This window comes from Oncorhynchus nerka, linkage group LG18 (assembly GCF_034236695.1).
Source record: "Oncorhynchus nerka isolate Pitt River linkage group LG18, Oner_Uvic_2.0, whole genome shotgun sequence".
NCBI classification, from domain to species: domain Eukaryota; kingdom Metazoa; phylum Chordata; class Actinopteri; order Salmoniformes; family Salmonidae; genus Oncorhynchus; species Oncorhynchus nerka.
In genome coordinates this window covers 66,508,712-66,580,800 of record NC_088413.1, presented here as the reverse complement: position 1 = coordinate 66,580,800, position 72,089 = coordinate 66,508,712, and the positions used below count along the sequence as shown (strand labels likewise).

At 44.3% G+C, this 72,089-nt stretch overlaps 3 protein-coding genes across 3 annotated transcripts; all 3 read left to right on the top strand.

The window, feature by feature from the left end:
* The first annotated feature begins 1,701 nt into the window (after positions 1-1,701).
* Positions 1,702-14,794, top strand: LOC115146371 (nuclear receptor-binding protein-like). Its single transcript, XM_029688406.2, has 18 exons — positions 1,702-1,838; positions 2,535-2,898; positions 2,994-3,116; positions 3,698-3,802; positions 3,957-4,046; positions 4,175-4,215; positions 4,532-4,626; positions 4,783-4,866; positions 5,003-5,061; positions 5,211-5,309; positions 5,472-5,604; positions 5,767-5,857; positions 5,960-6,010; positions 6,481-6,616; positions 6,722-6,775; positions 6,897-6,960; positions 9,793-9,848; positions 13,190-14,794. The coding sequence occupies exons 2-18, from the start codon at positions 2,689-2,691 to the stop codon at positions 13,283-13,285; spliced, it is 1,587 nt and encodes a 528-aa protein (XP_029544266.1). The 5' UTR covers positions 1,702-1,838; positions 2,535-2,688; the 3' UTR covers positions 13,286-14,794.
* A 6,353-nt stretch (positions 14,795-21,147) lies between these two features.
* LOC115146370 (keratinocyte-associated protein 3-like) lies at positions 21,148-29,581 on the top strand. Its single transcript, XM_029688405.2, has 7 exons — positions 21,148-21,269; positions 22,617-22,801; positions 22,893-22,952; positions 23,121-23,318; positions 25,017-25,151; positions 25,258-25,368; positions 29,437-29,581. The coding sequence occupies exons 1-6, from the start codon at positions 21,257-21,259 to the stop codon at positions 25,345-25,347; spliced, it is 681 nt and encodes a 226-aa protein (XP_029544265.1). The 5' UTR covers positions 21,148-21,256; the 3' UTR covers positions 25,348-25,368; positions 29,437-29,581.
* A 1,753-nt stretch (positions 29,582-31,334) lies between these two features.
* Positions 31,335-68,786, top strand: LOC115146369 (frizzled-3-like). Its single transcript, XM_029688404.2, has 10 exons — positions 31,335-31,466; positions 32,536-33,173; positions 56,451-56,647; positions 57,163-57,628; positions 57,769-58,068; positions 58,663-58,914; positions 66,469-66,617; positions 67,399-67,510; positions 67,621-67,808; positions 68,144-68,786. Exons 2-10 carry the CDS (start codon positions 32,904-32,906, stop codon positions 68,370-68,372), a joined length of 2,163 nt encoding a protein of 720 aa, XP_029544264.1. The 5' UTR covers positions 31,335-31,466; positions 32,536-32,903; the 3' UTR covers positions 68,373-68,786.
* The last annotated feature ends 3,303 nt before the right edge of the window (positions 68,787-72,089 follow it).

Sequence of the window (72,089 nt, the reverse complement as noted above, 5' to 3'; positions counted from 1 at the left end):
GAAGTTTACATACTCTAAATGTACTGTGCCTTTAAACAGCTTGGAAAATTCCAGTAAATTATGTCATGGCTTTAGAAGCTTCTAATAGGCTAGTTGACATAATTTGAGTCAATTGGAGGTGTACCTGTGGATGTATTTCAAGCCTAACTTCAAACTCAGTGCCTCTTTGCTTGACATCATGGGAAAATCAAAAGAAATCAGCCAAGACCTCCGAAAACATTGTAAACCTCCACAAGTCTGGTTCATGCTTGGGAGCAATTTCCAAATGCCTGCAGGTACCATGTTCATCTGTACAAACAATAGTACGCAAGTATAAACACCACGGGACCATGCAGCCGTCATATCGCTCAGGAAGAGACACGTTCTATCTCCTAGAGATGAATGTACTTTGGTGCGAAAAGTGCAAATCAATCCCAGAACAACAGCAAAGGACCTTGTGAAGATGCTGGAGAAAACCGGTACAAAAGTATCTATATCCACAGTAAAATGAGTCCTATATAGACATAACATGAAAGGCCACTCAGCAAGGAAGAAGCGACTGCTCCAAAACCGACATAATAAAACAGACTACAGTTTGCAACTGCACATGGGGACAAAGATCGTAATTTTTGGAGAAATGTCCTCTGGTCTGATGAAGCAAAAATATAACTGTTTGGCCATAATGACCATTATTAAGTTTGGAGGAGAAAGGGGGAGGCTTGCAAGCTGAAGAACACCATCCCAACCGTGAAGCACGGGGGTGGCAGCATCATGTTGTGGGGGTGCTTTGCTGCAGGAGGGACTGGTGCACTTCACAAAATAGATGGCATCATGAGGTGGGAAAATTATGTGGATATATTGAAGCAACATCTCAAGACATCATTCAGGAAGTGAAAGCTTGGTCGCAAATGAGTCTTCCAAATGGACAATGATCCCAAGCATACTTCCAAAGTTGTGGCAAAATGGCTTAAGGACAACAAAGTCAAGTTATTGGAGTGGCCATCACAAAGCCCTGACCTCATCCTATAGAAAATATGTGGCCAGAACTGAAAAAGTGTGTGCGAGCAACGAGGCCTACAAACCTGACTCAGTTACACCAGCTCTATCAGGAGGAATGGGCCAAAATTCACCCAACTTATCGCTTGTGGAAGGCTACCTGAAACGTTTGACCCAAGTTAAACCATTTTAAAGGCAATGCTACCAAATACTAATTGAGTGTATGTAAACTTCTGACCCACTGGGAATGTGATGAAAGAAATAAAAACTGAAATAAATCATTCTCTCTACTATTATTCTGATATTTCACATTCTTAAAATAAAGTGGTGATCCTAACTGACCTAAGACATGGACTTTTAACTAGGATTAAATGTAAGGAATTGTTAACTGAGTTTAAATGTATTTGGCTAAGGTGTATGTAAACTTATACTTCAACTTATACAGTGGCTACGTTAAACGTTACTTTTTGTATCCTTGTAAGATTTTTTTCTAGCCAAACATGGTTACTTTGTATCATGATGCGAATACAACATTGATAACTAAGCGCTGATAAATAAGGGGCTATTTAGCCAACAAATGCCCTAATTAATGAATGGGATAGGGTTGAGTTGGAGGTAGAGTTATCTGATCCTAGATCAGTGGTAGAGGAGCAATGTTTACCTCTCGAGCACCGAGGTATAGGTTATCAAAGCTGCGCTTTACATGCGCATTGCGTACAATGGTGGAAGTAGTTCTGATATTCTGCGAATCGGTGCCCCTCCCCCTGGCCATTTATAGATAGCTAGCTTCTAACGTTATTAGCTAGAGGAATTACGCATTGTGAGGGGTTTTACAATAAATACATGTCGTCGCTTTCTTATAAGTAAGTAGCTAACCGTGTGTGTCGATAGAATTGCTGGGTAACAATGGGACTATTGCTGACTTGTTAATACGCTAGCTAGCTGACAATAGCTAATAAACTGCTTGCCTAAGTTATCTTGCTAGTTCTCGAGATAGCTAGCTAACTTTGCTAACGTTAGCTAAAGTTGTGTTTTCAGCTTGTTTGTTTGTTGTTTATCGGAGTTAGTGCTTGACGTTTTCTGAATGCATGTAACTGTTTATGTAGCATTTTGTAGATGAGAACAATGGCCGGGGATAACTTTACGTTTTAGTGAAAGTTGATCAATTAGCTAGCTTCTGTTAGTTATATCTAGTGTCCTGAGTTTGGTATAGAGAGGCGTGTAAAGTTAACTTGAGTGCCCGACAGCCAATTAGCTTGCTCACTAACGTTAGCAAACTAACAAAACAATTTACTTGGCTGCCTCATTAATTACAGTCCACTATAACAACTGCATAGCAAGTAAGCCACTTTTCAATTTTAATTCTGGTAAATCTCTTTTCTTCGCTGCCTTTACTGGTAACCATAGAGTTGTTGTTGAGGAGTGACAAAGCAAGTCTTGACCCACTTGGATTAGTAGTTCATAAAGAAAAGTTGAGGTCTTATTTCATATAACAGGTAAGGTATTGATTGCTATGTAAGTTGTGTGTGTGTGATATTAAGTGTCCCGTTTGCCTATAGTGTCTCATAGCTCCCAGGGTGTGTGAGAGAGAGGAGGGAGTGGAAGGGGGCGCGACTGCTACAGTTTGAGAAGAGAGAGAAAGGTGTTCTGCCTTCACATCCCCCCCAGAGGAGAAGAGTAGCATAGTCCTTCTCAGAGACCTGTATTGCTGTGATGTCAGAGGGAGACGGTAAACCCCTCCAGGTTCCGGAAGCCAAGGCAGAGACGGTGACCCCAAGTGGCCAGGGACCTGCGTCTGTGTGTCCCCCTGTAACGGGCCCCCCCGCCACCACCCCCACAGAGGATGAGGAGGAGGAGAGCGAAGATGAGTCGGAGATCCTGGAGGAGAGCCCCTGCGGCCGCTGGCAGAAACGCAGAGAGGAGGTGAGATGAGAGACCATTGGACTGTCAATGAATGTTTTTGCAACTGTGTTTGTGAAGGTACTGAACCATGTCTCTGCCTCTGTTCTCTCCCCCAGGTGAACCAGCGGAATGTCCCAGGGATAGATGCTGCCTACCTGGCCATGGACACGGAGGAAGGGGTGGAGGTGGTCTGGAACGAGGTCATGTTCTCAGAGAGGAAGAACTTCAAGCTGCAGGAGGTACAGTATGCCTGGCGGTGACACCAGCAGGATGCTCAGTCTGAAATCAGACCCCCAGTGTCCTTTTATTGACTCATTACTTAATCTGAACTCAAATTCAAATGGCTCAAAGCTTCCTTTCTAAGTAGCTGAATACAGGCAGCTCTGACCTTACAATAAAATAACATATCATTTTATTTATACACCACATTTCAGACATGGAATGCAACGCAATGTGTAGTTTACAGGGGGGGGGGGGGGACTGCTTCAGACTTCCTGAGGTCATGTATTCCATGATGAAAATAACCTGAGGTGAAGACCAAGGGGGAAAAAGAAGAATCGTTCAAATTATGTTGTTACATTGTTCCATCATTTCACTCACTTGCTTTGAGGCTTCTATCTCATGATGCAATCTGGCCTGGAGGAAGAGATAGCATTTGTTATTTCCCCCCTCCTCTCTCTTGTCTAGTAGAACTGTTATCTTTGTACTTGAGCGAATATCTAATGTTATATGCCTTGCACACTGATCCAAACAGTTGATCCCACCACTACAGACCCTGTTTAGTTAAATGTTTACCATGTCTATCCACCTCTGTGAACAGGAGAAGGTGAAGTCTGTGTTTGACAACCTGATTCAGCTGGAACATCTCAACATCGTCAAGTTCCACAAGTACTGGGCTGACATCAATGACATCAACCGCGCCAGGGTAAGTTCTGTCTGCTACGAGAGGAGAAACCTTCCTTGTTTGGCCTGGTTGATATAATCAGGACTGAATGCGAGTGAGGGAAATTATGGAACAATGTAACAACATAATTTGAATGATTCTTCTTAACTTGTTTTTTCCTTTGTCTACACCTCAGGTTATTTTCATCACTGAGTACATGTCCTCGGGAAGTCTGAAGCAGTTTCTGAAGAAGACCAAGAAGAACCACAAGACTATGAATGAAAAGGTGCAGATATCATAATAGAATTGACCCTGCCCACCACGTCACCTACAACACAGTAGCACATCAAAGGATGCTTAGCGTATAAGACGTTCAATAGTCTACATGTAACAGGAAGTATGTTTGTTCTTTAGGCCTGGAAGAGATGGTGCACCCAGATCCTCTCAGCCCTCAGGTCAGTCTTTCTCTCACACTCTGTCATAGCTGCAACGCTAAGACCCCATATCCAATTCAAATGGGCAGCCAGGGTCATGCTCAGTAGGCACGAAACAGGGCTGAACGTTTTAAAACCGAGTGAAATGGGGAGGTACTAATACCCGATGTTGTCAACATTTTTTTACATTTCCATTCCAAAATATTATCCTGTGTCGTGCGCTACTGAACTACCTGGTGCGCGCGCTACTGAACTACCTGGTGCGCTACCCTGGTTTATGAGGTAAGCCAAAAAACCACAGTGCTTTACTTCTCTGCTTTCTGATGTGGCTCTGTAGTTACCTCCACTCCTGTGAGCCGCCCATCATCCACGGGAACCTGACCTGTGACACCATCTTCATCCAACACAACGGACTCATCAAGATAGGATCAGGTAGGACTCTAGTCATAGCCACTGGTTTATTATGGGCTTAGCAGCAATGTCCAGGCCAGCCCTGTATGGGTTTATCTTCCAGAGATAACATATTTATAACCGGTTGTAACAGATTTATAGACTGTCTAACCCAGTATATCTGTTTTTCTCCTTCAGTGGCTCCAGACACCATCAACAACCATGTAAAGACCTGCAGAGAGGAGCAGAAAAACCTGCACTTCTTCGCCCCAGAATATGGCGGTAAAGAAGGACATTTATGGATAGGTTATATGTTTGGTTATTTGTAGGGTATAAGGAATGCATATATTCTCAGGAAATGATGGACTTTTGAGTCACTCAATCCATTGTTTCCCATCTTACATTCTCTCACCTGTAGCTGTTGCAGATGTCACTACTGCAGTGGATATCTATTCCTTTGGGATGTGTGCCCTGGAGGTGAGATGGGACACTTAACATCACCGATTTCCCATGTCGATTTATCTCTGTGCCAGAATTTGTGATGTCATTACTCCACATCATTTTTATGTGACGGTGTTGCGACTTGTGTTGCGTGGGTGGTGGTGATATCATTGTGTGTTGTGTAGATGGCAGTATTAGAGATCCAGGGGAATGGAGAATCTTCCTACGTCTCTCAGGAGGCCATCAACAATGCCATACAGTCACTGGAAGACCTACTGCAGAGGGTAGGAGTGTGTTTGTCTGTGTGCGTAAACATGACATAATACAGAACATTAATAGATAAGAACAGCTCAAGGACAGAACTACATATATACATGCGTGCATGTATTATAAGATTTACCCTGGAACTGTGTGTGTGATGCCATGTGTGTGTGTGTACCTTGCAGGAGTTTATCCAGACTTGTCTGGAGGCTGACCCGTTTAAGAGACCTACAGCCAGAGAGCTGCTGTTCCACCAGGCTCTGTTTGAGGTGCCCCTGTTGAAGCTGTTAGCTGCGCACTGCATAGTCAGCCACCAGCGTGAGTTTTATTGTGTACACACACAGTCTCACTCACATACTCTCTATCATCACACACACTCCAGTTTGAGTCTCAAACACAAGACACACGCATGCTCACAAACACACACTGCATTGTCACCACCAGTGTGAGTACCCCTAATCTTTTCCATACCTCTTTTAGACATGATCCCTGAGAATGCCTTAGAGGAGATCACTAAGAACATGGACCCCAACCTCATCATCGCTGAGATCAAGGAGGGTGTGCAGCTCAAGTAAGAGACAACAGTTTATACTTCATGGAAGCCACAGTTGGTTTTTGATCTCAGGGTATTTTCTTCAGAAACCTGTGCTGATCCTGTTTCTTTCCTCATTAGACTGTCTCAGTTTCCTGCCTTGGAGCTGGATAAGTTCCTGGAGGATGTCCGGTAAGGAACTCCCCATCAACTATTGACCACGACTGGACAGATGTCTAGCATGCTCACCACTAGAGGGCGTAGTTAAGCCACAGCACTCAGTACTAGACAATGATCCTGTAATGTACTATACAACCACCTGGTGGCAGTATTTAACTTGGACTGTTATTCTGCTTTGCCTGTATCTCAAATGTGTTTGTATCCAGCCCTTCCACCACTCTTACTTTTAGTTGAAGTATTGTTAGAATCTCTATTTGAAAAATGAATGAGAATACCTGCAAACTCAAGATTTGCTCCCAGAGTTTTGATTTGGCAAGATTTTGAACAATCCGGGGTCTTCACTTTGGCCTTAATTAAGTGTGTAAGATTATTGCCTGTCTGTGATTTGACCCCCCCTGATTGGTCACAAACAAATAAAATGTGTACTTTACCCATCTAATCATGACATGTAAAGTAACCCCGCTGCCCTCCCTACCCAACAGGAATGGCATCTACCCCCTGACAGCATTTGGCTTGCCCTCTCACCAGCAGCCCCAGCAGTCCCCTGTTAAGTCCCCCATTGTCACCCCTTCTGTCAAATCCCCCACCCCAGAACCTGCTGAACTAGAGACACGCAAGGTGAGTGGGGAAAGTATACAAATCCACTCAATGAACTAATAATGGTAATACTACGTAATACATTTTATTTGTTGGATTCCTGTCTACATTTCTTACCTTCTGCAGGTTGTTCAGATGCAGTGTAATATTGAGCCGGTGGAGGAGGGTGCAAAACATCATGTAAGTAGCGTTAATGTAATTATTTTTAGATCAGTGAATAAAAGTTAGATGACCATAGACGAGTGTGTTCTAGTGGCCAGTCACTGAATGTGTAACCGTTACATCTCCTTTCTATCCACAGCTGACACTACTGTTGAAGCTGGAGGACAAACTCAACAGACACTTAAGCTGTGACTTGTTACCCAGTAAGAACAAGAGATAGAAACACACAGACATTGATCTGGGCAGGCAGGGGCTGGAGATCAAAGTATACGAACAGCTAAAAGAAAAGGAAGACTGCACACACACTGAGATGCTATATCTATGCTATGGAAACCCAGTGTGCTTTATTAGAACACTTGGACCCTTCGGTCTTCTATAATAATAGCCGGACAATCCACAGCCCATATACAGCTCCCAAGGGGGCCAATAGGATTAAGTCTTACAGGATGGTCCCCCTCCTAACAGGCCAGACAGACCACAAGTCTCCATCAAACTATGTGTTATAGACAGGTGTTTGGGTAAGATAACATAACCACACAGCATTCCTTTAAACCAGGGATGGGTAAATGGCATCCCTCAGATCAATTTAAAATATGTACAATACCAATCAAAAGTTTGGACACACTCAATTCAAGGATTTTTCTTTCTTTTAAAATTGTAGAATAATAGTGAAGACATCAAAATGCTGAAATAACACATGGAAACATGTAGTAACCAAAAAAGTGTTAAACTAATATATTTTAGATTCTTCAAAGTAGCTACCATTTTCCTTGATGACAGCTTTGCACACTCTTGGCATTCTCTCAACCAGCTTCACCTGGAATGTTTTTCCAACAGTCTTGAAAGAGTTCCCACATATGCTGAGCACTTGTTGGCTGCTTTTCCTTCACTCGGCGGTCCAACTTATCCCATACATTCTCAAGTGGGTTGAGGTTGGGTGATTGTGGAGGACAGGTCATCTGATGCAGCACTCCATCACTCTCCTTGGTCAAATAGCCATTACACAGCCCGGAGGTGTGTTGTGTCATTGTCCTGTTGAAAAACAAATGATAGTTCCACTAAGCGCAAACCAGATGGGATGGCGTATCGCTGCAGAATGCTGTGGTAGCCATGCTGGTTAAGTGTTTCTTGAATTCTAAATAAATCACTGACAGTGTCAGCAGCAAAGCACCGTCACCCCTCCTTCATGCCGTTCACCTACTCTGCGTCTCACAAAGACACAGTGGTTGGAACCAAAAATGTCAAATGTGGACTCATCAGACCAAAGGACACATTTCCACCAGTCTAATGTCCATTGCTCGTGTTTCTTTGCCCAAGCAAGTTTCTTCTTCTTATTGGTGTCCTTTTAGTAGTGGTTTCTTTGCAGCAATTCGACCATGAAGGCCTGATTCACGCAGTCTCCTCTGAACAGTTGATTTTGAGATGTGTTTGTTACTTGAACTCTGAAGCATTTATTTGGGCTGGTAACTCTAATGAACATATCCTCATAACATTTCATCATAGCACTTGATGGTTTTTGCGACTGCACCCAAAGAATCTTTAAAAGTTCTTGAAATTTTCCGGATTGACTGACCTTCATGTCTTAAATGATGCACTGTCGTTCTTGCCATAATATTTTATTTTTATTTAACCAGGTAGGAAAGTTGAGAACAAGTTCTCATTTACAATTGCGACCTGGCCAAGATAAAGCATATATAATATGGACTTGGCTTTCGTCTGTATACCAACCCTACCTTGTCACAACACAACTGATTGGCTCAAATGCATTAAGAAGGAAAGGAATTCCACAAATTAGCTTTTAACAAGGCACACCTGTTAATTGAAATGCATACCAGTTACCTCATGAAGCTGGTTGAGAGAATGCCAAGAGTGTGCAAAGCTGTCATCAAGGCAAAGGGTGACTACTTTGAAGATTCTCAAATATAAAATATATAACACTTTTTTGGTTACTACAGGATTCCATATATGTTATTACATAGTTTTGATGTCTTCACTATTATTCTACAATGTAGAAAATAGTAAAAATAAAGAAACCCTTGAATGAGTAGGTGTGTCCAAACTTTTGACTGGTACTGTATATGTATATATTTTTTGGGGGGGTACACTCATTCGGGGTCTCAACTTGCTGTTGTGAGTTAGAATAGTAGAATACACAAGGTGGATGTGGGTACCAGACCTGCGAGCAACTGCTGCCCCTCATGATGAGTTCAGATATATTGTGGGCCCCATCAAAGTTGTCCATTCCTGCAATTAAGCAATGTCAGATTTGACAATTGGAGAGATTTACAGTTTTAACCCTCCCAGCTCTTGTTTCGGACTCTGTGTGTTGTCTGGGAATGGCACGACTTTGGCCATCCAAGCCTGTCTGTGTTTTTTTGTCTTTATGACTCCAGGCACTGGCCTGCCCTAGTGTACTGTAACCCCAGCCTAACCCACACCAGTGGGGCTGCTCTTATCGCATGCATAGCTGCCACCAACAGACTGTGTGCGTGGAAATACATGCATGTGTGCCGTGTATGTGTGAAAAGTAGTGGGAGAGTCTAACGTGCAGATACGATGGAATGGGGAGGGTGGGGGAATGCATAGGCCATATCAGGGATCCCTAGACAGTACAAACAGGATATTATTGAACCCTGTAAGGAATAGAGGTTTAAGTCAGGGATATACATGGAACAAGTCTTTGCATGGCCAGGTGGGTGTGTCCAGACACACACATGGCAGGCGTCTAGTGTTGCAGGCCTGCGTGTTGAGAATGGCAGGCGTGTGTATGCTGCTGGCAGCTGCTCTCTGGGGAGGGCTGGGCACTGACACTTTCTGCAATAGACACACACATTATGCGTCTATCAGTGATGGTAAGATTATAACAGGAAGAGACTAGGCACTACGGTTTCTGTCTAAAGTCCAATGTAACTCTTGTGGTTAATGTTGGTGTTGCCAACACAGTTAATTTTGCACCTAAAGGGCAACTTCACTGCTAGACAATGTGTGTGTGTGTGTGTGTGTTTCCACTGACCCTGCTGTCTGTTCTGCTTCAGATGAGAATGTACAGGAACTGGCTGTTGAGCTGGTACAACTGGGCTTCATCAGCGAGGTAAGGGTGTACTTTTGTGAGAGAGAGGAATAAGTGTGTGTGTTTGTAGGGGTTCTGTGGTAGAGAGGTGTGTGTGTGTGTGTGTGTACGGTAGAGAGGTGTGTGTGTGTGTGTGTGTGTGTCAGGGTTTGAGAGTGTAATTGTTGTAGCTGGCATAGGAGAGGCAGTGAGTGTCCATTTAGAGGGTCACACCCTGCACCCACTTCAGCTCTTACTGACCCCTATAAACACACACCCAAATGCCAGATAGCAGCTCCTGCTCTCCACTCTACTATAGATAGGACTGTCTGTTTTTAGTCTCCCACTCTTACTTTGTGCCTTCAGAAAGCATTCACATCCTTTAACTTTTCCCACATTTACAGCCTGAATTTAAAATGGATTGTCACTTGCCTACACACAATACCCCATAATGTCACTGGCCTACACACAATACCCCATAATGTCACTGGCCTACACACAATACCCCATAATGTCACTGGCCTACACACAATACCCCATAATGTCACTGGCCTACACACAATACCCCATAATGTCACTGGCCTACACACAATACCCCATAATGTCACTGGCCTACACACAATACCCCATAATGTCACTGGCCTACACACAATACCCCATAATGTCACTGGCCTACACACACACACAATACCCCATAATGTCACTGGCCTACACACAATACCCCATAATGTCACTGGCCTACACACAATACCCCATAATGTCACTGGCCTACACACAATACCCCATAATGTCACTGGCCTACACACAATACCCCATAATGTCACTGGCCTACACACAATACCCCATAATGTCACTGGCCTACACACAATACCCCATAATGTCACTGGCCTACACACACCCCATAATGTCACTGGCCTACACACCCCATAATGTCACTGGCCTACACACAATACCCCATAATGTCACTGGCCTACACACAATACCCCATAATGTCACTGGCCTACACACAATACCCCATAATGTCACTGGCCTACACACAATACCCCATAATGTCACTGGCCTACACACAATACCCCATAATGTCACTGGCCTACACACAATACCCCATAATGTCACTGGCCTACTGGCCTACACACAATACCCCATAATGTCACTGGCCTACACACATAATGTCACTGGCCCACAATACCCCATAATGTCACTGGCCTACACACAATACCCCATAATGTCACTGGCCTACACACAATACCCCATAATGTCACTGGCCTACACACAATCCCCCATAATGTCACAGGCCTACACACAATACCCCATAATGTCACTGGCCTACACACAATACCCCATAATGTCAAAGTGGAATTATGTTTTTTAGATTTTTATTTTTTACAAATGAATTTTAAAATAAAAAGCTGAAATGTCTTGAGTCAATAAGTATTCAACCCCTTTTGTTATGGAAAGCCTAAATAAGTTCAGGAGTAAAAATGTGCTTAATAACTTGCATGGATTCTCTCTGTGTGCAATAATAGTGTTTAGCATGATTTTTGAATGACTAGCTCATCTCTGTACCCCGCACATACAAGTATCAACACCGGGGGAAAAAATCAAATTACATCCATAATATCGACATAAACATGGCAAACGTTTTTTATGATCAATCCTGAAGGTGTTTTTCAAATATTTATTAGATAATATATCATCTGGGACAATTGTCTTTTCAGTAGGAGAGAGAGGGAAAATGACTACCTGTCTTTTACGCAAGTTTCAGTCTTGAGAGCCCTCAGCTGGCCACTTACGCAATGTAGTCGATGGCCAATAGGGGTGCATAGGAAGACAACGGTTTCAAAATAAGAGGCACTTCCTGATTGGATTTTCCTCAGGGTTTCGCCTACAATATCAGTTCTGTTATACTCACAGACAATATTTTGACAGTTTTGGAAACTTTAGAGTTTTCTATCCTAAGCTGTCAATTATATGCATATTCTAGCATCTGGTCCTGAGAAATAGGCGGTTTACTTTGGGAATTTTATTTTTCCAAAAATAAAAATAGTGCCCCCTAGTTTCAAGAGGTTAATAACTTGCATGGATTCTCTCTGTGTGCAATAATAGTGTTTAAGATGATTTTTGAATGACTACCTCATCTCTGTACCCCGCACATACAAGTATCTGTATGGTCCCTCAGTCGAGCAGTGAATTACAACCACGGATTCAACCACAAGGACCAGGGAGGTTTTCCAGTGCCTCACAAAGGGCACCTATTGATAGATCGGTAAAAAACACTGACATTGAATATCCCTTTTAACATGGTGAAGTTATTAATTATTCTTTGGGTGGTGTGTCAATACACCCAGTCACTACATGGATATAGGTGGCCTTCTTAACTCAGTTGCCGCAGAGGAAGGAAATCGCTCAGGGATTTCACCATGAGGCCAGTGGTGACTTTAAAAAGGTTACAGATTTTAATGTCTGTGGTAGGAGAAAACTGAGGATGGATCAACAACAGTGTAGTTACTCCACAATACTAACCTAAATGACAAAGTGAAAAGGAAGAAAAACATTCAAAAATATGTATCCTGTTTGCAATAAGGCACTAAAGTAGTACTGCAAAAAATGTGGCGAAGCAATTAACTTTTTGTTCTGAATACAAAGTGTTATGTTTGGGGCAAATCCAACACATCACTGATTACCACTCTTCATATTTTAAAGCACGGTGGTGGCTGCATCATGTTATGGGTATGCTTGTCATCGGCGAGGACTAGGGAGTTTTTAAAAATTTATTAACAAAATAGAGCTAAGAACAGGCAATATCCTAGAGGAAAACAAGGTTCAGTCCTGCTTTTCAACAGACACTGGGAGATAAATTCACCTTCAGCAGGACAAGTACCTAAAGCACAAGGCCAAATAGACACTAGTTACTAACCAAGACAACGTTGAATGTTCCTGAGTGGCCTAGTTACAGTTTTGACTTAAATCAGCTTGAAAATCAATAGCAAGATTTGAAAATGGCTGTCTAGCAATGATCAACAACTAACCTGACAGAGTTTGAACACAATCCAGGTGGAGAAAGCTCTTAGGCTGTAGTCGCTGCCAAAGGTGATTGATTCTAACATGTATTGACTCAGGGGTGTGAATACTTTCTGTATTTCATTTTTGATAAATTTACAAAAATATCTAAAAACATGTTTTCACTTCATTATGGGATATTGTGTGTAAATGGGTGTGAAAAAAATATTTTTACTCCATTTTGAATTCAGGCTGTAACAACAAACTGGAATAAGTCAAGGGGTATGCATACATTCTGAAGGCACTGTATATCTCTGAAGCATGGCATCCATAATATCTTCAATATGCTCAACAACATGTTAATTGATTGATTGTCCCTACAGGTGGACCAAAGCAGGATGGCCACTGTGTTAGAAGAGGCCTTCACCAAGTTCTTCAGCAGGAACGGTTCTCTCAATCCCATTACTGTGTCCTCATAACAGGATCAACATGGACCCCCACTCCATTACCTATAATACCCCCTCCCCTACATGCTTGTTACAACCCTCCCTTTCTTACCCCTAAGGATCCATGGATCCCCACTTCAGTACATATACACCTATTGGCAGGTTTAGGCCTACACCTATACCCCTGCTGGCCCCAACCACCACACATGCACACGCCACACCCCCTGCCTCAGACTCTTTCACCCAAAACCTTGTGTGGTGTCTTCTATTTCTCTGGAGGACCATAGAGCCTTATTATGGGGCTGTCCGAGCCTTATTATGGGGCTGTCCGAGTCAGTCCCTCTCTGTTTAGTTCTCTCTATATACACAGTAGCAACTTCTTTTGGAAAGGAAGCCAACACAGTTATCATATGTCAGTGTTACTTGTTTGTTTGTGTTTTACATCTTTGCCATTTGCCTTCTCGGTGGCTGTATACATGCACATGCTATCCGCCTTAAAGTTCTCTGCTTCAGTGTGGTCACGCACGGCTGTGCATGAATGTCTGCAGTGAACTTACCTGTAGGTGACCATCGTAGGCTGCGTTTAGACAGCCTGCCAAATTCTGATATTTTTTTCCACTAATTGGTCTTTTAACCAATGAAAATGATCTGAATTGGCTATATTTATGTTACAAATGTGTCATTGTATCTTTCCCATTTTTGTTTTTTACACTCATAGTTTACTGTGGTCTCAACTGATGGAGCCAATAGTCTGAGAGGGGCTGTATTTACAGGCTGTCAGTCAAAGCAGAGGAACAAGCTGAATGATTTACTGGAGCTGTCCAATGGCTGGAGCTGTAGTTAAGAGGTGTTTGGGTGGTGAACAGTATTCATGCCTCTGATTTGTTATCACATCTTTATCTGTTCTGTAAAAAAATATATACTTTACATTGTTTGGCAAACCTTATTTCTTATAGTTTGATAATGAAATGGTTTCCTTTGGACGTTCCGTTGAATATTCTGGCTATTGAGAAAGTGTTTTTTGTTGTGAACAGCAAGTAAGGGTTTTACTTTACTGTACACATCCAAAGAGGAGTTTGTATGAGGAGTAAATATATATAGATATAAGTGGATAAATTGTTAATGTAGTGGCCTGGCTGTGTGACTGGTACTGCTTTAGCCAAGCTGTTGTCTTGCCAAATGCAACAATTAAATGCTGTTGAACGCAGTTGGGTAACCTGGGTCACGTTCAGTAGGACACAATGTTGTGCAATTAAAATCTGTTTTACGGTTACTGTAATATTCAATGTGCTTTTTTTTCTTTATAGTAGTCTATCTATGTTCTGAGGAACACTTGGGCAGTGTAGTTAGTGGTTGAGAAAGAGGGTGTGTGTGCGTGCGCATGAGAAGTAAGTTTGTGCTCGTGTGCCTTCTGACAAGTGTGTATCCTATGACAGCCTCTGCAATGTATGACTTTCTGTTTCCTCTTTAAATGGTTTATTTTCTGTTTCCTCTTTAAATTGTTTGGTATTTTCTATTTGTAAATAAATATGTAATGCACCACCTCTGCCCAAATGTCTCATTATTTACTGAATCTCCTTCCAACTGGGATGTTTAATCAGGAAGTGCTAACAGTAACTCAGTGAATACAGTTGGAGTCATTGAAACTTGTTTTTCAACCATTCCACAAATTTCTTGTTAACAAACTATAGTTTTGACAAGTCGGTTAGGACATCTACTTTGTTCATGACACAAGTAATTTATCCATTAATTGTTTTACAGATTATTTCACTTATAATTCACTATCACAATTCCAGTGGGTCAGAAGTTTACACTAAGTTGACTGTCTTTAAAAAGCTTAGAAAATTGCAGAAAATTGTCATCAGAAGCTTCTGATAGGCTAATTGACATCATTTGAGTGAATTGGAGGTGTACCTCTGGATGTATTTCAAGGCCTACATTCAAACTCAGTGCGTCTGCTTGACATTATGGGAAAATCAAAAGAAATCAGCCAAAACCTCAAAACAATTGTAGACCTCCACATGTCTGGTTCATTCTTGGAAGAAATTTCTAAATGCCTGAAAGTACCATGTTCATCTGTACAAAAAATAGTACCATGGGACCACGCAGCCATCATACCGCTCAGGAAGGAGATGCGTTCTGTCTCCTAGAGTTGAACGTACTTTGGTGCGAAAAGTGCAAATCAATCCCAGAACAACAGCAAAGGACCTTGTGAAGATGCTGGAGGAAACATATCTATATCCACAGTAAAATGAGTCCTATATCGACATAACCTGAAAGGCCGCTTAGCAAGGGAGAAGCCACTGCTCCAAAACCCCCATAAAAAAGCCAGACTACGGTTTGCATCTGCACATGGGGACAAATGTCGTAATTTTTGGAGAAATGTCCTCCGGTCTGATGAAACGAAAATAGAACTGTTGGGTCATAATGACCATCGTTATATACCTGGAATACCTAGGATAGGATAAAGTAATCCTTCTCACCCCCCCCTTAAAAGATTTAGATGCACTATTGTGAAGTGGCTGCTCCACTGGATGTCATAAGGTGAATGCACCAATTTGTAAGTCGCTCTGGATAAGAGCGTCTGCTAAATGACTTAAATGTAAATGTTAAATGTTATGTTTGGAGGAGAAAGGGGAGGCTTGCAAGCCGAAGAACACCATCCCAACCGTGAAGCACGGGGGTGGCAGCATCATGTTGTGTGGGTGCTTTGCTGCAGGAGGGACTGGTGCACTTCACAAAATAGATGGCTTCATGAGGTGGGAAAATTATGTGGATATATTGAAGCAACATCTCAAGACAACAGTCACGAAGTTAAAGCTTGGTCGCAAATGGGTCTTCCAAATGGACAATGACCCCAAGCATACTTCCAAAGTTGTGGCAAAATGGCTTAAGGACAACAAAGTCAAAGTATTGGAGTGGCCATCACAAAGCCCTGACCTCAATCCTATAGAAAATATGTGGGCAGAACTGAAAAAGCGTGTGTGAGCAAGGAGGCCTACAAACCTGACTCAGTTACACCAGCTCAGTTACACCAGCTCTCCGAGACAAAATTCACCCAACTTATTGTGGGAAGCTTGTGGAAGGCTACCTGAAACGTTTGACCCAAGTTAAACAATTTAAAGGCAATGCTGCCAAATAGTAATCGAGTGGATGTAAACTTGTGACCCACTGGGAATGTGATGAAAGAAATAAAAGCTGAAATAAATCATTCTCTCTACTATTATTCTGACATTTCACATTCTTAAAATAAAGTGGTGATCCTAACTGGCCTAAGACAGGGAATTTTTACTAGGATTAAATATCAGGAATGGTGAAAAACTGAGTTTAAATGTATTTGGCAAAGGTGTATGTAAACTTCAGACTTCAACTGTACCTCCACCTACTCTGTGTGGTTCACGCTCACCATTATCAAATAGTATTTGTCACATGCCTTGTAAACAACAGGTGTGGACTAACGGTGAAATGCTTTCTTACGGGCCCTTCCCAACAATGCAGAGAGGAATAAAATGTAGGAATAGGAAAGTAAAACATGTAATAATAGATACACAATGAGTAATGAAAACTTGGCTATATACAAAGGGTGCGAGGGTTTAACTAACTATTGCACAATCGTATTATATGGGGGGTAGAAGCTGTTCAGGATCCTGTTGGTTCCAGAATTGGTGCATCGGTACTGCTTGTCGTGCGGTAGCAGAGAGAACAGTCTGTGACTTGTTGCCTGGAGACACTGCCCGGTATAGAAGTCCTGGATGGCAGTCATCTACTGGGCCGTTCGCACTACCCTCTGTAGCGCCTTGCGGTAGAATGCCAAGCAGTTGCCATACCATGCAGTGATACAGTCAAGATTATCTCAATAGTGTAGCTGTAGAACTTTTTGAGGATCTGAGGGCCCATACCAAATCTTTTCCGTCTCCTGAGGGAGAAGAGGCGTTGTCGTGCCCTCTTAACGACTGTGTTGGTGTGTATGGATTATGATCCAAATTAAATCCAATTTTATTTGTCACATGCGCCAGATACAGTGCTTACTTATGAGCCCTTTCCCAGCAATACAGAGGTAAAAAGTAAGAAAAGAATAGCAAATAAGAAAAAAAGGAAATAGTGACATAATAAAATAACAATAGCGAGGCTATATACAGGGAGTACCGGTACTGAGACAATGTGATGTAGTTGAGGTAATTAAGGTAATGTGTACATGTCGGTAGGGGTAAAAAAAGGGGACTATGCAATCAGGAAAGATAATAAAATCCAAGCACATTTTATTTGTCACATGCACCGAATACTTACTTACAAGCCCTTAACCAACAATGCAGTTCAAGAAATAGAGTTAAGAAAAGATTTCTTAAATAAACTAAAGTTACATTTTTTTTTTTAAAGTCACACGAAAATTATTAACAATAACGAGGCAATATACAGGGGGTACCGGTGCCGAGTCAATGTGTACAGGTTAGTCGAGATCATTTGTAAAGTGACTGCATAGATCAAAAACAGCGATTAGCAGCAGTGTAAAAACAAGGGGGGGGTTGGGGGTCAATTTAAATAGTCTGGGTGGCCATTTGATTAACTGTTCAGCAGTTTTATGGCTTGGGGGTAGAAGCGGTTCAGGAGCCTTGGGTCGCAGACTTGGCGCTCTGGAACCGCTTGCCATGCGGTAGCAAAGAGACCAGTCTATGACTTGGGTGGCTGGAGTCTTTGACAATATTTAGGGCCTTCCTCTGACACTAACTGGTATAGAGGTGCTGAATGGCAGGGAGTTCGGTCCCAGTGATGTACTGGGCCGTGCGCACTACTCTCTGTAGCACCTTGCGGTCGGATGTCAAGCAGTTGCCTTACCATGTGGTGATGCAGCCAGTCAAGCTGCTTTCAATGGTTCAGCTGCAGAATTTTTTGAGGATCGGAAGGCCCATGCGAAATCTTTTCAGCCTCCTGAGGGGGAAAAGGATTTGTCGTGGCCTCTTCACAACTGTGTTGGTGTGTTTGGACCATGATCCTTAGTGTATACTAAATACTGAACAACAGCTATGAACATAATATGTAACCCCAATAACCTTTGTCCCGTTAATGTCCCGTGGGCAGATTCTGCACAGTTGACCAAATTATGTGAGATTTTACTTCTGGTTTAACCGAGATTTCCCTCCCTTGAACTCCCAACTCAAACATCAAAGGCATCACATCCCTGGGAAAGCCTCACCCTCCCCAATTTATTCAAACCCTCCCAGAACAAACTAATTCACTCAAAAATAATTTCCTTCCACCATTCATGTAGACAAGAGTGCAGAATCTAGAACACTTCCATAGTCTCCATTAGGGCTGTTGCGGTCATGAAATTTCGTCAGCTGGTGATTGTCAAGCAAATAACCGCCGGTCCCACAGTAAATGAAGGTTAATGAACATAAACACATTTAGCATTTCCGAGCTTCCATACATAGCCTACAAGCCACTGATGCAGATCTTTGGAACAAAGTCTAATAAATCCATGTAATATAGCATACACCATCAAAATAAATCCATTATTTATTTTAGACCGGTCTAAAGAAACATGATATGAAGAAAATGTAGTCTATTTCAGAAGAATAGAATACCATACTCTGAGTTGTCCTTATGTTAGGCCGTGATCTGGCTATCCCATATGGCTGTGGGCTACACTAGATCATTTACCAGACAAGATCTGCTTAGTATTCCATGGCATTATTTTATATTATTTTATAGCATGAAGAATACAATTTAACATATTGAAGATATTGGAAGAACTGTCCACATTTACTTTTCATCGGCCAACAAGATGAGGCCTAACGAACAGCAAAAACACTAGCCTATGTCAATCTACTATCCACATAGTACAAAAGTTGACCTATTCTATTCTGGGCGAGAAATAAATATTCCAAACATAGTCTGGGACAGGTGTGGGATGCGATAGATCCCAAATTAATACAACCACTAGAATCAAAAAAACATTTTTAAGCAACAGATCACAACGCTTATTTTAAAATGTTGATAAACTATTAGGCTATTTCTTCACATTATAAGCACAGCAATGTGCACACGATATTAGGCTATAAGTGCGAATTGTCCATTAGCGGGAAAACACCATTCTCAAAAGTGACCGCAAATGCGATATGCATGTAATGCTTTTTATTTTTATGGTGAATATGATCTTCCCCAAATTTGAAACTAATTTACAATACCAGTCAAAAGTTTGGACACACCTACTCATTCAAGGGTTTTTCTTAATTTTTTATTATTTTCTACATTGTAGAATAATAGTGAAGACCTCAAAACTATGAAATAACACATATGGAATTATGTAGCAACCAAAAAAGTGTTCAACAAATCAAAATATATGTTATATTTTAGATTCTTCAAAGTAGTCACCCTTTGCCTTGATGACAGCTTTGCACACTCTTGACATTCTCTCAACCAGCTTCATGAGGTAGTCACCTGGAATGCATTTGAATTAACAGGTGTGCCTTGTTAAAAGTTAATTTGTGGAATTTCTATCCTTCTTAATGTGTTTGAGCCAATCATTTGAGTTGTGACAAGGTAGGGGTGGTATACAAAAGAAAGCCCTATTTGGTAAAAGACCAAGTCCATACTATGGCAAGAACAGCTCAAATAGAGAAACGACAGTCCATCATTACTTTGAGACATGAAGGTCGGTCAATGCGGAACATTTCAAGAACTTTTAAGGTTTCTTCAAGTGCAGTCGCAAAAACCATCAAGCGCTATGATGAAACTGGCTCTCATGAGGACTGCCACAGGAAAGGAAGACCCAGAGTTACCTCTGCTGCAGAGGATAAGTTCATTAGAGTCACCAGCCTCAGAAATTGCAACCCAAATAAATGTTTGTGCTTAGTGGGACTATCATTTGTTTTTCAACAGGACAATGACCCAACACACCTCCAGGCTGTGTAATGGCTATTTGACCAAGAAAAAGAGTGATGGTACTCAGCACTCTATTCCAATTATCTTCAGCATTTTTCAATTAGAAAAATGTTGAAATGGAATTTGGTTTACTTTCTGAATCGAAATGGTATTGACCCCAACCCTGGAAGCCTACTCTACAACAATGACCATACAATGATGACCGTGTGCTGAAGCAAGAAATGATTGCCTACTTCACCCATATTTGGTAAAAATTTTGCAAAAAAGTAGTGTGTAGTTCCAATAGTTCACTGCACCAGTACATGGCAAACACTTCCTAGATATGAATTTAGTTCAACTACCACCAAGCTAATAGAGCTTGCCAGCTTGTAGTCCTAAAAAACAGAAATGAGTTACTTCTGGTTTGTTCAGCCATTCAAATGGAGAAAATGAATGGGTAAAGAATAGGGATTTGGGATAAACACTGGAAATAAGGTCTGAGATTAACACAGGTTTAGGAGATTTTATACGTATTATTCTATGAGATAATATCAGTCCGTTAACATGACCTTTATGAATTATGAACCCTTTATGAGACATAAATGCTTCAACATTTACAAAAAATGACATTGGCTGATTAAGATTATCTCATAGAACAAAACATTTGAGATCTTCTAAGCCTGTGTTTACCACAAACCTTATTTTCTGCGTTAATCCGAAAACACAACAAAAACGCCATTCATTTCCCCATAGGCTTTGTCCAACGAGTCATGGAGGGGTTAGTGCCTACAAAAAGACACCATAACTATTATCTCTCGGCATAACATGTAGGTCACTACACAACACCAGCAGTAATTCCCTTAACATAGAGATCAATAGTAATGGCGTATTTTTGTCGGCACTGTCCTTCGCAAACGCAGGAACGCCCACATGCAAGAACGCCCCGAATTACGTGCTGCAGTTGCACACTATTGAAAACCCCAAATGAAGAAGAACAAAAATGAACGCCCAACTTCCGCTCGACAGGTGAAGCCCGTGACGTCACCGACTCGGAAAGTGCGAGGAACTGCTTCATGAAAACAAAAATAATTCGCTGTTTTGTTTAACTCTTAGAAACAATCTTGCGTAATACACGGCAACGATATGTGTGGTTTCGGTAAGTTAACTTTAAATAGCTTATATTTTAGTGGTGGAAGCAACTTATTGTGTTAACTTTAGCGAGGCAACCATTATGTCTAGGTTGCACAGGTGTTCGTTTGCGTATTTCGAAAGTAAACCGATGATCCACCACTGATGCTTTTAACAGTAAATTAGCTAAACATTTGGTGAGGACTGGGGAGTCAAATAAGGGACACTGTTGATTCAGTGTTTCAGATGCTTATATGGGGTTTGCCTGTAAACTCGACTTTGAGTTACATTGAATTTAATTCTACGTCAGGCAGAAATGAGCGTTTGAATCGGGAAAGTTTCCTCTCACCACCGCTACAAACAAGAATTTTGGATAAAAGTACATTTTAACGTACTTTACCGGTTGGTCCTGTGGGCGGTAGGAATGTGAGACGATGTGTCCACACGAGTGTAATTACATCAACTTTTCAAAGCGCCGGTAGTGAGTTCAGGTTTCACCACATAAAAAATACACGCATGAAATAGCCTATTTACCGAGCTTGTGCACGTTTACATGGTTCTGCACATGCTTCATCTGAACGGCTCTACCATAGCTTTGAAAAGTTATAGAATTATACTTTCCTGTGGATTTATTCTCAATTTCCTACCACCAAAATTACCAACCGCACGGTCCGGTAAAGTATGTTAAAATATAGTTTTATCCAAAATTCTGGCTTGAAGAGGTCGTGAGAGTTAACTTACCTGATTCATGCTAATTTCTGCCTGACTCGAATTCAATGCAAGTCAATATTGGGTTTCCAGGTAAATCTGGGGTGTATTCATTAAGTCTTGCAACGGAAACAAGTGACAGTTTAAGAACCAAACGGAAGCAAACATGGCAATCAGAACGAAACAGGGAGAGTCCTACCTGAATTTGTGCAATAGAAACCAAAACCTTTTCCATTTGGAGTAGACAGTTGCAAAACGTTTAGCAACGAAATCCGACTAATGACTAGTACCATCTTGTTTGATCATGTATAGCCTATTAGAACCATCAGTCTATTGTTTGTATAAGTCAACATTCCACACCTTTAGTGTTATAAATGTTTCTACCAACTAATAGGCCAAAGTTGAGGCTTACTTACTTTTATATAGGTAAACAGAACTAGAATGAGATTAAACTGCCATTCTCTATGGTGATTCCTGTGCACTCGACTGTAATCTTATTTCCATTCAAGTAGTACACTGAAATAACAATTATCTTCAGTGCTTTTCAATGAGGACAATGTGGAATTGGAATTAGTTTAACTTTCTGAATCAATGGTATTGACCCCAACCCTGGTAGCCTACTTTACAACAATGACCATACAATGATGACCGTGTGCTGATCTGTCAGATAAGGAGAAGGGCCCGGGGCGTCTGATGAAGAAGGGGTTTACTCTGATCCTGGTGGGTCACATTAACTTCATTCTGGGAGCCATCATCCACGGCAGCATCCTGCGCCACATCTCTAAACCCAACGACCAGATCACCACCGAGTTCACCGCCGCCAACATCATCTCCGTCACCTCCGGACTGCTGGTCAGTCAGAGAATTATAGATAACGATAGTAACAATTAGTAATAACGTGATGTTATAGACAGAAACTGAAATGTTCTGTTTCCATTTTCAGAGCATTGCAACAGGAATCATTGCCATATTGGTGTCAAGAAATCTGTCAGTTTGGAAGCTGGTAAGACCATCAATAACAAGAAAATATAATTTGTAAGATACAATGAACACCATTAAGTCTGCAACTGTCACCTCTTCACCTCCTCTCATCAAAATGTTCCCCACCTCCTTGACCCCTCTTTCTCCCTCGCTTTCTCTTTCTCCCTGTCCTTCTGTTCCCCAACTCCAGCACATAGGTCTTCTGATTAGTTCCTTCCTGAATGCCCTACTCTCTGCAGCCTGTGGCATCGGGCTCCTATTGGCTATTAGCCTCACCATTGCCAACGAGGGGAGGGGCCTCATGTTGGGCTGCAACTTCACTGACTTGCCAATCAACGCCCGCTCGCCAGTCCACGCAGACTGCCCCTTTGACACCACACGGATTTATGTAAGTCTATCTCTCTCTCGCTCTGTCTCTATGCTCCTTTGATACCACAAAAATGTACATATGTATAAAGTCTCTCTCTCTCAATCTATATGGCTATTAGCCTCACTATTGCCACACACACACACACACACACAGTGCCTTCGGAAAGTATTCAGACCCCTAGACTTTTTCCACATTTTGGTAGGTTACAGCCTTATTCTAAAATTAAGTAGTTTTTTCCTCATCAATCTACACACAATACCCCATGACAGGATTTTAGACATTTGTGCTAATTAATAAAAAACTGAAATATCACATTTGCATAAGTATTCAGACCCTTCGCTCAGTACTTTGTTGAAGAATCATTGGCAGTGATTACAGCCTTGAGTCTTCTTGGGTATGATGCTACAAGCTTGGCACACCTGTATTTGGGAAGTTTCTCCCATTCTTCTCTGCATATGCTCTCAAGCTCTGTCCGGTTGGATGTGTAGCATTGCTGCACAGCTATTTTCAGTTCTCTCCAGAGATGTTCGATAGGGTTCAGGCTCTGGCTGGGCCACTTAAGCGCGTTCAGAGACTTGTCCCGAAGCCACTCCTGCGTTGTCTTGGCTGTGTGCTTAGGGGTCGTTGTCCTGTTGGAAGGTAAAACCTTCACCCCAGTGAGGTCCTGAGTGCTCTGGAGCAGGTTTTCATCAAGGATCTCTCTGTACTTTGCTCCGTTCATCTTTCACTCGATCCTGACTAATCTCCCAGTACTTGCCGTTGAAAAACATATCCGCTGCATGATGCTGCCACCACCATGCTTCACCGTAGGGATGGTGCCAGGTTTCCTCCAGACGTGACACTTTGCGTTCAGGCCAAAGAATTCAATCTTGGATTTGTCAGACCAGAGAATCTTGTTTCTCATAGTCTGAGAGTCTTCAGGTGCCTTTTGGTGAGCTCCAGTTAGGCTATCATGTGCCTTTTACTGAGGAGTGGCTTCCGTCTGGCCACTCTACCATAAAGGCCTGATTGGTGGAGTGCTGCAGAGTTTGTTGTCCTTCTGGAAGGTTCTCCCATCTCCACAGAGGAACTCTAGACCTCTGTCAGAGGGACCAAGGCCCTTCACCCCCGATTGCTCAGTTTGGCCAGGCGTCCAGCTCTAGGAAGAGTCTTGGTGGTTCAAAACTTCTTCCAATTAAGAATGATGGAGGGCACTGTGTTTATTGGGACCTTCAATGCTGAAACATTTTTTGTTACCCTTCCCCAAATCTGTGCCTCGACACAATCCTGTCTGACCTCTATGGACAATTCCTTCAACCTTTTTGCTCTGACATGCACTGTCAACTGTGGGACCTTTTATATAGACACGTTTGTGCCTTTCCAAATCATGTCCATCAATTGAATTTACCACAGATGGACTCCAATCAAGTTGTAGAAACATCTCAAGGATGATTGATGGAAACAGGATGCACCTAAGCTCAATTTCGAGTCTCATAGCAAAGGGTCTCAAATACTTATGTAAATAAGGTATTTTTGTAATTCATACATTTGCAAACATTTCTAACCCTGTTTTTGCTTTGTCATTATGGGGTATTGTGTGTGTAGATTGATGAGGGGGGAAACAATTGAATCAATTTAAGAATAAGGCTGTAATGTAACAATGTGGAAAAAGTCAAGGGGTCTGAATACTTTCCAATGGCTGTGTGTGTATGTATATATCTCTTTCATTCTCTCCAGGACACTGCCCTGTCTCTGTGGTTCCCATGTGTACTTCTGGCTGGACTGGAAACAGGACTTTCTATCTGGTGCTTCGTAGTGGGACTGGTACTGAGGGGTCTAGGACCCTGCTCTCACACATACCTCAAAGAACAGGTAATACGCACTCACTCACTCACTCACTCACTCACTCACTCACTCACTCACTCACTCACTCACTTACTTCTTTCTCCATCTCTCCTGTTTCTGTTCTCTGGGCCAGCTGGAGGAGGAGGCTCTAACTAATAGGGCAGACCCAGAGTACTCACTCCAGGTCCGGAGCCTGATTGGTCAACACTCTGCCTACGCATAGAGGACTGCCACAGACCGGGAGGTGAGGGTTCAGTCCACTGGAGCTTGATCCTTCCAACAGATTCTAGCCCCTTCTCCTTTCCCATTGCTCTAGGCCAGGGATGGGCAACGACGGCCACTAGTTGTAGGCCTGTGGATCAAATTAAATGTATTTATAAAGCCCTTCTTACATCAGCTGATATCTCAAAGTGCTGTACATAAACCCAGACTAAAACCTCAAACAGCAAGCAATGCAGGTGTAGAAGCACGGTGGCTAGGAAAAACTCCCTAAAAAGGCCAGAACCTAGGAAGAAACCTAGAGAGGAGCCAGGCTATGAGGGGTGGCCAGTCCTCTTCTGGCCATGCTGGGTGGAGATTATAACAGAACATGGCCAAGATGTTCAAAAGTTCATAGATGACCAGCACGGTCTAATAATAATCACAGTGGTTGTCGAGGTTGCAACTCAGGAGTAAATGTCAGTTGGCTTTTCATAGCCTATCATTCAAAGTATCTCTACCACTCCTGCTGTCTCTAGAGAGTTGAAAACAGCAGTCTTGGACAGGTAACATGTCCGGTGAACAGGTCAGGGTTCCATAGCTGCAGGCAGAACAGTTAAAACTGGAGCAGCAGCACGGCCAGGTGGACTGGGGACAGGAAGGAGTCATCATGCCAGGTAGTCCTGAGGCATGGTCCTATGGCTCCGGTCCTCCGAGAGAGAGAAAGAATTAGAGCGTGCATACTTAATGTCACACAGGACACCGGATAAAACAGGAGAAATACTCCAGATATAACAGACTGATCCTAGCCCCCCGAAAACATAAACTACTGCAGCATAAATACTGGAGGCTGAGACAGAAGGGATCGGGAGACACTGTGGCCCCGTCCGACGATACCCCCAGACAGGGCCAACCAGGCAGGATATAACCCCACCCACTTTGCCAAAGCACAGCCCCTACACCACTAGAGGGATAGCTTCAACCACCAACTTACCATCCTGAGACAAGGCCGAGTATAGCCCACAAAGATCTCCGCCACGGCACAACCCAAGGGGGGGAACCAACCCAGACCGGAAGATCATGTCAGTGACTCAACCCACTCAATTGGCGCACCCCTCCTAGAGACGGCATGGAAGAGCGCCAGTGACTCAGCCCCGATTTAATAGGGTTAGAGGCAGAGAATCCCAGTGGAGAGAGGGGAACCGGCCAGGCAGAGACAGCAAGGGTGGTTCGTTGCTCCAGTGCCTTTCCGTTCACCTTCACACTCCAGGGCCAGACTACACAATCATATGAGATGAGATGAGTCTTCAGTAAATACTTAAAAGTTGAGACCGAGTCTGCGTCTCTCACATGGGTAGGCAGACCATTCCATAAAAATGGAGCTCTATAGGAGAAAGCCCTGCCTCCAGCTGTTTGCTTAGAAATTCTAGGGACAGTTAAGAGGCCTGCGTCTTGTGACCGTAGCATACGTGTAGGTATATATGGCAGGACCAAATCGGAAAGATAGGATAGATAGGAGCAAGCTTTGTAGGTTAGCAGTAAAACCTTGAAATCAGCCTTTGCCTTAACAGGAAGCCAGTGTAGAGAGGCTAGCACTGGAGTAATATGATCAATTCTTCTTTTGGTTCTAGTCAAGATTCTAGCAGCCGTGTTTAGCACTAACTGAAGTTTATTCTGTGCTTTATCCGGGTAGGCAGAAAGTAGAGCATTGCAGTAGTCTAACCCAGAAATGACGAAAGCATGGATTCACTTTTCTGCATTATTTTTGGACAGAAAGTTTCTGATTTTTGCAATGTTGCGTAGATGGAAAAAAGCTGTCCTTGAAACAGTCTTGATATGTTCGTCAAAAGAGAGATCAGGGTCCAGAGTAACGCCGAGGTCCTTCACCATTTAATTTGCGACGACTGTACAACCATCAAGATTAATTGTCAGATTCAACAGAAGATCTCTTTGTTTCTTGGGACCAAGAACAAGCATATCTGTTTTGTCCGAGTTTAAAAGTAGATCATTTTCAGCCATCCACTTCCTTATGTCTGAAACACAGGCTTCCAGCGAGGGCAATTTTGGGGCTTCACCATGTTTCATCGAAATGTACAGCTGTGTGTCATCCTCATAGCAATGAAAGTTAACATTATGTTTCCGAATGACATCACCAAGAGGTAAAATATATAGTGAAAACAATCGTGGTCCTAAAACGGAACCTTGAGGAACACCGAAATTTACAGTTGATTTGTCAGAGGACGAACTGATTTCTTTCCGACGGATAAGATCTAAACCAGGCCAGAACTTGTCCGTGGAGACCAATTTGGGTTCCCAATCTCTCCAAAAGAATGTGGTGATCGATGGTATCAAAAGCAGCACTAAGGTCTAGGAGCACAAGGACAGATGCAGAGCCTCGGTCTGACGCCATTAAAAGGTAATTTACCACCTTCACAAGTGCAGTCTCAGTGCTATGATGGGGTCTAAAACCAGACTAAAGCGGTTCGTATACATATTTTGTCTTCAGGAAGGCAGTGAGTTGCTGCGCAACAGCTTTTTCCCCAAAATTTGAGAGGAATGGGAGATTCAATACAGGCCGATAGTTAAAAAAATATATTTTCTGGGTCAATGTTTGGCTTTTTCAAGAGAAAAAACAGCCACTTTTTTAGTGAGTTTGGTACACATCCGATAGATAGAGAGACGTTTATTATGTTCAACATAGGAGGGCCAAGCACAGGAAGCAGCTCTTTCAGTAGTTAAGTTGGAATAGGGTCCAGTATGCAGCTTGACGGTTTAGAGGCCATGATTATTTTTATAATTGTGTCAAGAGATATAGTACTAAAACACTTGAGTGTCTCCCTTGATCCTAGGTCCTGGCAGAGTTGTGCAGACTCAGGACAGCTGAGCTTTGGAGGAATACACAGATTTAAAGAGGAGTCCGTAATTTGCTTTTTAATGATCATGATCTCTTCCTCAAAGAAGTTAATGAATTTATCACAGCTGAAGTGAAAGCCATGCTCTCTTGGGGAATGCTGCTTTTTAGTTAGCTTTGCGACAGTATCAAAAACATTTAGGATTGTTCTGAATTGAGGAAAATAAGTTGGAAAATAAGGATGATCGAGCAGCAGTGAGGGCTCTTCGATACTGCACGGTACTGTCTTTCCAAGCTAGTCGGAAGACTTCCAGTTTGGTGTGGCGCCATTTCTGTTCCAATTTTCTGGAAGCTTCAGAGCTCTGGTATTTTCTGTATACCAGGGAGCTAGTTTCTTAGGACAAATGTTTTTGTTTTTAGTGGTGCGACTGCATCTAGGGTATTGCGCAAGGTTAAATTGAGTTCCTCAGTTATGTGGTTTACTGATTTTTGTACTCTGACGTCCTTGGGTAGGTGGAGGGAGTCTGGAAGGACATCTAGCAATCTTTGGGTTGTCTGAGAATTGGATCAATCCCCCCAGGATAAAAATAATAGTATTATACACTAGGTGCAATTTAAAAATGTGGTTGTGCATCAGCAGTTATGTCAGTCACTGACAGTCACTCAATTAGCCCATGTCAGCTAAAGAAATGTAATCTCGCCAGCTATCTAAACTTGTACTAATCGTGGTCAAATTAACGACCGGGGGGCCCTCATTGATTTTGTTTGTTACTCTCACTCAGATATCATATTTAAAACTGCAACTATTTCTGTATGTCCAAAGGCCAAATGTGTAGAATTTCAGGAAATTAGCTTCAAAACTTGTCAAGAGGGGGGTCGCTAAAATGTTTTGTTTGCTAGGTGGGGTGGCCCCTCAGTGAAATGTTGACTGCATGTGTGGGTATGGATGTGGGTACGCAGACTCACAAGCCACTGTGGCCCCTCATGATGAGTTCAGATTGTTGTGGCCCCCACACCCCATCAGTTACTCATCACTGCTCTAGGGGGCACCACGGTGCCTAATGGTGCTTGTTTTAGTGAACCTGCAAAACACATGTACTTCATAGGTCTGTGTAATTACCATTTAATTTGAGGTTATTTCTGCATGGTAAACGGAAGTGCTACCGTTTTACATGTAATCTGCTTCCTTCAGATCTGCCACAACTAAAGATATGTTTCAACTGAGCTGAAGTAATATCTCTCCTCATGCTTTCTTGTCAACAGTGTTTGATGACGAAGGTGTGACTGAGCCTCTTCGTCTTCAGAGAACCTCCCTGGTGCCTTTACCTCCATTCATACCAAAGACTCTCCTCTCCCTCAACGTGATAGGCTAGCTAGACTGCTGGATGACATTGTCTCTGTCTGCCTCAGAATGTCTGTCCTCCCCTCGATCCGCCAACATTTCACAAATGCAAAATTACAAACGCCTGTAGTGTAGAGATTATTTATGGATCAATATCTTCGTTATAGTATTTTAAATAATTGCATTTAATCACATTTGGCATTTATCATGCTTCATGCTTTTTTCATTTTCTGCACATGTTATTTCCTCCTTTTAACAGCAGCACACTGTTATATACCTCGTTAAATTTAACGACTAACTCTCAGCTAAGCCAAAGATGTTTGTTTTATGACTACTCTTGTATTTAACTACCAATCTCAGCCAAAGATGTTTTATTGTCATGTGTGTTTTTGTAACCTGATTATGTCTACCTGCCTGATCTACCAGGCCTCGATGCGCTCCATAGTGTTTACTACTCTGTTATTTCCTGGCTTGAATGTATACTGTGAGGATATGGGAATAGAATGCCTGAGAGGGGCTCTGAGGGTTCATCTCAAATTCCTACAAACAAATCTCCCACATTGCAGTTTTCTCCCAATTGTATTTCTCCTGCAGGTGCATATAGAAGAAGGGGAACAGGGAGAGCTGAACCACTTTAGTGTACTGTGACGCACACTGAAATTTTGACTGAAACCCAATGCAGCAGAGCAGCCCCTGGGGGCCGGGGTGCATGAGTGGTCAGGTAGACACCAGTATGTAGGCCATACAGGTGTAGCTGGGATGGGCTCACATTCCCCGACACCAGGCAGAAGTGATCAGTTTAGTGCTGAAACGGTTCATCTGGTGCTGGGTTCAATCAAGCGGGTCGTAATCTTTGCACACAACGCTAATCCCCTGATCTGAGGGGGAATCAATATTGATATAAGGAGGTGACTGACCCTGTCCCAACAAAGGCCGTTTTCTATGCATGGCCAGCTGAATGTTGTTCCTCCAGGGCTGCCATATGTTGTACTGTAGTACTACTACTTTAGTGGGTGTCCACTAGCTTCCATAGCCACAAAGTCATATTCCACAGTCACAAAGTTGTAATTGGCTACAAAAACATTGGTTTTAATTTAAGGTTAGCAGTGTGGTTAAGTTCAGGGCTATGGTTAGGTTTAAAATGACATTTTAAGACTTTAATTGTAGAAATGGGTGGGGTGTATGACTTTGTGGTAACTAGTGTCGACCACTTTGGAGGGATAAACTAGTGTAGGCTACTCATTAGAATGAGCTGGATTTCACTGAGTTTAAACCCTGGTGGATTGTCACTGGAATGTGGTCCAATAACATTTTATGTGTAAGAGTTGGGGTCTTACATTTTTTAGTCAGGAAGTCAGTTGAACTTCCTGAATTGATCCTGACCATGATCTCAATCTACATTTCATGCATGGTGTGTTTTGGTTGCCTGCAGTATTTTTTACATGAAGTTGCATGTGTTTAGTTGATTTTATATTTAAGGACTGCACCGATCAATGTGTTCAACGTTTTTATATGGAATCATTTTCTTCAAATAAATGTTAACTCTTTGATTTATCATTACTATCCTCTGTGTTCTCTTCACGTGACTGTTTACATCAGTGTTAAAGTGGGATGGGGACTTTCAAGTTTACTCAGTCTGCAAACTATTGCGCAACCATGAAGGAATGCACAGTGTATATATATATATATATAGTGTATATATAACTGGACACGGTGTGAATTATATTGGGATTTATCTGATATATCACACAAATCAATTGAATTGGTCGATGATAATGTTGCATACACTGGTGGTCTAGCTCAAAGCGCGCGTCCGGGGAACAGATTATTTCATGGATTTGCGTGCAGCAGCGAGAGAGAAGACCGAGAGAGCTAGCGACGTGCTTGTGTATTGTCACTGGAAGAAACAGCGGCAAAGAGCAGTGCAGATCGAAGATTATTCCAATTGAAGGTGAAGATTTGCTTTGGGTTTTTCTGGAGGGCGGGGGGGGGCTTGGATTTTTTTGGCATTATGCTCAAGACGTTCATTCGTAGACTTTGTTCTTGTTATAGCTTGCATATTTAGTCACTTTATCAGTTTGAGGTTGCGACACAAATTGCAATGTAACCATGTCACGTTTACGAGTTAGCTATCGTATACATTTGTACAATTACTAAAACAAGCCAATACATGATTTGTTTTCTTCGCTTCCTATAAAAAATGCAACGCGAATGGTAGCGTTAGAACAGAGACAAGTTCCTTCGCGAGCTGTAGTTCAAAGATTTCAGACATTCTAAAATGACATGAGGCTAGATAGAAAAACAATGTTACACTAGTATTGCGTTGCATTTAGTTACTATTAACCGGCATAGCTACATTACTACACACTTACAGAGGTTGCTGTATCTCCTATACACCGTTTTTTGTCTTCAGGAAGAAACATTGGGAGAATACGTTAGTTGGTCGGATTGCATGGGTGTACATTTAAATGAAAAGAGTGGAAATGCAAGACGATGATGCATGATTTTCTAGGCATAATATATTGAATTGTCTGGAAGGGCGTGTGCGCAGCTGTGTAGTAACAACGCCCAATAAGGTTGTCCTGCAAAAATGACTATAAATTGCTCTGCGTAGTAACCACTACATAGATACATACTGTATTGGACGACACACAACTATAGGCCTGTATACCTATAGGTCTATGACACACCTATAGGACAGTATCATGTTGACAGTAGCCAATCCTGATAGAAATGCATTTTATAATATATCTGCTTGTATGTAAGCTTATGTTTACCAGTGAAGTTGAACTGACACCCAGTTGTTTTCACCCTCATCAATTATCTGTCTGTTTGAGCATCAATACATAAAACAATAACAGTGACTGTAATAATAATGTAATAAAGACAATCTATGGGGACTTGTGTAAATGAGGGGTGGGGTTGCTGGTTTTCAACTCCCAGTCTCTTGTCACTTATTTACAATTGTATAGGACTGTCTTGTCACTTGTCTAAACATTCTTTTGTATTTGAACTTGTAGGTCTTGCTTGACTTGTGCTACTGGGCCATTGGACGTTCTTTGTGAAGAAACACTGAATGCTTTCAATAGGCAGTCTCTTCTTTCATTGGAGAGAGAAGACCATAGCTGTGCTGGGGGAAACAGTGGAAAATCTAGGCTGATGATCACAGCCCTCCAGCGGGTACAGACCTAGACAGAGGAGGCTGACTGGGTGGATCCCGTAGCCAGACAGGGTGCACTCCTCTGGGGGATGGAAGCAGCAGGATTCCCCTGTGAGTGCCACAGATCTCCATGGTGTGATTGTGTAGAAGAAGAAGAATAGCCCTGCTGTTATCTCATCCCTCCTTTCCTCTCTTCATCCCTCTCTCCCCCTCCCCTGCTCATTGAGGATGAGAGTGAGGTGGGACTACACGTCACCTGCAATAGCAGACTCGCACAGAGAGAGGGTCATGCCTAGGTCACTCTTCCTCTTGCTTCTCTTCCTCTCATCCCTCTGCTCCACCTGTCTGTCCATCCATGCGGAGACAGCAGAGAGCCACAGTACGTTTACATGTGAGCCAGTAGGACTGCGGATGTGCCAGGACCTGCCTTACAACGCCACCTTCATGCCCAACCTCCTGAACCACTACGACCAGCAGACGGCCGCACTCGCCATGGAGGTACGGACTATAGCTGTGTCTGTATATATGGACATTGCTGTTGCTCCAAAGGGATAATGGTTTATGAATAGAGACTGATATGAGGTTGTAATTGGAGCGTTTGGGCTGACATAGAATCCAACCGACTCAGGTTACTGGCTGTTCTGTCCTTCAGAATGAATGAATGGGCAAGGATAGGTTTTTACAGTCAGTAGGCTTTAGCCTAATTATTTCTCAGCAGATTTCAAGGCTGACATATTTTTCTGTAGTAGAGTTGGGGGTAAAACCTTGTAAAGGGGTAGAGTTGGGGGTAAAACCTTGTAAAGGGGTAGAGTTGGGGGTAAAACCTTGTAAAGGGGTAGAGTTGGGGGTAAAACCTTGTAAAGGGGTAGAGTTGGGGGTAAAACCTTGTAAAGGGGTAGAGTTAGGGGTAAAACCTTGTAAATACATGTCTTTCTCTGTCCGTATGCCTGTGGCTTGGAGGCGACGTGTCAGACAGTATTTTCTGATTAGATGATGAAAGGTCTGACTTGTGTGTGTCATCTGCATCTCCAGTTAAAGGCATTAATGACTATGATGGCATAATGTTATCTCCAACCTTTAAAAATGCCCTCATCTGTTTTGTTACCCATCACCTTACTACACATGTACACTCAGTGTATATAGCTTCCAAAAACCATGTAGCTGTACTTTCATCTTTTACCTCGCTTTCTCTCCTCTGTCTAAATCTAGTTGTAGCATGATGATGATGACATAACTTGTGTTTTGCTGCAGTGGACCAGTTATGTAAATATATTATGAATGAAGTGTAAAAATCCAATCTGGTCCAGAAATTCCCAGCACAGCTGTTCCTCATTTTCAGATGATCTTGACCCCGTCTGAATCATCCGAAAACATGACATGGGGAAAACCAACCAGGTGGTGATTTATTTTCTGTGTATTGTATCAACATATATTCATGTTAAGATTTTAAACTAACGTCTGTTGTTGAACTTGATTTAATCCAGTAGAGAAGTTGCCTAACCTAAACCCTACCCTGCAGCCCCAGAAGGCAGCTTTACAAAATTGTTGCAACAAGAGGAGTTGCAATGTGCGAGTGTTCTAGTTGTCTCTCCCAGTCTCCCTGGCAGCATCAGTGGAGGGCTCTGGATGTGGGAACCCGCAGAGGAAATGTAATAATATCCCTCACGGGACACTGGCTATACCCGCTCTGATTCATAGTGTCTTTGTGTGTGCACGCGAACACTGCTTACATCTGTCTCACCAGAACGCTGTGTAAACTCTGCCTTTAGTGAACCACATCCAATTACAGCAACAGAAAACATGTATCGAGTAGAGTTGTAGCCCTGGTTGATGGTGTAGCTGGGCCCTGGGTTTAATGCTGTACGTTTGTATGAGGCCTGTAGCCCTGACTGTTGAGCTGTAGTTGGGCTCTGGGTTTAATGCTGTACGTTTGTCAGAGGCCTGTAGCCCTGGTTGGTGGTGTAGCTGGGCCCTGGGTTTAATGCTGTACGTTTGTATGAGGCCTGTAGCCCTGACTGTTGAGCTGTAGTTGGGCCCTGGGTTTAATGCTGTACGTTTGTCAGAGGCCTGTAGCCCTGGTTGGTGGTGTAGCTGGGCCCTGGGTTTAATGCTGTATGTTTGTCTGAGGCCTGTAGCCCTGACTGTTGAGCTGTAGCTGGGCCCTGGGTTTAATGCTGTACGTTTGTCTGAGGCCTGTAGCCCTGACTGTTGAGCTGTAGCTGGGCCCTGGGTTTAATGCTGTACGTTTGTCTGAGGCCTGTAGCCCTGGTTGATGGTGTAGCTGGGCCCTGGGTTTAATACTGTATGTTTGTCTGAGGCCTGTAGCCCTGGTTGGTGTAGTTGGGCCCTGGGTTTAGTGCTGTATGTTTGTCTGAGGCCTGTAGCCCTGGTTGGTGGTGTAACTGGGCCCTGGGTTTAATGCTGTATGTTTGTCAGAGGCCTGTAGCCCTGGTTGGTGGTGTAGCTGGGCCCTGGGTTTAATGCTGTACGTTTGTCTGAGGCCTGTAGCCCTGGTTGGTGTAGTTGGGCCCTGGGTTTAGTGCTGTATGTTTGTCTGAGGCCTGTAGCCCTGGTTGGTGTAGTTGGGCCCTGGGTTTAATGCTGTACGTTTGTCTGAGGCCTGTAGCCCTGACTGTTGAGCTGTAGCTGGGCCCTGGGTTTAATGCTGTATGTTTGTATGAGGCCTGTAGCCCTGGTTGGTACTGTGCTGTGTATCCTGAGTGATTGACAGCAGGTCTATTGGTGCCAGATGACATTATTCACCATTGCTAACAAGCCACTAATCTGCCCCAACGCTCCACAACCGAGGGTTTGATTCTCAGCGTGGAACGATTCTCTCTCACCCGACACTGCAGTCAATTAAGCCTAGGGGGAGGAGAGGGTTGAGATTAAAAGAGAGAGAAAGAGTGTGTGAACGGCCAAATGAGCTCTTGAGTCACAACAGAGCACCCAATGTTGCACCCACTAAACACCCCCCCCCAACACATACACCTGTATATAGCCTCGTTGTTGTTATTTTATTGTTATTTTTTAATTTTTAATTTTTGTTTATTAAGTAAATATTTTCTTAAACCAATTTATTGAACTGCATTATTGGTTAAGAGCTTGTAAGTAAGCATTTGACGGTAAGGTCTACACCTGTTGTTTTCGGCGCATGTGACAAATAAAATTAGATTTGATGCAGTGGTGACAGCCAGGTGGTTCCCAGGGTCTTACAGTTCCCAGGGGAAATTGGGCATGATAACATCACTCTGGAGTTGGCCTGGTCTGACAGGAGAATAATAAGGATATTTAATTAATAATAACTGATTGGATTTATCCCCTCTACCCTCTAATAATAACCCTGTACAAGAGAGAGAGAGCAGATAGACCTGAGCTAAGGGACAACTACATGAGAGAGAGAGAGAGAGTAAAGGAGGTTGGATAGAAGAGGGAGAGAGTATGTGGTGTGTGTCAATTTGATACAGGGAGGGTGAGGGAAAGTGGGTGAGTGGGAAAGAAAGAGAAAGTGTCTCAGACTGGAAAAGAGGGATAGTCAGGGTGTGTGGGAGGTCTGTCTCCGCCATGGTGGTTCTCTTCTCTGTCTGTCTCTCTCCCAGCATGGGGTCCTGGCAGCCCACATACTCTACTGCTCTAATCAACTACACTAAACCCTGGGAACACCACTTGACCACCGTGTCCTTAAAAAAAAACACACACACACACACACTGCTACCCTGAATTGGGTGATTACTCCATTCAAAGTCTGTCAGAGAAATGAAGGGAAGTCTTTAGTAGTTAGTCTTAAAAGCCTTAATTATCTTGCCATTTCTATAGAGCTTAGTTAAAATACAGAGAAACAATCAGAACGTCAATGCATTTCCACACATAGCCTTCACCAGAGACAGACAGTTGGCTGGGATAACACCAGTTAGCCTACACCTCGGTGAGACAAATCAAACCCATTCATCGATCTATACTGTGTAGGCTAGTAGTAGCTATATCCTATATGGTGATGACATATCCTCAGTGGGATAGAGAGCCAAGTTCTGCTTGGTGCAGTAGAGAAGAGCAGAACAGTCCCGTGATGAAAAGCATACCTACAGTGCCTTCAGAAAGTATTCACACCCCTTGACCTTTTTCAACATTTTGTTAAATTGAGATTTTTTTCTAACTGGTCTACATACAATAGCCCATAATGTGAAAGTGGAATTATGTTTTTCGACAAAAGCACAAACAGATATAATATTTGACTAAAACATAATCATTTCAAACCTTGCTTACATTTGGTATACAAGCACATATACAGTGAATTTGAAAAGTTTTCAGACACATTTTGGAACGTTACAGCCTTATTCTAAAATGGATTAAATATTTAAAAATGTCCTGAGCAATATTTACAGAATACCCCATAATGACAAAGCAAAAATAGTTTAAAAAAAATGTTTGCTAATGTATTACAAATAATGAACATTATTTTTGATGGTAGTCTACTTGTGGTAAATTCAATTGATTGGACATGATTGGATACATAAGGACCCACAGTTGACGGTGCATGTCAGAGCAAAGACCAAGCCACTAGGTCAAAGGAATTGTCCATAGAATTCCAAGATAGGATTGTGTTGAGGCACACATCTGGGGAAGGGTACTAAAAAAAATCTGCAACTAACTTTGAAGGTCCCCAAGAACACAGTGGCCCCATAATTCTTAAATGGAAGAAGTTTGGAACCACCAAGACTCTTCCTAGACCTGGCCGCCCGGCCAAACTGAGCAATCGGGGGAGAAGGGCCTTGGTCAGGGAGGTGACCAAGAACCGAATAGTCACTCTGACAGAGCTCCAGAGTTCCTCTGTGGAGATGGGAGAACCTTCCAGAAGGACAACCGTCTTTGCAGTACTCCACCAATCAGGCCTTTATGGTAGAGTGGCCAGACAGAAGCCACTCCTCGGTAAAATGCACATGACAGTCCACTTGGAGTTTGCCAAAAGGCACCTAAAGGACTCTCAGACCATGAGATACAAGATTCTCTGGTATGATGAAACCAAGATTTAACTCTGGCCTGAATGCCAAGAGTCACATCTGTAGGAAACCTGGCACCATCCCTACGGTGAAGCATGGTGGTTGGAGTCTAGTAAGGATCGAGGGAAAGGTGAACGGAGCAAAGTACACAGAGATCCTTGATGAAAACCTGCTCCAGAGCGCTCAGGACATCAGACTGGGTCCGAAGGTTCACCTTCCAACAGGACAACGACCCTAAGCACACAGCCAAGACTAAACAGGAGTGGCTTTGGGACAAATCTCTCAATGTCCTTGAGTGGCCCAGCCAGACCCCGGACTTGAATCCAATCAAACATCTCTCAGGAGAAACCTGAAAATAGCTGTACAGCGACGCTCCCCATCCAACTTGACAGAGCTTGAGAAGATCTGCAGAGAAGAATGGGAAAAACTACCCAAATACAGGTGTGCCAAGCTTGTAGCTTCATACCCAAGAAGACTCGAGGCTGTAATCGCTGTCAAAGGTGCTTCAACAAAGTACTGAGTAATGGGTCTGAATACTTATGTAAATGCAGTGCGATTTTAGCATGGGGCAAAACAATATAATGTGGGATGCATGCCAGCAAAGCCACTACACAACACCACACTAAACAATACATTAATTGCACTATACTGGTGATAACCATGTATTGCTACCACTGTATCATCAAAGGTATCATCTAAGTGAGTTTCAGAGACAGTCAGAATATCAATGTCTTCTGTTTCAAGCAAGTTATTGACTTCATGGACCTTGTTTCTTAGGCTACATATGTTAATATGGGATATGTTTTAGCATTTTTCAGGGTTGCTTGATTGTTTTTAATGCTTTACTGGGAAGCTTATCAGAGGTAGACTTACTCATGTTATTTACATTAGAGCTGATAGTGCAGGGTGAGCTGCATGAAGTGGTCTTCCTACTATTGCACACCGCCTCAGTGCTAACAGTGTAACTCGGGTATATCGGCTCATGATTACTGCTTACAATAGCTGTAAGATAAACAGATGTATTTGGTGCAATTAAATTACTTACATTGTGTTTGCCAATACCCCTAAGATCATGTACATTTGATGCAGCATTATGACGACTCATTGTCACAATGGTAGGGATTAACTGAGCTGGTCTTGGATCATTTACCAGTCATTGTTTCAACACAGCCATGAAATCTGTGGACAGAGTCCAGGAGCCAAGATGATTTGGATGGACTCCGTCATTCCTGTAGAGTATCTTCTGTTTCCAGAAGGTGTCAAAGTTATCGATAAAAGTGACTCCATCAGAGCAACACTAGTCTTTTAGCCAGATGTGTAATGCCAGCAGTCTGCTGAATCTTTCATACCCGTGGCCCAACGATGGTACTGGACCTGAAATTAGATTTTTTTTTTACGCTAAAATCAGTTCTTTAAAATCCATTTTCAAATGTTCCCGGCTAGCCCTCCTGATGTCGTTTGACCCCACATGAACTACGACAGTGTCAGCTCCTGGCATCTGTGGTAGAACAGTCTGAAGCAGCCTTGTTATGTCCTGTACTCGTGCTCCTGTGGTAGAACAGTCTGAAGCAGCCTTGTTATGTCCTGTACTCGTGTTCCTGTGGTAGAAAAGTCTGAAGCAGCCTTGTTATGTCCTGTACTCGTGCTCCTGTGGTAGAACAGTCTGAAGCAGCCTTGTTATGTCCTGTACAGCCTTATGTCCTGTACTCGTGCTCCTGTGGTAGAACAGTCTGAAGCAGCCTTGTTATGTCCTGTACAGCCTTATGTCCTGTACTCGTGCTCCTGTGGTAGAACAGTCAGAAGCAGCCTTGTTATGTCCTGTACTCGTGTTCCTGTGGTAGAACAGTCAGAAGCAGCCTTGTTATGTCCTGTACTCGTGTTCCTGTGGTAGAACAGTCAGAAGCAGCCTTGTTATGTCCTGTACTCGTGCTCCTGTGGTAGAACAGTCTGAAGCAGCCTTGTTATGTCCTGTACTCGTGCTCCTGTGGTAGAACAGTCAGAAGCAGCCTTGTTATGTCCTGTACTCGTGCTCCTGTGGTAGAACAGTCAGAAGCAGCCTTGTTATGTCCTGTACTCGTGCTCCTGTGGTAGAACAGTCAGAAGCAGCCTTGTTATGTCCCGTACAGCCTTGTTATGTCCCGTACAGCCTTGTTATGTCCTGTACTCGTGCTCCTGGGTAGCACAGGGTTTTTGACTTGGGGACCGAGATGTTTCTCACCATAGAGCTGTCTATGATGACAGCTGGTGATGTTGAATGGGCCGGTCTCTCAGCCAGCCTCACGGTCTGGTGAGGCTGGGAGCTCGATTACTCCAATTACGGACTCAAAATGGCCAGAAACATATAACTCGTCAGTCTATTCTTGTTCTGAGAAATGAAGGCTATTCCATGCGAGGAATGGCCAAGAAACTGAAGATCTTGTACAACGCTGTGTACTTCCCCCTTCACGGAACAGATCAAACTGGCTATAACCAGAATAGAAAGAGGAGTGGGAGGCCCCGGTGCACAACTGAGCAAGAGGACAAGTACATTAGAGTGTCTAGTTTGAGAAACAGACTCCTCACAAGTCCACAACTAGCAGCTTCATTAAATAGTACCCACAAAACACCAGTCTCAACGTCAACAGTGAAGTGGGCTCCGGGCAGCCGAGCGGAAATGGAGGAAAACTCGCCTCCCTGCGGACCTGACATCCTTTCACTCCCTCCTCTCTACATTTTCCTCTTCTCTCTCTGCTGCTAAAGCCACTTTCTACCACTCTAAATTCCAAGCATCTGCCTCTAACCCTAGGAAGCTCTTTGCAACCTTCTCCTCCCTCCTGAATCCTCCTCCCCCTCCCCCCCCCTCCTCCCTCTCTGCAGATGACTTCGTCAACCATTTTGAAAAGAAGGTCGACCACATCCGATCCTCGTTTGCTAAGTCAAACGACACCGCTGGTTCTGCTCACACTGCCCTACCCTGTGCTCTGACCTCTTTCTCCCCTCTCTCTCCAGATGAAATCTCGCGTCTTGTGACGGCCGGCCGCCCAACAACCTGCCCGCTTGACCCTATCCCCTCCTCTCTTCTCCAGACCATTTCCGGAGACCTTCTCCCTTACCTCACCTCGCTCATCAACTCATCCCTGACCGCTGGCTACGTCCCTTCCGTCTTCAAGAGAGCGAGAGTTGCACCCCTTCTGAAAAACCTACACTCGATCCCTCCGATGTCAACAACTACAGACCAGTATCCCTTCTTTCTTTTCTCTCCAAAACTCTTGAACGTGCCGTCCTTGGCCAGCTCTCCCGCTATCTCTCTCAGAATGACCTTCTTGATCCTAATCAGTCAGGTTTCAAGACTAGTCATTCAACTGAGACTGCTCTTCTCTGTATCACGGAGGCGCTCCGCACTGCTAAAGCTAACTCTCTCTCCTCTGCTCTCATCCTTCTAGACCTATCGGCTGCCTTCGATACTGTGAACCATCAGATCCTCCTCTCCACCCTCTCCGAGTTGGGCATCTCCGGCGCGGCCCACGCTTGGATTGCGTCCTACCTGACAGGTCGCTCCTACCAGGTGGCGTGGCGAGAATCCGTCTCCACACCACGTGCTCTCACCACTGGTGTCCCCCAGGGCTCTGTTCTAGGCCCTCTCCTATTCTCGCTATACACCAAGTCACTTGGCTCTGTCATAACCTCACATGGTCTCTCCTATCATTGCTATGCAGACGACACACAATTAATCTTCTCCTTTCCCCCTTCTGATGACCAGGTGGCGAATCGCATCTCTGCATGTCTGGCAGACATATCAGTGTGGATGACGGATCACCACCTCAAGCTGAACCTCGGCAAGACGGAGCTGCTCTTCCTCCCGGGGAAGGACTGCCCGTTCCATGATCTTAAACCCCTACAACTCATCCAGAACGCCGCAGCCCGTCTGGTGTTCAACCTTCCCAAGTTCTCTCACGTCACCCCGCTCCTCCGCTCTCTCCACTGGCTTCCAGTTGAAGCTCGCATCCGCTACAAGACCATGGTGCTTGCCTACGGAGCTGTGAGGGGAACGGCACCTCAGTACCTCCAGGCTCTGATCAGGCCCTACACCCAAACAAGGGCACTGCGTTCATCCACCTCTGGCCTGCTCGCCTCCCTACCACTGAGGAAGTACAGTTCCCGCTCAGCCCAGTCAAAACTGTTCGCTGCTCTGGCCCCCCAATGGTGGAACAAACTCCCTCACGACGCCAGGACAGCGGAGTCAATCACCACCTTCCGGAGACACCTGAAACCCCACCTCTTTAAGGAATACCTAGGATAGGATAAAGTAATCCCTCTCACCCCCCTTAAAATATTTAGATGCACTACTGTTCCACTGGATGTCATAAGGTGAATGCACCAATTTGTAAGTCGCTCTGGATAAGAGCGTCTGCTAAATGACTTAAATGTAAATGTAAGTGGCGACTCCGGGATGCTGGCCTTCTAGGCAGAGTTGCAAAGGAAAAGCCATATCTCAGACTGGCCAATAAAAATGAAAGATTAAGATGGACAAAAGAACACAGACACTGGACAGAGGAACTCGGGCTCGCCATCTACACCAGGGCCGCAAGTGTACCTGGGAACCCTTGTGTAGATGGTGCATTTTGCTGTAGGATTAAGGGAGTGTTGTTGGTTTTAAATCCTCAATGATTAAGTCAGGATCTTTAAGCTGGTCCTAAATCTGTGCCTTTGTGACATAGGAGAGTAGTTGATATGAGTCTGATGTAACTGAATGGGGTGTGTTGCAGCCCAGAGGGCAATGTTGTGTGACAGGAGCTGTGTGGGTGGTAGTGATAGTGGGTGTGACTGTATGTAGGGATGGTACTCATTGTATGCTGTGATGGCTGTGGTGCATACACATTCAAATAGACAAGACATGGGAACATGTTTTGATTTCCTCTTCACAGGGGTCTGTGCATAAATACTCCTAGTGTGTGTGGGTGCGCACACACATGTACATACCCCCTGACCTCCTGCAGGATGAGGACCATCAGAAGCCTTAATGTCAGATTGGTCCGTTTCTCCTCATCACCGGTTACTATGGTACCCAGAGCGGAAATGCAAAAAGATGAATACCAGGAAGAGAAGAGAGGAGGGGAGCAGGAGAGACCTGATGAGAGAGAGAGAGCTAGTTATGGAGGGAGGTGAAGAGTAAATTAAGGAGGTGGGTGTATTGCAAGGATGGATAGGAAGGGTAGAAAGTGGATGTATATAGGAATGGCAAAACGAGTTGAGAGAGGGAGGAGGGGAAGTGGGCATGTGCTGGAATGCAGGAACAGCTCTAGTCTGATCCGGATTGAATGATGGAGGAATTAATAAATAAAATGAATGAACTAATGACTTGGAGAGTGTGGGAGAGGGCTGTCTTTTAGTCCCTCTCTTTTCAGAGAAGAGGAGTGCAGATTAAACTGTTTGTCCTCCTGCTCTTATCATGACCAGCCCCCTCTCTCTCTGGAATGCCTGAGCATGGACAATAAGGTTACGGAACAAGACCGAGAAGGATTGGAAAATGGAAATGGTTGATGCAATAAGAGTAGGGACTGTGTCACATTGTGCAAAATGATGTGGCTAATAGAGGAAGGATATTATGAATGACAGAGTGATACAGCTTTAGGGTGACGAAGAGAAATACAAGGATGTAGCTAATAGAGGAAGGATATTATGAATGAGAGAGTGATACAGCTTTATGGGTGATGAAGAGAAATACAAGGATGTGGCTAATAGAGGAAGGATATTATGAATGACAGAGTGATACAGCTTTATGGGTGATGAAGAGAAATACAAGGATGTGGCTAATAGAGGAAGGATATTATGAATGACAGAGTGATACAGCTTTATGGGTGATGAAGAGAAATACAAGGATGTGGCTAATAGAGGAAGGATATTATGAATGACAGAGTGATACAGCTCTAGGGTGATGAAGAGGAATACAAGGATGTGGCTAATAGAGGAAGGATATTATGAATGACAGAGTGATACAGCTTTATGGGTGATGAAGAGAAATACAAGGATGTGGCTAATAGAGGAAGGATATTATGAATGACAGAGTGATACAGCTCTAGGGTGATGAAGAGGGATACAACAATGTGGCTAATAGAGGAAGGATATTATGAATGACAGAGTGATACAGCTTTATGGGTGATGAAGAGAAATACAAGGATGTGGCTAATAGAGGAAGGATATTATGAATGACAGAGTGATACAGCTCTAGGGTGATGAAGAGGGATACAACAATGTGGCTAATAGAGGAAGGATATTATGAATGACAGAGTGATACAGCTTTATGGGTGATGAAGAGAAATACAAGGATGTGGCTAATAGAGGAAGGATATTATGAATGACAGAGTGATACAGCTTTATGGGTGCTGAAGAGAAATACAAGGATGTTATGCGATAAAGAGAGACAGAAGGGCGGTAAAGAATGGGGGATGGAGAGGAATACAAGGATGTTATGTGATAAAGAGAGAGAGAAGGGTGGTAAAGAATGGGGGATGGAGAGGAATACAAGGATGTTATGCGATAAAGATAGAGAGAAGGGCGGTAAAGAATGGGGGATGGAGAGGAATACAAGGATGTTATGCGATAAAGAGAGAGAGAAGGGCGGTAAAGAATGGGGGATGGAGAGGAATACAAGGATGTTATGCGATAAAGAGAGAGAGAAGGGTGGTAAAGAATGGGTGATGGAGAGGAATACAAGGATGTTATGCGATAAAGAGAGAGAGAAGGGTGGTAAAGAATGGGTGATGGAGAGGAATACAAGGATGTTATGTGATAAAGAGAGAGAGAAGGGCGGTAAAGAATGGGTGATGGAGAGGAATACAAGGATGTTATGTGATAAAGAGAGAGAGAAGGGCGGTAAAGAATGGGTGATGGAGAGGAATACAAGGATGTTATGCGATAAAGAGAGAGAGAAGGGCGGTAAAGAATGGGTGATGGAGAGGAATACAAGGATGTTATGCGATAAAGAGAGAGAGAAGGGCGGTAAAGAATGGGGGATGGAGAGGAATACAAGGATGTTATGCGATAAAGAGAGAGAGAAGGGTGGTAAAGAATGGGTGATGGAGAGGAATACAAGGATGTTATGCGATAAAGAGAGAGAGAAGGGTGGTAAAGAATGGGTGATGGAGAGGAATACAAGGATGTTATGCGATAAAGAGAGAGAGAAGGGTGGTAAAGAATGGGTGATGGAGAGGAATACAAGGATGTTATGTGATAAAGAGAGAGAGAAGGGCGGTAAAGAATGGGTGATGGAGAGGAATACAAGGATGTTATGCGATAAAGAGAGAGAGAAGGGTGGTAAAGAATGGGTGATGGAGAGGAATACAAGGATGTTATGCGATAAAGAGAGAGAGAAGGGCGGTAAAGAATGGGTGATGGAGAGGAATACAAGGATGTTATGCGATAAAGAGAGAGAGAAGGGCGGTAAAGAATGGGTGATGGAGAGGAATACAAGGATGTTATGTGATAAAGAGAGAGAGAAGGGCGGTAAAAAATGGGTGGTGGAGAGAAATACAAGGATGTTATGTGATAAAGAGAGAGAGAAGGGCGGTAAAAAATGGGTGATGGAGAGAGGGCTGACGGTGTTGAATAAGTAAGTAAGAGAAGAGATGAGTCAGCATTACTTTTAAAAGATGAACTGGTCTTAAGATGCTGTCCCTAAGTGCTCTGACCCCGGTGGCAACAAGAATAGACTACAAACACAGTTGAGCCAAAAGCAAAAACAAGGTGGTTTCTAATTATGCCAATGATTTCCCCTTCCCTGATTGGCTTCACCTCTTCTTTGGTTTTACAGACGTGTGTCAAATAAAATAAAATGTTATTTGTCAAATGCGCTGAATACAACAGGTTTAAAGTTGAATGTGAAATGCTTACTTTACGAGCCCTTTCCCAACAATGCAGAGTTAAAAAGTCATACAAAATGAGCCAATTCTAAAAAAAAAAGGAAATAGTAAGACAATAAAATAACAATATACAAGGAGTACTACCGGTACGAAGTCAATATACAAGGAGTACTACCGGTACGAAGTCAATATACAAGGAGTACTACCGGTACGAAGTCAAGTCAAGGAGAATATAGTCAATATACAAGGAGTACTACCGGTACGAAGTCAATATACAAGGAGTACTACCGGTACGAAGTCAATATACAAGGAGTACTACCGGTACGAAGTCAATATACAAGGAGTACTACCGGTACGAAGTCAATATACAAGGAGTACTACCGGTACGAAGTCAATGTGCAGGGGTACGAGGTAGTTGAGCTTGTTGAGGCATGTACATATAGGGAGGGGTAAAAGTGACTAGGCAATCAGGAGAGATAATAAATAGAGTAGCACCAGCGGATGTGGAGAGTGTGAGTGTGTGGCGCCAATTTGCATGTGTGTGTGTGTAAGCATATGTAGTGTGTGTGTGTAAGCCCCAGCACCATATGATTGCAGTCTGCATGTTAGTGCTCAGCTAGTTTAGTAGTATGTGAGGTGTCAAGTGTCACCATCACCAGAGTGGCATTAGGGCACAGTAAGACCAGTCACCTGACCTGACCACTGGGCCATATTACAGAGACCAGTCACCTGACCTGACCACTGGGCCATATTATAGAGACCAGTCAGCTGACCTGACCACTGGGCCATATTATAGAGACCAGTCAGCTGACCTGACCACTGGGCCATATTATAGAGACCAGTCAGCTGACCTGACCACTGGGCCATAGTAATCTCACTACTAATGACAGCTTTAGGAAGTGAGCTGCCGTGTGTGTGTGTGTGTGTGTGTGTGTGTGTGTGTATACTTGTTTTCCTACCTTATTAGGACCCCAACAATTCACTGACTGTCCTGACAAGTAAGGAAAACAAGACATTTTTGGAAAAGTCAGGAATCTTTTCATGTCCTGAATTTGTTAAAATTCTATTTTAAGTTTAAGGGTTAGGTTTAGGGTTTTTGGGTTAGGGTTAAGGTTAAGGAGTAGTGTCAAAATGGTCAAAACATTTGACTCCCCCAAAAGTCCTGAAATTTCACGAAAATAAAGCTGTGTGTGTGTGTTTGGTAACCACAGGGCTCGGTCAGACAGAGGTAGCAGGTTCTCACATTCCAAACACCAATCCCATTGACTCTCTGATCCTCAGGGAAACCCATTCTTTTCCCTTTTTCTCTTCCCTTTCTCTCCTTCTTTTCCCTTTTTCTCTTCCATTTCTCTCCTTCTTTTCCCTTTTTCTCTCTCCCTCTCTCTTCTTTAAGCCGAAGACATTATACAGAGTTTCTTCAAGAGTTGGCAAACTGGCTTTCCTCCCGTCACCCTAATCTTCACCACACACACACACACACACACACACACACACACACACACACACACACTGTGCAACTTGTTTTTCTCTGTGTCTGCTACCAACAGCCCCACCCTGTACCTTACAACTATCTGGGGATGAGAGGAAGGAGGGACAGAGAGAGAGGGTGAATGAAAGGTTATAGCGATAGAGGGAGGCTGTGAGACAGATAAAGAGATGAAACAGAGAGTGAGATTTATTTCCCTGTCTGGAACTATCCTCCAGACCCATCCATCACTGTCCCCCTCAAACTCCCAGTTGACAGCCCAGGACAGGCAGAGTCTGCTAGGTGTCTGCGCCAGACAACTACCCCTCTCCGGTGCCTGCCTCTCTCTCTCTCTCTCTTTCAATTCAATTAAATGTACTTCTCTCTCACTCTCTCTCGTGGGGCTCACTAAGGTAACTTCCATTCAGTCTTTCTTTATACAAACCGTGGCTTCTACCGGAGAGAGAGAGGAAAGGAGGGGAACTTAATCCGGCTATTGAAGTAGAGGAGGAACAGACGGGGTCTTTTTCGCCCCTACCAAAATACCCTCCCTGTTTCTCCTACACACACAACCCACACAGCCTTCTGCTCAGCACCCCATAAACACCCCCAACGCTGCTGCCAGCACACACTCCTCTCCTATGGAGAATCTAACATGAACTTGTGTCTTCTGGAAACATCATGTCTATGTAGCACACAGTATGATACAAAACTCTTCCATTAATTAAAGGTGTTCAGAATACTCAACTCACCATAATCCTCAATTTAGAGCTGGGCTGAAACTAAAGCATGCACATCGTATGGCTATTCTCCTGAGACCAGTTTTTCAAAAGTTATCAATCTGGATTTTGCCTATCGGATAGGATTAAATACATAGAACTAAAATGCATAGATTGGGAGTCCCCATTCCATTCAATGATTTGTCTGTTCTATTCATTCTATTTTTATGCATGTCAACCTATGCGATAGGTGAAATCCAGATAAATAACCTTTGAAAAACTGAACCAAGGGGAAGTCGCTCTGGATAAGAGCGTCTGCTAAATGACTTAAATGTAAATGTAAATGACCACCCCTGCCTCCTCCCCATCCTTAAGCCAAAGGGTTGTGCAATCACCCCAAGGCTTGTTTTAGGGGCGAAGGCTTTTGTCTTGTTTTTGACCAGCGACAGCAGAACAAAACATTTGCTCCCAAATAAAACCAGGTTGTCATGAATACAGATTTGATCACCATTCTTATCCCCCTCCTTTGACACCACAATCAAACCACTTAATGTCGATATTCTCAGTGCACACACACAGTGGTAGAGAGACCAGCACAGTACACACACACAGTGGTAGAGAGACCAGCACAGTACACACACATAGTGGTAGAGAGACCAGCACAGTACACACAGTGGTAGAGAGACCAGCACAGTACACACAGTGGTAGAGAGAGAGAGACCAACACAGTACACACACACAGTGGTAGAGAGAGAGACCAGCCAGGTAAACACACACAGTGGTAGAGAGAGAGACCAGCCAGGTAAACACACACAGTGGTAGAGAGAGAGACCAGCCAGGTAAACACACACAGTGGTAGAGAGAGAGACCAGCACAGTACACACACACAGCAACTGTACCGTCCTCAACCGCAAGGATCTCCAGAGGGTGGTGCGGTCTGCACAACGCATCACCGGGGGCACACTACCTGCCCTCCATGACACCTACAGCACCCGATGCCACAGGAAGGCCAAAAAGATAATCAAGGACAACAACCACCTGAGCCACTGCCTGTTCACACCGCTACCATCCTGAAGGCGAGGTCAGTACAGGTGCATCAAAGCTGGTACCGAGAGACTGAAAAACAGCTTCTATCTCAAGGCCATCAGACTGTTAAACAGCCATCTCTAACATAGAGTGGCTGCTGCCAACATAAAAACTCAAATCTCTGGCCACTTTAATAAATGGAATAAATTGATTTAATAAAAGGTATCACTAGTCACTTTAAATGACGCCACTTTAATAATGTCTACATATCCTACATTACTTATCTCATGTGTATATACTGTATTCTATACCATCTACTGCATCTGGCCTATGCCGTCCGGCCATCGCTCATCCATATATATACAGTTGAAGTCAGAAGTTTACATACACCTGAGACAAATACATTTAAAGTCAGTTTTTCACAATTCCTAACATTTAATCCTAGTAAGAAATCCCTGTCTTAGGTCAGTTAGGATCACCACTTTATTTTAAGAATGTGAAATGTCAGAATAATAGTAGAAAGAATGATTTATTTCAGCTTTTATTTCTTTCATCACATTCCCAGTGGGTCACACTCGCATTAATATCTGCTAACCATGTGTATGTGACCAATAAAATGTATTTTGTTAGAGAGACCAGCACAGTACACACACACACACAGTGGTAGAGAGACCAGCACAGTACACACACACAGTGGTAGAGAGAGACCAGCACAGTACACACAGTGGTAGAGAGACCAGCACAGTACACACACACAGTGGTAGAGAGACCAGCACAGTACACACAGTGGTAGAGAGACCAGCACAGTACACACACACAGTGATAGAGAGACCAGCACAGTACACACACACAGTGGTAGAGAGAGACCAGCACAGTACACACAGTGGTAGAGAGACCAGTACAGTACACACAGTGGTAGAGAGACCAGCACAGTACACACACACGGTGGTAGAGAGAGACCAGCACAGTACACACAGTGGTAGAGAGACCAGCACAGTACACACAGTGGTAGAGAGACCAGCACAGTACACACAGTGGTAGAGAGACCAGCACAGTACACACACACAGTGGTAGAGAGACCAGCACAGTACACACAGTGGTAGAGAGACCAGCACAGTACACACACACAGTGGTAGAGAGAGACCAGCACAGTACACACAGTGGTAGAGAGACCAGTACAGTACACACGGTGGTAGAGAGAGACCAGCACAGTACACACAGTGGTAGAGAGACCAGCACAGTACACACAGTGGTAGAGAGACCAGCACAGTACACACAGTGGTAGAGAGACCAGCACAGTACACACACACAGTGGTAGAGAGACCAGCACAGTACACACAGTGGTAGAGAGACCAGCACAGTACACACACACAGTGGTAGAGAGACCAGCACAGTACACACACACAGTGGTAGAGAGAGACCAGCACAGTACACACAGTGGTAGAGAGACCAGCACAGTACACACACACGGTGGTAGAGAGAGACCAGCACAGTACACACAGTGGTAGAGAGAGACCAGCACAGTACACACAGTGGTAGAGAGACCAGTACAGTACACACAGTGATAGAGAGACCAGCACAGTACACACACACAGTGATAGAGAGACCAGCACAGTACACACACACAGTGGTAGAGAGAGACCAGCACAGTACACACACACAGTGGTAGAGAGACCAGCACAGTACACACACACAGTGGTAGAGAGAGACCAGCACAGTACACACACACAGTGGTAGAGAGAGACCAGTACAGTACACACAGTGGTAGAGAGAGACCAGCACAGTACACAAAGTGGTAGAGAGACCAGTACAGTACACACAGTGATAGAGAGACCAGCACAGTACACACAGTGGTAAAGAGAGACCAGCACTGTACACACAGTGGTAGAGAGAGACCAGCACTGTACACACAGTGGTAGAGAGACCAGCACAGTACTCACAGTGGTAGAGAGAGACCAGCACAGTACACACAGGGGTAGAGAGACCAGCACAGTACACACACACAGGGGTAGAGAGACCAGCACAGTACACACACACAGTGGTAGAGAGACCAGCACAGTACCCACACACAGTGGTAGAGATAGAGACCAGCACAGTACACACACACAGTGGTGGAGAGAGTCACACAGCAGGAAATGGTATGAAAGAACACTCCATTCGGCTGGCCTGTAACAGTCATGCAGAAACGAGCTGTGTTAAGGGTTTCCCCATGCTTCTGTAAGGACATGGCACTCAATAGGAATGTAGAGGGAGTGTGCATGCATTGTGGGGGATATCAAAAGAAGGCCTCTGATTGGTAGTTTTAATGTGAGGTGTTCCCATTCAGCCATTCTGATAGGTAGAGCAGGACAGGACCAGATGAACACTGAGACATAAATTGTCATACACACACTCACGCACAAACACACACTCATGCTCTTGCTACTCACACACACACATACACACACTATCTAGAGGTGTCCATTTGTGGTGCCAACATGTTCACCTGTGAGCTTTGGCCCGTAAACCCAAGCTCACACGCTCTACCACTCTTTCTCACAAAGGCGTTTATGCATGACCAAGAACTCACCAGATTACATTATATTGTATTTTACCAGGTAAGTTGACTGAGAACACAATCTCATTTATAGCAGCGACCTGGGGAAGGGAAGGAGGATGAATGAGCCAATTGGCAGCTGGGGATGATTAGGTGGCCTTGATGGTATGAGGGCATTTTTTTATTTATTTCACCTTTATTTAACCAGGTAGGCTAGTTGAGGACAAGTTCTCATTTAGAATTGCGACCTGGCCAAGATAAAGCAAAGCATACAGTCAATGATACAGTATAAACAAGTCTATATACGATGTGAGCAAATGAAGTCAAAAAAAGGCCATGGAGGCGAAGTAAATACAATATGGCAAGGAAAACACTGGAATGGTAGATTTGCAGTGGAAGAATGTGCAAACTAGAAATAAAAATAATGGGGTGCAAAGGAGCAAAATAAATAAATACAGTAGGGAAAGAGGTAGTTGTTTGGGCTAAATTATAGATGGGCTATGTACAGGTGCAGTAATCTGTGAGCTGCTCTGACAGCTGGTGCTTAAAGCTAGTGATGGAGATAAGTGTTTCCAGTTTCAGAGATGTTTTGTAGTTCGTTCCAGTCATTGGCAGCAGAGAACTGGAAGGAGAGGCAGCCAAAGAAAGAATTGGTTTTGGGGGTGACTAGAGAGATATACCTGCTGGAGCGTGTGCTACAGGTGGGAGATGCTATGGTGACCAGTGAGCTGAGATAAGGGGGGACTTTACCTAGAAGGGTCTTGTAGATGACATGGAGCCAGTGGGTTTGGCGACGAGTATGAAGCGAGGGCCAGCCAACGAGAGCGTACAGGTCGCAATGGTGGGTTTAACGTCCCCCTGCACAGGGCCATGTCCCAAAACACTGACCAACACACTTCCAGCAGCATCTGGTCTCCCATCCAGGACAAACTCTGCATAGCTTCAGAAGCAAGCCAGCAGTGGGATGCAGGGTGGTATGCTGTTGGCCTAATATTGACTGTGTGTGTGTGCTCAGTCATTTGAGGCTGTTGTGATGGTGTGTGGGGGTGTGCTATTACTGTCTTAAAAAACATGGGATCTTATGCATTGCTGCACCCATTTGCGGGTAGAACTTATTTTCTCGTGCACAGATCTGGAAAGCATCAATCGAGAATGATCAAAACAGATTCCTAACAAGGCAGGTAGGCCAACACACACACAGAGAGAGAGAGTGGGGTGGGCCGTGCTCTAAGTGCAGCTTTTTATTCCTCTGCATTTGTCTTGATTCATTACCGTCAAATAATGTCTGAGCGCTGCTCATCGCTCACTCGCCTGAATAACCATCTTCCTTTAGGCAACAATAAAAGGACACTCTAAAATGTGCAGTTTTGCACAAAACACAATGCCACAGATGTCTCAAGTTTTGAAGGAGCATGTAATTGACATGCTGACTGCAGGAATGTCCACCGGAGCTTGTTGCATGAAATTGTTGCATGTTGCGGTTATATTTATGTTCAGTGTATTTGGATAACTATTTACAGGTCTTATGGCTTGGGGGTAGAAGGTGTTCAGGGTGCTGTTGGTTCCAGACTTGGCGCTCCGGTACCGCTTGCCATGCGGTTGCAGAGAGAACAGTCTATGACTAGGGTGGCTGGAGTCTTTGACAATATTTAGGGCCTTCCTCTGATACCGCCTGGTATAGAGGTCCTGGATGGCAGGGAGCTCAGCCCCAGTGATGGACTGGGCCGTACGCACTACCCTCTGTAGCGCCTTACAGTCGGATGCCAAGCAGTTGCCCTACCAAGCGGTGATGGGGCCAGTCCAGATGCTCTCTATGGTGCAGCTGTAAAACTTTTTGAGGATCTGAGGGTCATGATAGGTCCTTAGTGATAGGCTTGGTTGGTATTCAGATTGTCTGATCTTCATACCGACCATGTGCCATACCGGGATATTCGGTAATACCGGCACTGAACACAAGGGGTGGTGTTTTCAAACCTCACTGATACTCTGTAATCCAAAGGTTAGCAATGCTAACAAGTACATGTAAAATCCCATAGAGAATGCTAATTGAATGATAACGAGCACATTGCAAAGATTTTGTACAGTTTCTGACCTAATGTATTCAAGTATTTTATACAGTTAACTTAACAGTTATAAGATATCTAGCTGGCAAACATTTAGTTGTAAATTGCATACTGTAATTAAATCACCTGGCCCATGCTGCACAACAGTGAGTGCCTCTCATTGTTCATAATAATGTGATAGGTGAAATGAAGAACGCAATGTTCTTTATATCCTAACGTATTGCACAAGTTGACTGCAGGTATTTACTTAAAAGTAGCTATGAATATTAAAATTTCTTTAAAAACTTCAAAGAAATGGTTCAGTTTTCCAAATACCCAGGTATACGGTCTATACCCTCGCCACTATAGTCCCGTTGATGTGAATAGGGGTGTGCACAAATGGGGGTGTGCTCGGCTCTCCGTTTCCTGTAGTCTACGATCAGCTACTTTATCTTGCTAACGTTGAGGGAGAGGTTGTTGTCCTGGAACGACACTGCCAGGTCTCTGACCTCCTCCCTATAGGATGTCTCATCGTTGTCGGTGATCAGGCCTACCACTGTTGTGTTGTCAGCAAACTTAATGATGGTGTTGGAGTTGTGCTTAGTCGTGTGTGAACAGGGAGTACAGGAGGGGACTAAGCACGCACCACTGAGGTGTCCCCGTGTTCAGGACCAGTACGGCGGATGTGTTGTTACCTACCCTTACCACCTGGGGGCAACCCGTCAGGGAGTCCAGGATCCATTTGCAGAGGGAGGTGTTCAGTCCCAGCGTCCTTAGCTTATTGATGAGCTCCGTGGGCACTATGATGTTGAACGCTGAGCTGTAGTCAATGAATAGCATTCTCACATAGGTGTTCCTTTTTGTTCAAGTGGAAAAGGGCAGTGTGAAGTGCAATAGAGATTGCGTGGATCTGTTGGGGTAGTATGTTTATTGGAGTGTGTCCAGGGTGTCTGGGATGATGGTGTTGATGTGAGCCATGACCAGCCTTTCCAAGCATTTCATGGCTACAGATGTGAGTGCTACGGGGCGAAAGTCATTTAGACAGGTTACCTTGGCGTTCTTAGGCACAGAGACAATGGTGGTCTGTTTGAATCATGTAGGTATTATAGACTGGGTTAGGGAGAGGTTGAAAATGTCAGTGAAGACACTTGCCAGCTGGAGACACACACTCACAGTATACACACGCCTGCTACTATTGTACAAATTACACATGGACGTACACACAGGTTGATTTGACTGGCCCTCTGTGTATCTATGTTGGTGTTAGATGTATGAGCTGTTCATATGAGGTGACATTTAGACAGTGTAAAGCCCTTACACTGGTTGCCTGTCTGCTAGTCAAACACAGGGAAATCCCATCTCTGTCTGCTTCTGTCTCTCACGATTCTATTTATCTGCTGGGGATTATATTGTGTGTGTGTGTGTGTGTGTGTGTATGTGTGTGTGTGTGTGAGAGAGATTTCTGTTTTCTGTGAGCCCTTACATGCCTAAGAAAGAGCACTAATCATTTTTCACAGCATTAAAGTGATAGACAGGGCAAATTAGTGGGATTGTGTGTGTGTGCATACAGAGTGTGTGTGTTTTGACACAAGGGCTCAGTACACAGATTGCTAGGGCTTGTAGAGAAAATGCATTCAGACAAAAGCACTGATGTAGCCAGCAGCTAGCTACCCAGCTGCTAGAGCAGGGATGGGTTCTCTCCATCTTTCTAACCCTGAAGAATCTGCTGTTTCTTCTTCTTCAAACCAGCATCTGATTTAGATCTGGGAAACCAGGTGTGTTTACCAGTAGAGCAGACACTCGGGTCCCAAAGGGTTCCCTGCTCAATAGCATAAATGTTTATCTTGTTGCTCTCTGTGGGTGATGTGATGCTGTGACTGGTTGTGGCTGACCAAAGGCGTGATATTCACTGTGTGTGTCCTGACTGTTCTCTGATGTGAGGGCTGCCTGTGAATATTTCATAGCCTGGAGTAAATATTTATGGTGCTTCTGACGACAACTATATCCCCCTCTCTCTATCCTCCTCCCACCTCTCTATATCCCACCTCTCTCTATCCCCCTCTCTCTATCCCCTCTCTCCCTCTCTATATCCCCCTCTCTCCCTCTCTATAACCCACCTCTCTCTATCACTCTATTCCTCCCCCTCTCTCTATCCCCCTCTCTTCCTCCCTCTATCCCCCTCTTGCTATCCCCCCTCTCCCTCTCTCTATCCCCCTCTCTTCCTCCCTCTATCCCCCTCTTGCTATCCCCCTCTCCCTCTCTCTATCCCCCTCTCTCTATCCCCTTCTCTCCCTCTCTATATCCCCCTCTCTCTATCCCTCCCCTCTCTCTATCCCCCTCTCTCCCTCTCTCTATCCTCCTCCCACCTCTCTATATCCCACCTCTATCTCCCTCTCTATATCCCCCTCTCTCTATCCCCTCTCCCTCTCTCTCCCCCTCTCTATATCCCACCTCTCTCTATCACTCTCCTCCTCCCACCTCTCTATATCCCACCTCTATCTCCCTCTCTCTATCCTCTTCTCGCTATCGCCCTCTCTCCCTCTCTATACCCCCTCTCTCCTTCTCTATATCCCCCTCTCTCTATCGCCCTCTCTCCCTCTCTATATCATTCTCTCACCCTCTCTCGATCTCCTTCTCTCTATCCCCCTCTCTCTAGCCCCCTCCCTATCCCCTTCTCTCTATCCGTCCTCTCCCTATCTCCCTCTCGGTCTCTCTATCCCCCTCTCTCTATCCCCCTCCATATCCCCCTCCCTATCCCCCTCTCCCCTCTCTGTCCCCCTCTCTCTATTCCCCTCTCTATATCCCCCTCGCTATCCCCTTCTCTCAATCCCCCTCTCCCTCTCTCTATCCCCCTCTATATCCCCCTCCCTCTATCCCCCTCTCCCTCTCTATATCCCCTCCCTATCCCCCTCTCCCCTCCCTATCCCCTCCCTATCCCCATCTCTCTATCGCCCTCTCTCTATCCCTCTCTCTATCCTCCTCTCTACCTCTCTCTATCCCCCCACTCCCTATCTCTCCCTCTCTCTATCCCCCTCTATTTCCCTCTCTCTCTATCTCCCGCTATCTCTATCCCCCTCTATATCTCCTTCTCTTTCTCTGTCCCTCCCACCTCTCCCACGTTGTTTCCCTCCCTCTCTCCTTTCCTCCTTCAGCCCTTCCACCCCATGGTGAACCTGCAATGTTCGGAGGACCTGAGGATGTTTCTGTGTGCCCTCTACGCTCCAGTCTGTATGGAGTATGGCCGCGTGTCCATGCCCTGCCGAGCCCTGTGCCACCGCGCCAAGAGAGACTGCCACAAACTCATGGAGATGTTTGGGGTGGCCTGGCCAGACGAGACAGAGTGTAGCAGGTATGTATGGGACTGTTTCTGTGTTGGCTTTACACAACACTGTGTCCTGAACTTACCCTGAGCCTACTTTAACCTGAACTTACCCTGAGCCTACTTTAACCTGAATTTACGCCTGAGCCTACTTTAACCTGAATTTACCTTGAGCCTACTTTAACCTGAACTTACCCTGAGCCTACTTTAACCTGAACTTACCATGAGCCTACTTTAACCTGAACTTACCCTGAGCCTACATTACCTGAACTTAGCCTAAGCTTACTTTAACCTGAACTTAGCCTGAGATTACTTTAACCTGAATTTAGCCTGAGATTACTTTAACCTGAACTTACTCTTAAATTGTTGGAGAAATCTTAAACTGTCCATAGCCCAGTATCACCATCATCACAACCCTAATCTGATTTCCATGTTGAGCCTGAACCTTGAACTGGTTCTCAACTCAAACATCACAATCCCTCTTTCAACCTAAACTCAACCTTAACTATTTTTATAATCTCTCTCTCTCCCGCTCCTGCCCCCAGGTTCCCAGACTGTGACGAGCCCTACCCCCGTGCGGTGGACCTCCAGACCAGTGCAAATCCCACCGATATCTCTCCCATGTCTGTCCAGAGGGATTTCGGCTTCTGGTGCCCCCGCAAGCTCAAAATGGAACCCGACCTGGGCTACTCATTCCTGGGCGTGAGGGAGTGCTCGCCCCCCTGCCCCAACATGTACTTCCAGCGCCCGGAACTCACCTTTGCCCGCTACTTCATCGGCGTAGTTTCCATCGTCTGTCTCTCGGCAACACTCTTCAGCTTCCTCACCTTCCTCATCGACGTCACGAGGTTCCGCTACCCGGAGCGGCCAATAATCTTCTATGCCGCTTGCTACATGATGGTGTCGCTTGTGTTCTTCCTGGGCTTCCTATTGGAGGACAGGGTGGCTTGCAACGCGGCGAGCCCCACCCAGTACCGGGCGGCCACCATCACACAGGGCTCGCACAACAAGGTGAGCCATCCCCGTCTGTTGTCTTAGTGATTTATTGATTAGCTGCTTTACTCTATGACATTCAGGGCCACTACTGTATATTAAAGAAGGTAGCAATGATAGGATGTAAGTGTGAGATATTTTCAATCTCCCCCTCCCAGGCATGCACGCTGCTGTTCATGGTGCTCTACTTCTTCACAATGGCGGGAAGCGTGTGGTGGGTCATCCTCACCATTACCTGGTTCCTGGCGGCCGTGCCCAAGTGGGGCAGCGAGGCCATCGAGAAGAAGGCCCTTCTCTTTCACACCTGTGCCTGGGGCCTGCCCGGCTGCCTCACCGTGGCCCTGCTGGCCCTCAACAAGATCGAGGGCGATGGCGTGAGTGGCGTGTGCTTCGTGGGCCTCTACGACGTCACGGCGCTGCGCTGGTTCCTGCTGGCGCCGCTCTGCCTCAACGTGGCGGTGGGTGTTTTATGCTCTAGAAAGGAGAGCTGTTCTAAAGGCTTTTACACCTCTGTCTAACTACAGCAAATTAATTATCCATCTTGCATTGGGTAGTTTTTCCCCAACTCAGACCAACTGTCTGTGGCTGATTCTACGTGTTAAATCTGGACCAACTACGATGGAGAATGTCTTGCGGCGAACAACTGAGATTCTTTCAACAACCGTCCATAGACGGTTGGGTTGGCTGTTGGATAGATGTGTAGAAGCCTTTAGAGTCTGACCTATGCATCCCTAACATGCATGTGATGGCCCCTTGAATCAATACATTATCAATATCTGAAGATGGTCCCCTTGAATCAATACATTATCAATATCTGAAGATGGTCCTCTTGAATCAATACATTATCAATATTTGAAGATGGCCCCTTGAATCAATACATTATCAATATCTGAAGATGGTCCCCTTGAATCAATCCATTATCAATATCTGAAGATGGTCCTCTTGAATCAATACATAATCAATATCTGAATATGTTTCCCTTGAATCAATACATAATCGATATCTGAAGATTGTTCTCTAACCTAGTCTAATACCTATATATCTGCCTCTAGGTGGGTGTGGCTCTGCTTCTGACGGGGATCGTGGCGCTTAACCGTGTGCGTATGGAGATTCCTCTGGAGAAGGAGAACCAGGACAAGCTGGTGAAGTTTATGATCCGTATCGGGGTGTTCTCTGTGCTTTACCTGGTGCCCCTGCTTACGGTCATCTCGTGCTACCTGTATGAACACAGCTACAGGTCTGTCTGGGAGACCACCTGGGTCCAGGAGCGCTGCAGAGACTACCACATACCCTGTCCCTTCCAGGTAGGTGTACAGTTCCTTCAGAAAGTATTCATACCCCTGGATGTATTCCACATTTTGTTGTGTTACAGCTTAAATTCAAAATGTATTAAATATTTTTTTTTTGCCATCTATACGCAATACCCCACAATGACAAAGTGAAAACATGTTTTTAGAAATGTATTGAAAATGAAATACAGAAATATCTAATTTACTAATTAGATCCCTGAGTCAATTTACAGATCCTTGAGTCAATACTTTGCACCTTTGGCAGCGATTATTATATATTTTTTATTTACCTTTAGTGTGTTAAATCGGAGGGCCTGTTGTCCGGACCTCTGGCAGGCTCTATGGGGGTACCACAGGGTTCAATTCTCGGGCCGACTCTTTTCTCTGTATATATCAATGATGTCGCTTTTGCTGCGGGTGATTCCTTGATCCACCTCTACTCAGACTACACCATTCTGTATACATCTGGGCCTTCTTTGGACACTGTGTTAACAAACCTCCAAACGAGCTTCAATGCCATACAACACTCCTTCCGTGGCCTCCAACTGCTCTTAAACGCTAGAAAAACTAAATGCATGCTCTTCAACCGATCGCTGCCCGCACCTGCCCTGCTGACTAGCATCACTACTCTGGATGGTTCTGACTGTGGAAAACTACAAATACCTAGGTGTCTGGCTAGACTGTAACTCTCCTTCCAGACTCATATTAAGCATCTCCAATCCAAAATTAAATCTAGAATCGGCTTCCTATTTTTCAACAAAGCCTCCTTCACTCACGCTGCCAAACATACCCTCGTAAAACTGACTATCCTACCGATCCTTGACTTCGGAGATGTCATTTAAAAATAGCCTCCAACACTCTACTCAGCAAACTGGATGCAGTCTATCATAGTGCCATCCATTTTGTCACCAAAGCCCCATATATTACCCACCACTGTGACCTGTATGCTCTCGTCGGTTGGCCCTCGCTACATATTTGTCTCCAGACCCACTGGCTCCAGGTCATCTATAAGTCTTTGCTCTGTAAAGCTCCGCCTTATTTCAGCTCACTGGTCACCATAACAACACCCACCCCTAGCTCGCACAGGTATATCTCACTGGTCATCCCCAAAGCCAACACCTAATTTGGCCGCCTTTCCTTCCAGTTCTCTGCTGCCAATGATTGGAACGAATTGCAAAAATCGCTAAAGTTGGAGACTTATATCTCCCTCACTAACTTTAAGCATCAGCTATCTGAGCAGCTAACCGATCGCTGCAGCTGTACACAGCCCATCTGTAAATAGCCCATCCAACTACCTACCACATCCCCATAATGTTTTTATTTACTGTTTTTTGTTGCTATTTTGCACACCAGTATTTCTACTTGCACATCATCATCTGCACATCTATCACTCCAGTGTTAATTTGCTGAATTGTACTACTTCGCTACTATGGCCTATTTATTGCCTACCTCCTCACTCAATTTGCACACATTGTATATAGATTTTTCTATTGTTTTATTGATTGTACTTTTGTTTATCCCACATGTAACTCTGTGTTGTTGTTTTTGTCACACTGCTTTGCTTTATCTTGGCCAGGTCGCAGTTGTAAATGAGAACTTGTTCTCAACTGGCCTACCTGGTTAAATAAAAATAAACTAGGCAAGTTAGTTAAGAACAAATTCTTATTTACATTAACGGTCTACCCAAGGAACTGTGGGTTAACTGCCTTGTTCAGGTATATTTTCAAGTAGATTTAAGTTAAAACTGTAACTTGGACACTCAGGAACATTCATTGTCTTCTTGGTAAGCAAATCCAGTGTAGATTTGGCCTTGTGAAAAGTGAATTAATGTTTCAGCGTCAGGTGTTCCATTCGGTTTATTTTTTATCCTGAAAAACTCCCCAGTACTTAATGATTACAAGCATACCCATAACACTATGGAGAGTGGTCTTCCATAACGTGTTGTATTGGATTTGCCCCAAACATATCACTTTCTATTCAGGACAAAAAGTGAATTGCCTTGCCACATTTTACATAGGTGCCCTTCTTTGCCCTTCTTTGCGAGACACTGGAAACCTCCCTGGTCTTTGTAGTTGAGTCTGTGTTTGAAATTCACTGCTTGACTGAGGAACCTTACAGATAATTGTATGCTTGGGGTACAGTGATGAGGTAGTCATCAAAAATCATGTTAAACACTATTATTGCTCACAGAGTGAGTCCATGCAATTTATTATGTGCCTTTTTACTCCTTAAGTTATTTAGGCTTGTCATAACAAAGCCGTTCAGAAAGTATTCAGACCCATTCACCTTTTACACATTTGTTTATGTTACAGCCTTATTCTAAAATGGATGAAATAGTTTTTTCCACTCATCAATCTACACACAATACCTCATAATGACAAAGCAAAAAAATATATACATAACTTAATTATCAAATTAACAAATTTACATAAGTATTCAGACCCTTACCTCAGTACTTTGTTGAAGCACCTTTGGCAGCGATTACAACCTCAAGTCTTCTTGGGTATGACACTATAAGCTTGGCACACCTGTATTTCGGGAGTTTCTCCCATTCTTCTCTGCAGATTCTCTCAAAATCTGTCAGGTTGGATGGGGAGCGTCGCTGCGCAGCTATTTTCAGTTCTCTCCAGAGATGTCCGATCGGGTTCAAGTCCGGGCTCTGAATGGGCCACTCAAGAATATTCAGAGACTTGTCCCAAAACCACTGGCTGTGTGCTTAGGGTCGTTGTCCTGTTGGAAGGGGAACCTTTGCCCCCAGGCTGATATCCTGAGCGCTCTGGAGCAGGTTTTCATCAAGGGTATCTCTGTACTTTGATCCATTCATCTTTCCCTCAACCCTGACTAGTCTCCCAGTCCCTGCTGCTGAAAGACATCCTCACAGCATGATGCTGCCATCACCATGCTTCACCGTAGGTATGGTGACAGGTGATGAGCGGTGCCTGGTTTCCTCCAGATGTGACGCTTGGCATTCAGGCCAAAAAGTGAATCAGACCAGATAATTTTGTTTCTCATGGTCTGAGAGTCCTTTAGGTGCCTTTTGTCAAACTCCAAGCGGGCTGTCATGTGCCTTTTACTGAGGAGTGGCTTCTGTCTGGTCACTCAACCATAAAGGCCTGATTGGTAGAGTGCTGCAGAGATGGTTGTCCTTCTGTAAGCTTCTCCCATCTCCACAGAGGAACTCTGGAGCTCTGTCAGAGTGACCATCGGGTTGTTGGTCACCTCCCTGACCAAGGCCCTTCTCCCACGATTGCTCAGTTTGGCCGGGTAGCCAGCTCTAGGAAGGTGGTGGTTCCAAAATTCTTCCATTTAACAATGATGGAGGCCACTGTGTTCTTGTGGACCTTCATTGCTGCATAGATGTTTTGGTACCTTTCCCCAGATCTGTGCCTCGACACAATCCTGTCTCAGGGCTCTACGGACAGTTCCATCACCTCATGGCTTGGTTTTTTGCTCTAACTGTGGGACATTATAAAGACAGGTGTGTGCCTTTCCAACCATATCCAATCAATTGAATTTACCACATGTGGACTCCAATCAAGTTGTAAAAACTTCTCAAGGATGATCAACGGAAACAGGATGCACCTGAGCTCAATTTCGAGTCTCATAGAAAAGGGTCTGAATACTTGCAGTTGAAGTCGGAAGTTTACATCCACCTTAGCCAAATACAATTAAACTCAGTTTTTCACAATTCCTGACATTTAATCCTAGTAAAAAATCCCTGTTTTAGGTCCGTTAGGATCATCACCTTATTTTAAGAATGTGAAATGTCAGAATAATAGTAGAGAGAATGATTTATTTCAGCTTTTATTTCTTTCATCACATTCCCAGTGGGTCAGAAGTTTACATACACTCAATTAGTATTTGGTTGCATTGCCTTTAAATTGTTTAACTTGGGTCAAACGTTTCAGGTAGATTGATTTGCACTTTTCGCACCAAAGTACTTTTATCTCCAGGAGACAGAACGTGTCTCCTTCCTGAGCGGTATGACAGCTGCATGGTCCCACGGTGTTTATACTTGTGTACTATTGTTTGTACAGATGAACGTGGTACCTTCAGGCGTTTGGAAATTTCTCCCAAGGATGAACCAGACTTGTGGAGGTATACAATATTTTTCTGAGGTTTTGGCTGATTTCTTTTGATTTTCCAAGGATGTCAAGCAAAGAGGCCCTAAATTTGAAGGTTGGCCTTGAAATACATCCACAGGTACACCTCCAAATGACTCAAATTATGTCAATTAGCCTATCAGAAGCTTCTAAAGTGATGACATCAACTTAGTGTATGTAAACTTCTGACCCACTGGAATTGTAATACAGTGAATTATAAGTGAAATAATCTGTCTGTAAACAATTGTTGGAAAGTACATGTCCTAACTGACTTGCCAAAACTATAGTTTGTTAACAAGACATTTGTGGAGTGGTTGAAAAACGAGTTTTAATGACTCCATCCTAAGTGTATGCAAACCTCCGACTTCAACTGTATGTAAATATTTCTAACATTTCTAAAAACCTGTTTTCGCTTTGTCATTATGGGGTATTGTGTGTCGATTGATGAGGATTTTTATGTATTTAATCCATTTTAGAATACAATTTAACAAAATGTGGAAAAAGTCAAGGGGTCTGAATTCTTTCCCGAATGCATTGTATTGACTCAAGACATTTGAACCTTTCATTTATATTTAACAATTTCTAAAAACATAATTCTACTTTGACATGATGGGGTATTGTGCATAGGCCAGTGATGAAAAATCTCAATTTAATACATTTTAAAATCAGGCAGTAAAACAACAAAATGTGGAAAAAGGAAATGGGTGTGAATTCATACTGAAGTCAATGTAAGTTTAGAGGTATTTTTCTCTGTTTCTCTATCTGTCTCTGTCTCTTTGTCTCTCTTTCTCGCTCTCTGTCTCTCTCTGTTTCTCTATCTGTCTCTGTCTCTCTTTGTCTCTCTCTATCCGTCTCTGTCTCTCTCTGTCTCTCTCTTTCTCTTTCTCTCTCTGTCTGCTAGTTTACTGCTCCTATTACCAGTCCCTCTCTAGTTAGTTTTCTGTAACCCACACATTGTAACGTTACTCTGCCCAACCCAACTCCACGGCATCAAGTTTCCTCCACTCTGTGGAGGCTTTGTAGTGCTATTATTAAGCACCTGGTGTGTGTGTGTGTGTGTGTGTGTGTGTGTGTGTGTGTGTGTGTGTGTGTTAGAGCTGGCACAATTACCGTGTAACCGTAAAACATTTTTTTTGGTAACGAACTGCTGACTGAAGACAGGACGGCCGGGCATTCAACGTGACGAAACTTTGTTGCTTCTAGCTGAAACAACTCACTGGGCACAGATGTCAGTTCAATATCTAGTTTTGATTTACATTTGGTAGATTTTTCAACTAACATGAATTGAATGTAAAATCAACAAAAAATGTTACCATCTCGTTTGATCCAACCAATCAGTTTTTCACGCCGATTCAACGTCATCACCTCCATTTTTTGGGTGGTTGAAATGAGGTGGAAACAACGTTGATTCCACCAGTTTTGCCAAGTGGGAAGCAAGGTGTTGTAGCAAACGAGCACACATAAAATGCTGAAAGCAAGGTGCAGCACTAGCACACATTGAACAGGAATGATTAGAACAGGTTTGGAACCTCTAACCCTGGCAATTTGGCTGGTAAACTCATGGGTACACTCACAATGGCTGCCTGGTATTGTGATGCAATAATTTCCATGGTAATGTAGAATGTTCATTCAAATGATTGGAATCAACAAACCACAGCATATACTTCCTGATTTGACTCCTGCTTTGCTCCTAGGTTGAAAATGGGAAGGTAAATACAACGTAATAATTCCATGCTGAAGCATTAGAAAATAAAAACATTAATGGGACCAGCGCTGTTGCTGGATTCTACAGGATTAGCCTTGAAAACGTGACCAGCGGTCAGAAAATCCAGTAATAACGTGGCTGTAGATTCTTCTATTTTTTATGAACAGAATGACAGTTATAATATGTGTTCGTTGAGTAGTTAGCTGAAATTCAATACGATTGTGTTTACTTTTCACTTTGATGCCAAACTTTCTGTACTGCTACCATTCACTCCCAGTCATTCTGAATGCAGAAGCTGGTCCCTTGTTAAATAGTGTCACAAAGAGTTCTGGCAGGGTTCCCCAACTGGCGGCCCAACTGGCGGCCCAACTGGCTGCCCGACTGGCGGCCCGACTGGCTGCCCAACTGGCCGCCCAACTGGCTGCCCAACTGGCTGCCCAACTAGCGGCCCAACTGGCTGCTCAACTCAACTGGCTGCCCAACTGGCTGCCCAACTGGCTGCCCAACTGGCGGCCCAACTGGCGGCCCAACTGGCGGCCCAACTGGCTGCCTTAATTATAACAGCTGTGCTTACACAGTCTCTGTTATACACACACCAACCACACACCGCACACAGATTACCAGGTGGCGAAAGCCTTTCATCTTCCCGGCCATGTATCAGTTAAAAGTGGATGTGTGTCTGCCACTGCAATAGAGAGAATGTACGTTAGTAGAACAGTTGAGAAGGATGGACATCACAGGAGGTTGGTGGCACCTTCATTTGGGAGGATGGGCTCATGGTAATGGCTGGAGCGGAATATTTGGAATGGTATCAAATATTTCAAACACTTGGTTTCCATATGTCCGATGCCATTCCATTCACTCTGTTCCAGCCATTATTATGAACATCCTCAGCTGCCTCCACTGGTAGACATTACAGCTACAATAGTACACACATGTCTATCTCTCTCTCTGTCTCTCTCTACATCTGTCTCTCTCTCTCTCTCTTTCTCTCTCTCATAGTATAAAGTTGAATGAATGAAAGTAATATGAGCAGTGATGAGTGTGTGAATGTGTTGGTGTGTATGTGGAATATGTGGTACGAGCAGGTGCTCTGACTTGTGTGTCCTCCCTGTGCAGTGACCCTCTCTGCATCCCGTAGTCACACTGGAATTCACATTTTACTCCATGTTATCTGATCGCTCTCCCGGAGGTCGATATGTGTGTGTTTGTTGTTTGTGTGTGTGTGTGAGTGGCACATATTAGTGATGTTATTTGTGGCCACAAGAGAAAGTTGTGGTTTTAGACCAGGGGTCTCCAACCCTGTTCCTGGAGAGTTACCCTCGTGTAGGTTTTGTCTCCAACCCCAGTTGTAACTAACCTGGTTGAGCTTATCAACCAGCTAATTATTACAAGGTGTGCTACATTAGGGTTGGACTGGAAACGTACAGGACAGTAGTCTCCAGGAACAGGGTTGGAGAGCCCTGTTTTAGACTACAGGTAGCTAGCCTTTCTCGCTGTCTCTGTGTGCACACATACACACAGACACACACACACACAGTCACTGCGCTGGCATGTGGAGTAGAGCAGAAGGGAGGACTGTCTGTGGGCAGTGAGCTGTGCAGTATGAGGAAGAGGAAACACCATCTCACTCTCCTCTCTGTCCTGCCTCTTTCGCTGTGTGTTAGGTTGAATAGTTGTTTTGATGAAATAGCAGATGTTTCTGATGAAATAGCAGATGATTCTGGACTCACTCCCTCAACCCCCTCTTTCTCTGTGTAGGTTGAGCAGACCAGTCGTCCAGACCTGGCCCTGTTCCTCATTAAGTACCTGATGATGCTGGTGGTGGGGATTCCCTCCATTTTCTGGGTGGGCAGCAAGAAGACCTGCTTCGAATGGGCCAGCTTCCTACACAGACGCAGAAACAAAGAGTAAGCCGGGAGAGAGAAATCGAGAGAGTGTGTGCTCATGTCTGCGCGTGTATTTTAATGTTTGTGTATTTCTCATTTCAAGCCGGTAATTTCAATACGTAGTAATGTAGAACCACTCTCTAGCTTGATAAATTGCAGAAAATATTCAAATTAGCAATTTGACCAACATTTTAATGTGGAATGTCATTAAAAGCCTTGTCGTTCCCTCCCTCCTGACACACACACTTCCCATGACCCGGTCTCCATGGTGATTAGGCTATTTTCTGTGCCTGTTCTCCCACCCTCAACAACACCCTCCTCCTCCACTCACCCCATCAATCTCTCCTCCCTTCCACTCCTCCATATCTCCATCTCCTCTCTGCAATTCTCTCACCCTTCTACCTTCCCTCTCTCCCTGCCCTCTTCTGTGTATCACTCCCTTTCTTCCCTTCTCTCCACCATCCCTTTTCTTTCGGCTTGCCCTTCTCCCTCCCTCTCTCCTCCTCCTCTCCGCTTCCTCCCTCCCTTCTCCTCTCCCCTTCCTCCCTTCTCCTCTCCCCTCCCCTCCCTCCCTCCCTCCCACCTTCCCCCTCTCACTTCATCCTCTCCTCCCTCCCCCCCTTCCACTCATGTTCTGCCATCCCATGCCCCTCCCTCTCTCCTCCTTTCCCTCCCCTTCCACTCATTTCCTACCCTCCCATGCCTCTCTCTTCCCCTCCCTCCCCCTCTCACTCCCTCCCCCTTCACCCCTTTACCCCTCTCACCCACTTCCTCCTCTCTCCCTGCACTCCTCCCTCCACAGTAGTGGGGTGAATGAGAGCAGACAGGTGCTCCAGGAGCCAGACTTTTCCCAGTCTCTACTGAGGGACCCCCACACCCCCATCATCAGGAAATCACGGGGAACCTCCACCCAGGTATGACTGGCACCATGACCTTGTCATAAAACATGGCCCTAACCATAATTCATAATGTAATATAATATGATATCATTAATTGTTTTTCATTACTAATCCTCCTCCCCCAGGGCACCTCCACCCATGCCTCCTCCACTCACCTGGCCATCCTGGACGAGCCTGACGACCCTAGACACGCCCCTGATGACCGCAGACCAATCCACTCGCTGGGCCACACCTCCTCCACCCGCAGCAAGGCTGGCAGCGTGCACAGCAAGACCAGTTACCATGGCAGTCTACATCGCTCCCGAGATGGACGGTATGAGAGTGAGAAAGAAGGTGGAAAGGAGGGAGAGAGGGTTGGCTATGGATGCCACTATATATGAGCCGTTTTTATAATCAAAGATGAATACACGATGAAACTGGATTCAGGCTTTCCAAAGCCTATTGTAGTTATGGCACTTCAAGAGATCCTTTTCTGTAGACAGCTGCTAATCTATCTGTTATTAACAGTTCTATACCTGAGATAAAATCACCTGGCTGTAGATTAGAGAGCACAGCTGGCATACATGTTGGTGTGGATGTGTGTGTTGTACATAAAGTTGTGAACTACTGAACTAACGTCTCCTCCCCTTCTCTTTCCCCTACGCCCAGCTACACCCCCTGTAGTTACCGAGGCGGCGAGGAGCGCACTCTACCCCCCCACGGCAGCACGCCCCGCCACGACCACCTGCTGTCCACTCACAGCAGCCTCCACGGTCTGGATGCCCAATCACAGCACAGCAGCCAGTGTGATCTCTCCGTGGCCACACCCACCCTTATCACCCACGGGACGAGCTTCGGCCGCGTCACTAATAATGGTGACAATGGAGCCAGCGCCTGACCGGAAACAGGAAATTATGTCATCACTGCTGAACAGGAAGTTGTCAGTTGTCCCGCTCCCCACCTTCAACATACACACAGGTCCATCCCATTCAGGAGGAATGTGTGAGAGAGGAAGTGGGGCCTTCAGTTTGACTGACAGATGGATCACTCCTGGACAGCTTTTCACAGAGGTTGCTAAGTAGCGAGATGCTAACCCTCAATCAGTCAGTTGGACTTGGATTGGACTCTCTATAGAGGGAATGGCTTCATGGCCAGAAAGCCAGCCCACTATGAATGAGGGGGATTGTGTGTGTACTCTGATACACACCAAGAGACCCAGAGATGAGCTGATAAGGTCTACTCTGTGTGTGTGTTACAGTGCTCTTTTGCTGTGGTTGTGAAACAAGACTATTATATTTTTTTATACTGTGAAGATTGGCTGTGAGTACTGCTGAAAATATGAGCGTGAGTGTACTTGTAGTGCAGTACTATACTCCCACCTGGTGGAGAGAAACTATAGAAGCTAGGAGAGATCAATGCCTAGGCCCTACTTCCTAGGCACTCCTGTAGGTCAGTAAGGATGAATAGGGTTCAATAATAAGGTAATTTCTTCAACTTGTCTTATGATATGATAGGTGAAAAACATTTGGGGCCGATTGCTTCAGAAGTGCGTAGGGAATAGTTGCTAGGGATCGATTTGGGATTCAGAAGTTAGGGAAAAATAGAGAAGGACAGATGGAGGTTGGAGTAGTGCTTATTATGCTGCTGCTTCAGAGCTAAGCAGAGAGGGATGTGGGGGACTTTTTAAAGGGGATGGGAGGGGGGAGGAATACACTGGGGAGGAGGAGGAATACACTGGGGGGGAATACACTGGGGAGGAGGAGGAATACACTGGGGAGGAGGAGGAATACACTGGGGAGGAGGAGGAATACACTGGGGAGGAGGAGGAATACACTGGGGAGGAGGAGGAATACACTGGGGAGGAGGAGGAATACACTGGGGAGGAGGAGGAATACACTGGGGAGGAAGAGGAATACACTGGGGAGGAGGAGGAATACACTGGGGAGGAATACACTGGGGGAGGAGGAATACACTGGGGAGGAGGAATACACCGGGGAGGAGGAATACACTGGGGAGGAGGAGGAATACACTGGGGGGAGGAGGAATACACTGGGGAGGAGGAGGAATACACTGGGGAGGAGGAGGAATACACTGGGGAGGAGGAGGAATACACTGGGGAGGAGGAGGAATACACTGGGGAGGAGGAGGAATACACTGGGGAGGAGGAGGAATACACTGGGGAGGAGGAATACATTGGGGAGGAGGAGGAATACACTGGGGAGGAGGAATACATTGGGGAGGAGGAGGAATACACTGGGGAGGAGGAGGAATACACTGGGGAGGAGGAGGAATACACTGGGGAGGAGGAAAAAAGGAAAATTGATAATATGGGAAAGATTGTGCTTGTGTTTACTGGTGTTTCTCCTGTCTTTCTGTATCCGTCTCTCACTCACACACATAAAACTGCAGTAGTCTTCTCCATTATGGTCATCAGGTGATTTTCTCACAACCCCTCAAAATCTCTCAGCCTAGCTCACCTCTACCCTCAGCCTTACCTGTGAACAAACACACACGCAAACCTACATACACACACACACTCCAATGTACACTAAACCCTCCCTTGCCTCTAACCCAGCCTACCTCATCAGTCCAGAGGTACCTTAAACCACACCTGCCACTCCTCAGTCACCTCAGACTGCTGCTATTGTGTGTCTTTGTAATACACTGCTGCTGTGTGTGTGTGTGTGTGTGTGTGTGTGTGTGTGTGTGTGTGTGTGTGTCAGGACACTGTCAATCTCCGGAGTTCTTCTTTGGTGTTTTTCCACCTGATGCCTAATACTTTACCCATGATGCTTCACCACACGTCAAAGACGTGTCCACTGGGCACCTCAAGATGCAACACGTTCCTCTCTGTGTCTGCCTGTCTGTCTGTAGTGTGTTCCTGAGCAAAGTAGCATATTTTTGCATGTCAAACACCCAAATATCCTTGTTCTGTGCCCGCTTGTGTGATTGACTGTGCTTCTCCCAGTTGCCTCCTCACTCTCACTCATTCCCTTTCAGTCTCTAAAGCTCTCCTGCCTACTGTCATGGTAGAAGTTGCCCTTACACACAATCATAACCTAAACCCTGGTCCTAGAGTGTCCAGATATTGCATGATTTAATTCCAACTAAGCACCTCAATTATCTGACTACTGGTCTGGTCACCTCAAGGAATGTTGAGGGATTAATTGATCAATATCAATGATTGGCTACATGTAACCTACATGTACAAAGCAAATAATCAATTCCTTTTCAATTCCAGTAAATTCAGAAAGTAAACAAAATTCCAATTCCAAATTCTCCTAATTGAAAATCATGACAGAGAATTGGAATTTCCGTGTTCTTCCTGAATTGACAGGAATTGACCCCAACCCTGATTCCAAGACCAGGATTTGCTACCCGGGATGAGGGTAATTTGTAAGTCGCTCTGGATAAGAGCGTCTGCTAAATGACTTAAATGTAAATGTAAATGAGGGACAATTTGTTCTACCTACTCCTCTTGCTGTAAGTCTATCTCTGTTCTCTCTGTACACATCACAGCTTTCCTAAAAAATAAAATAAAAGATTGAGCACTTTAACTCTATGGCTAGCTCTGTCTGAATGTGTGTAGATGTCAAGTTGAGTTGTAGAGTTATGCAAGAATTCCAATAAAGTTTTTTGTATGAAACGTGTTTGCGATGTTGGGGTGTGTTTTGGTTAATCTTTGTGTGGTTATGTATACAACACTGCTGGGCCATCTCTCTCTCTTGTAAATATTGGACCGTGAAGTCAAGATATTTTGGGCTCTATACCTAAGCACCTTTTGATTTAATATGTCAACAAGAAACAAATGAAGCCTACAGGATGTCAGTTAGTCAAAACAAAAGAAACTCCAGTCCAGGTGGTGGCGGTAATGCATCACAAGCCATGCCAACCGACATGATTATCCACAAAGAAACATCGTTTCGGAGCATGCGGAGAATGCTATTAATTTCGTGGCCTAGTCAAAAAGGTTCCAAACTTTAATTTGCCTAGCATTTCGCACCTAATAATAACATAACTACTGTAGCTGCAAACGTGAAACGACCCTACAAAAAAGGACACAGCTAATTCAATATCATGGTAAGCAAACAGCATATTTGCACATGGACGCTCTAGTCTAGAGCGCCTGGTTAAATTGTGTTTACGAGCATTTTGTCCAAATGGGCAAACTAGTGAGATGTGTGATACTTGAAAAAAATAGGAAGTTTGCTTCTTTTACTATCATCCTAAATTAAGATATTGAATTATTTTGCCGTCTAATGCATATTACACTACTTTCCATGATGTGGACACTGTTACATTACACATGGATGTTTCGACCACATCGAATTGGGGGGTATTAACCGAATTACACCCGTTTTACCTCAGATTGGTGATGTTACTATTCAAGTTTATCTAATACGATGCCAAAATATCAATTGCCTAAAAACAATATCTTTGTTTTTGTACTGTCTACTTTGTCATAAGCACTGGGGGGGTCACAGCTCTCAAACCCACATTTTTCATACATAGGGTTTTCTGTGGTTACATTCGCCCATGGTTGGCTCCATGAGAACTACAATTCCGAAACTGTGTTTTTAAAGTTTAGAAACGTCAATTATTGCTTTCAAACTGA

Excerpts from the sequence above, each read along its gene's own strand:
- LOC115146371 (XM_029688406.2), top strand. The coding sequence starts at position 2,689 with ATGTCAGAGGGAGACGGTAAACCCCTCCAGGTTCCGGAAGCCAAGGCA. Across the intron at positions 4,216-4,531 it reads CAGATCCTCTCAGCCCTCAG|TTACCTCCACTCCTGTGAGC; the intron begins GTCAGTCTTTCT and ends GTGGCTCTGTAG. Across the intron at positions 6,776-6,896 it reads AGGAGGGTGCAAAACATCAT|CTGACACTACTGTTGAAGCT; the intron begins GTAAGTAGCGTT and ends TTCTATCCACAG.
- LOC115146370 (XM_029688405.2), top strand. Across the intron at positions 22,802-22,892 it reads CCGTCACCTCCGGACTGCTG|AGCATTGCAACAGGAATCAT; the intron begins GTCAGTCAGAGA and ends TTCCATTTTCAG. Across the intron at positions 25,152-25,257 it reads ACACATACCTCAAAGAACAG|CTGGAGGAGGAGGCTCTAAC; the intron begins GTAATACGCACT and ends TCTCTGGGCCAG.
- LOC115146369 (XM_029688404.2), top strand. The coding sequence starts at position 32,904 with ATGAGAGTGAGGTGGGACTACACGTCACCTGCAATAGCAGACTCGCAC. Across the intron at positions 58,069-58,662 it reads CGCTCTGCCTCAACGTGGCG|GTGGGTGTGGCTCTGCTTCT; the intron begins GTGGGTGTTTTA and ends ATCTGCCTCTAG. Across the intron at positions 58,915-66,468 it reads ACATACCCTGTCCCTTCCAG|GTTGAGCAGACCAGTCGTCC; the intron begins GTAGGTGTACAG and ends TTCTCTGTGTAG.